The 72,089-nt window shown below is 46.2% G+C and overlaps 1 protein-coding gene across 1 annotated transcript; it reads right to left on the bottom strand.

Annotated features, from left to right (window-relative positions):
* Nucleotides 1–42,790: 42,790 nt before the first annotated feature.
* LOC149525419 (uncharacterized) lies at nt 42,791–48,095 on the bottom strand. The gene is made up of 3 exons (XM_089776012.1): nt 47,447–48,095; nt 46,869–47,251; nt 42,791–42,817 (listed from the first exon to the last, which is right to left on the bottom strand). Exons 1-3 carry the CDS (start codon nt 47,994–47,996, stop codon nt 42,791–42,793), a joined length of 960 nt encoding a protein of 319 aa, XP_089632138.1. The 5' UTR covers nt 47,997–48,095.
* Nucleotides 48,096–72,089: the final 23,994 nt, after the last annotated feature.

The raw sequence follows: 72,089 nt of genomic DNA, 5'->3' as shown, positions 1-72,089 counted from the left end.
GAGAAAGAAGGTGGCGATAAATGAGTGAGATGGTGTGCCATAAGATTAAAGGTTCAGAGGGCTCTCCTGTGATTCTTTCTTTTACCACATGGCTTTCAGATTTATTGCATTTTTACCTGTAAACTGTTACTGAGTTTTTGGCTCATTTCACTGTATAAGTTCCTCCCCAGTCAGGAGCTAAATAGACAGATGGGGAAGCAGGGCATTTTTGCAAGGTTCTGGATGAGATTTGCTAACTATACAGGAACAATTTAAAATAAACTTTCCTGGTGATCTCATAAAATCATGTGTTTTTTTTCACATCCCATAGGGGATGTTGTATATAAAGGTGCCAAATTTAATTATAGCCACTTGCTCATTACATATTTAACATATAGGTTTGGGTCTGAAATGTCACACAGTCATGGAACCGTGGAATTAGAACGAACCACAGGAGTCATCTAGTCCAGCTATTCTTAAATTTTAGGAACCCAAGGATGCACATTTTGATTTAAAATTTTTCACTGGGCCCCGAAGCATCCCCGTCAACTTTTGGTCCCAACTCTTCCTGCTTCTTCCCCTGCTCCAAAGCCCTGCCCTCCACTTGCTCCATCCCCCCTTCGTCTGTTGCTCATAGCTCATTCCCCCACACCCTCACTTACTTTCAATGGGCTGGAGTAGGGAGTTAGGGTGCAGGAGGGGGGTGAGGGCTTGGTTGGGGGTGCAGAATCTGAAGTGATGCCAGAAATGAGGGATTCAGGGTGCGGGAGAGGGCTCCAGGCTGAGGCAAAGGGTTGCAATGTGTCTATGGTGGGGAGGAGGCTCTGGAATAGAGCCAAGCACTGAGATGGTTGAGGAGGAGGAGGAGGAGAGGCTCAGGGCTGGGGCAGAGGGTTGGGAGATGCAGGCTCTGGAAAGGAACTAGGGTGTGGGAGAGAGTGAGGGGTGCAGGATCATGGCAGTGCTTATCACAGATCTCAGAAGTACCCACCAGGCCCGCAAGGCATCCAGGTGCAGGAAAGCTCCACATGCTTCCCTCACATCTGCAAGCACCACCACTGCTCTCAGTTCCCAGGTAATGTAATTTGCAGAGCATGCACTTGGGGCAAGGCACATGTGGGAGGGCAATATGTGTGCCTAGAAGTCCACAGGGACCTGGCAGCTGCTTCTGGGAGCTACACGGAGCCAGAGCAGGTATGGTGCCTGCCATAATCCTGGGCCCCTACTGTGCCACCTATCAGACTTTTAATGACCCAGTAGGTGGTGTTAATCAGATCCAACAAGGTTCCTTTTCAACTGCACATCCAAGATGTGCAAGAGGCACTAGTAGGGAAAGGGAGAAGCTAGGCCAGCAGACCACCACCCCTAGAACTACCTTGCAAAATCCCAGGAGTCCATGAACCCCAGTTTGAGAAATGTTGATCTAGTCTAATGTTCTGCTAAGATATAGGACTTATTGAGTCTAAACCAGCTTCTTTTTGAAATCCTCCAATGACGGAGCTTCCCTAGGCAATTTGCTCCATTGTCCTACAGTTCTTAAAGTTAGAAATTTTTTTCCTGAGATGTAATCTAAATCTACAATGCTGTATCCTGAACACATTGCTTCTTGTCCTGCTCTCTGTGGCAAGAGAACATTTTTTCTCCGTCTTTTTAGGGCAGCATTTCAAGTATTTGAAGACCACTATTATGTCCCTTTCTTACTCTCCTCTTTTTCAAACTAAACATACCTAATCCCTCCAGCCTTTGCTCAGATGGCTTGCATTCTGCCCCTTTGATCATCTTTGTTTCTTGCCTCTGGGTCCTTTCCAGTTCCTCTACATCCTTTTTATTACAATGACAGTGAAAATTGGACACAGTTCTCCGGAAAAGGCCTAACCAGTGCCAAGCAGAATGATCCTATCATCTCCTGTGGCTTGCATGCTATGCCTTGGTTAATGCAACCCAAAATTGCGTTCGTCTGTGGGGTTAGGTTTTTGGGTTTTTTTGTTCCGTTTTTTGCAACAGCATCATATTATTGACTCATGCTGAGGTTGTGATCCACCAAAAGTGGACTTCTGCCAAGTCAATTATCCCCTATTCTATATTTGTGTATTTGTTTTATTTCTTCCTTAAGTTTGGCATCTTATCTTTGTTTTTGTTTAATTTCATTTTGTTTATAGCCCAGTTCTAAAATTCAAAGGGCTTGATAAATTAGAGCTTGCAATCCCCATCCCCCAACAGTTTTGTGTCATCTGAAATTTTGATTAAGTATGCTCTCTATTCATACATCCAGATCATTTATGATGTTAAATATCACCAGCCAAACTCAACAGATCACAGTGGAACCCTAAGTGAGATCTCTTTCCATTTTGACATTATTCCTTTAATAGTTGCTTTTTTGTTGTGATTAGTTAATCAATTATGTATGCATTTAATGGTAGTTCAAATGAACCCACATTTATCCATCTTATAAATCAGAATGTCATATGGGACTATGAAAAGTTTTGCTAAAATATAGGTATATTGTGTCCACAACATTCCCCCTATCCACCAAACTAGTTACCTTGTCAAAAAGGAAATCAAGCTGATTTTGCATAATTTGTTCTTAGTAAATCCATGCTGACTGCTAGTGATTACCCTTTCTCCAGCTACTCACAAAGGGTGCATTTACACAGCACCCTAAACTCAAAATAAGATACTCAATTTGCGCTATGCAAATTGCATATCTTATTTCAAATCTATTTCAAAATAACATGCTATTTCAACCATCCGTTATCTCTCATACAATGAAGTTTACCAGGATGGTGAAATAGCTCACCCATTAGTTTGTGTAGATGCGGGGATGAATAACATCCGGCCCGGCTGATTCGAATTCATTCAGATTAGTCAGAAGCTCTGTGTTCTTTACTTATTCTAATTTGCATCCCTTCACCTTCATTGTCTATAATAACTTTGCAAGTTCTTTGTAAAGCAGACATTGATCAGCTTTGCCTTCCTATCTTCCATTACCAACTCACTTTCACTGAGTAGCAGACCCACACCAACCACACCTGATCTGTTTTTGTCTGACATATCTGTAGAATCCCTTCTTGTTGCGTCTAGTATTTCTTCCCAGATAAAACTCATTCCTTGCATCGATTTTCCTGATTTTTAGTATTCGTACACACACATGCCATTCTCATGCATCCTTTCTTGATGGCATGCCCCTTCTTCCATTCCTTGTATGTGACCTTTTGACTTTTAGAAAGCTCATTTTGCAGTCTCGACTTTCCTGTGCATGCATGGTCCCAGCCCAAAGGTCATTTTTTGTGGAAACTTTTAAGCAAGTCCATCCACATAAGTTAGACAAGCAAACAACAAAATAAAACCAAAACTTAGGCATATACTAAAGATGTTTCCCACAGGAATAAAGTGTACTTATATGGTATCTGGCATCCAGTACTCTCCAAAGACTTTTTACAAATGCTACTTAAACAAATTTCAGAATAAATCTAATAAGATAGGTGAAGGATATAAAGGGATCTTATTAGCCCTCCATTGAACTGTAGCCACATTGAGACAGAAAAATGAGAATAGGACCCTGAGGAAGTTGCTTCATACAAGGACACATTCTATAGACCCTCCTGTTCATTGCGTATATGCTTCCATAAGAGGATTTGGGAGCAAATATGGTCTGTAATGTTTTATGAATCTCTTACCTGGGCAATGGTGGTTATTTAATAGTGTCTAAAAAAAACTGGATCATGAATAAGAGTTAATGGTTGAGAATTAATTCAGACATGGGTTTGCAACCTGGAGTTTATAGGAGTTTACCAACTACTTCTGAATGCCAAGCTCGTAGCACTAACAATTTCTTGTTACAGCATTATCTATTTTTTCTTGAAATACATAAGCATAGGAAGGAAATGTCTTCTGCTTCCAGTGCCAATAGGAATCCAGGGACAGTATTAGGGATACTTTTTTGTCCAGGAATGCCCACTAATTCTGAAAGAACCATAGACAGTCTACAGGATTCACAGTTAAGAGTAGATATCTTATTTTAGTGAATAAACATTTACTTAACTCAAAATTAAATATCCCGAAAGCACCTCCTCTCTCCAGCACTGGGAGGAATCATGATGCAGGTGAGTGAGAACTCTGTTCTATAAACTAAACAAATATAATCTTCCATAAATGGATTAGGAGTTCAAATTAAGATCGACATCAAACCACAGCCCTTCTGTCTGAAACAGAAAATGAGCCCATTATATACAAAAAGATAATAGCTTGAATCAAGATATTTTGTTTTCATAGGAAAGATTTAATACTTTGAAAAAAATCACATTCCATTCATTTTTCTGTTATTAAATCAGGAGAATGTATGAATACTGCTGTAGACATTTGAAAAATATATGTATTAAATACAGGGCGTCCCCACTATAAGTTACCTTGATGTACATCTGTTCTGAACTAAAGTGGTTGATGCTCGTTGGAACTGATGCATTATAAGTCCTCCCATTTCCTGCTCTTAAGTCGTGCAAAAAAAAATTCCCCGCTTTAAGTTGTTTCACTATAAGTCCAAGTTTTTTGGAAAGTATCTTGGACTTAAACCGAGGACGGCTTGAATGTTAATCTCTACAAACCAAAGTTGTGCTTATCTTGGAGACTGTTTGCCCATAGAAAAGCCTTCACAAGAAGCATATTGGGAAGAATTCTCTGCTGTTATGTCTCTGATAAAATTCTGTGTATGGAATGATTTTCTTACTTTAGCTCCTTGAATTATATTAAAACTATCTTTCTCAGCTCTCTTGTCTCAAGGTTGATGACCATCTTGATGAAATACAAAAGGAGGTGTTTTGCTGTAAGAAGTTTAAAAAGCTCTTCTCTTCATCTGGTAAACGATAGCTATAAGAGATAGGTTGTGGCTTTTAACTGTTTAAAAAGCAGAATGAAATGGCAAATTTATACAATACCCCTCGGGCACAATTCTTTCTTCCAAGAAACTATTTCAGGAATCCTCAAGTATAAAACATATGGACAAAGTTTGCTTTCATGCATGAGATTTGCCTACTGAAGTTTTTTGACACTAATTTCCTGAGGGGAGCCTATCTTGGAGAGAGAGGAACTTCTCCAGGAATATTTTTAAAATATCAAATTGAAACTCCCAGTCTCTGCTGAATAAGGCAAAAATCCAATGGCAAATATGAAATCCCATGACAACCGATGTGTTCTCCTCATCTCAAAAAAGATACACCGTCATTAGAAAAGGTTCAGAGAAGGGCAACTAAAATGATTAGGAGTTTGGAACAGGTCCCATATGAGGAGAGATTAAAGAGACTAAGACTTTTCATTTTGGAAAAGAGGAAATTAAGGGGGGTGGTGTGGAGAAACTGAATAAGGTAAAGTTTTTTACTTGTTCCCATAATACAAGAACTAGGGGCTACCAAATAAAACTAATGGGCAGTAGGTTTAAAACAAATAAAAGGAAGTTCTTCTTCACACAGCGCATAGTCAATTTGTGGAACTCCTTACCTGAGAAGGTTGTGAAGGCTGGGACTATAACAGGGTTTAAAAGAAAACTAGATACATTCATGGAGGTTAAGTCCATTAATGGCTATTAGCCAGTATGGGTAAGGAATGGTGTCTCTAGTCTCTGTTTGTCAGAGGGTGGAGATGGATGGCAGGAGAGAGATCGCTTGATCATTTCCTGTTCAGTTACTCCCTCTGGGACACCTGGCATTGGCCACTGTCGGCAGACAGGGTACTGGGCTGGATGAATCTTTGGTCTGACCCAGTATGGCCAGTCTTATGTTTTTATGACTGACACAGACCCTCTGAATAAAATTGAAGAATTTTGTTTCATGTTTTCAGCAATAGTGGACGTTCTGCATCTGTTTTCAACAAAAATTAAGGATTTTCCAAGAAAACCAGGCAATTTGAGGAGAGTTCTGTGATAATAAAAAATCCACTGGATAATGTTTCTAAATTATTCTAACTCTGTTCAGCTCATCTCCAGCCTGACAAGATGGAGGTTATTTTCAGATCTCTTGGAGACAGCTTCTGCTCAAGCTCCTGATGTCTCCAATCTGTAATCCATGGAGCTGCACACAAGTGAGAAGCAAAAAAAAAACCAAAAAAACAAACAAAAAAACCCCCACCCCACTCCCTCTCTCTACCCTCATAGTCAGAGACGCTGACTGAGAAGGCACTCCCGACATTCTCCTCACACACTAGAGCCTAGGGAGACCCAGGCTATTAAATTTTGTGTGCTTTAGTCCTGTGGGGGAGATGGTGGGATGGCTGAAGCACCAGCACAGGCTCCCCAATGCTGGGGGGGGGACACCCTTGAATCTTGTTGGTGGATCTAAGCAAGCTGGGGGCTGCATCTGGCCCCCAGGCCTTATCCATTTGGAGCTATTAGCTTTAGCAGAAACCTCTGTTCCCAACTGATAACAGACATCGCGCTGTATAGACACACCCAAATGGAGAGCACAACTTGAGCACATGGATTGGAGTGTCTCTTCTTCCTTTCTCACTGCTGTGGGAAGGGCTATTAACAGTTCAGGTATGCTTATATGCACACGCCATGTGTCAAAATGAAATCCTTGCTTCAAATGTTTATACAACTAGTAGCAGGCTAAGGGACAGCTGAGCAATGTGACAATTTCAAAAAAAGCTTTTATTTAAAAAAAATCTTCTAAACTGTTTGTTTTATCAAGATCTAGTTATCATCATCATAACAATTTTACCTGTACATTATAAATCCTTTCCTCTACTCATTGACCACTTTTTTCTTTAGTTTGAAGCTCTTCTCTATGAAAATAACTCCTGTTACCATACATAGCACGTGAGGGCCTCAAAATCTGAATATTTATTCTCTTGACACACCTGTGAGGTAGGTAGGGCTGTGCTATTAACTCTATTTCACTGAAGGGGAATGGAGCTACAAAAAACTGGGCATTTCTATAGTTCACAACCGTGCAGCAACCTGTAGTGCCCAAGTCAACTGACTTGGGCTTGCAGTGCATATGCTACAGGGGCTAAACACAAGTAGGTTGGACATTCCTACTCAGGCTGGAGCCTGGCTTCTGACCTCTGGTGAAGGGGGCAGGACTCAACATCCAGACTATTTTTTAATCCTCTAGCATGGGTTAGCTGACCTGGCCTCTGACTCGCTGCCACAGGGTTTTTTTGCAGTGTAGCCTTATTGTGTCTGACTTGCCTGAGGTCACACAGGGGCTACGTCTAGACTGGCCCCAAATTCCGGAAAAGGGATGCAAAGCAGGTAAGTCAGCATAGGGAAATCTGCGGGGGATATTTAAATATCCCCCGCGGATTTAAATAAACATGTCCGCCGCTTTTTTTCCGGCTTGGGGAAAAGCCGGAAAAAAGCGTCTAGACTGGCCCGATCCTCCGGAATAAAGCCCTTTTCTGGAGGATCTCTTATTCCTACTTTCAGGTAGGAATAAGAGATCCTCCGGAATAGGGCTTTATTCCGGAGGATCGGGCCAGTCTAGACGCTTTTTTCCGGCTTTTCCCCAAGCCGGAAAAAAAGCGGCGGACATGTTTATTTAAATCCGCGGGGGATATTTAAATATCCCCCGCGGATTTCCCTATGCTGACTTACCTGCTTTGCATCCCTTTTCCGGAATTTGGGGCCAGTCTAGACGTAGCCAGGAAATTTCCGGTGGATCTGAAGTTGAACCAAGGTCTTCCAATGTCCACGTTAACCCTAACCTTGGGGGGAAAGCACAACCGCTTTTATTCAGTGGACCTACCTTCCTTTTATTGTTCAGCACCTACCACATGATGAAAACAAATAATGTGACTTACTTCAGCACAGGCAGCAAATGCTGTGAGAAGCAGTATAAAGAATAAAGAATTTCCTATGTTTGTGATAAATCTCAGAGAGGTAACTGTGTTAGTCTGGACTTTAAAAACAACAAACTTTCCTATGGGTGTCTACATACCCCTCAAAACCCCATACACCACTCCTTCCTCTCTGCTTCCCTTGCCATTGCACACCCTTGCAAACGGTAAAAAATGATGGGGCCAGTCCCCTTGGCTCCTCCATGTGAACATCCCTGACTCCAGTGAGTGTCTAATTTAGCTCTCTCCCCGCCCCCCCCCCTTTCATAGAAGACTGAAGTACTTCATCCTGGCATTTACCTTCAAGGAAAAATATTCTCCATGTCAAATGAACACCAATTAATTTAGAAAATAACCCCAGTTGGGCTTGGTCTGTTCCCTCTGCTCCTTTTCCTCCCCCATCAGTAGCTGTAACTTTTTTGTTCATTTGTTTCCTTGACTACATTATCTTTAGGCTCCTGTTAGGATTCTTGACAGCATCATTTTTCCTCTTATTTGTTGTGCCTTGATTAGACTTGCAATGCAGAACTAGAAAAGAGATACCCCTCTGTGGTCTGTGGGAAGTGGCAGGAAGCCTTCATTACTGTAAATTTTGTCCCAGAATGTGTAAGAGAGACTAAGGACAGCCTGTGGTGAAGATACGCAACTGGGTTCAGATCTCAGGTATACCAACATCTTTTTGTGTTGCCTTAGGCAAGCTAGCACTGGTACCTCAGTTCTGCTCCATAATGGGGGATAAGAATACTTTGCGCCTATCTGCAGGGACGTTATGTGGAATAGTTCAGATACTACAGTGATGGGGTCTAGATAAGTACATGTAGGTGGACAGTTCATCACTGCTCCACACTAGGAGCAGCATTGGGTTGCATGGGGACACTGCCTTCATTTTTGGCATATGAGGTGAGTGTCTATTGAGCACCTTTTTGAAGGGTGCCGCCTATACTCCTGACCCAGTTTGGGATAACTTGTGTCCCAGGGGTGCTCACTGGGATCACATGAGATCACAGAGGCTGCAATGGTATCTGACCCCTGCAGTGCACACATAAGAATCTGACACTTGAGTGGAAGGAGGAGATCCAGCACCAGAGAACAGAGCTGGCACCTGAGGAAGAACTGACAGGAACCGTGAATGTGCTCCATCTACAAGGAAATAGGATTCTTAGCAACTTAGTAAAGGCGCTAACCTAAAGATTTCTTCAGTGAAGGGGAGCAGAGGAATTCTACCTACACAATTGTGAAACTAATTGATCCAAACTAAGACAAAAAACATCTCCAAAGATGAGTACCTACATTTCACCTACAAAATAGGACACACACCCATTGCAGTGTACAAACTCTGCATTTGCACTGTCATACACCTCTGCATCTAATAAATGTCTAACTGCATTTATAGACCATTTACCATAAGTACATTTACCCATTGTTAGTCTGCAAGGATTAGGCCCTTGCTCTTCAAAATATATTTAGGCATCTAACTGCCGCAGATTAAAATTTGTACATGTGTGCACACATGAACACAGATATGCACATGAGGGCAAATTTGGTAGTATGTTTGAAAACAGGCTCTTCAGGGTTCACAAAAGTACATGGAAGATAATCGCAGGATTGCATTTCTCCTTAAAAGCCACAAATGACGATCAGTATAACACACAACCGGTTCTATGGAAATCTAGTTCTTTTTCAAGCTGATAAAAAGGCATAATTTAATTAAGCTAACTTCACATGGAAATTAAATGACTTTCTAAAATGTGTTGAAAGTTAGACATTTATTTTTCTTGGCAGACTCCAGGCAGTTCTCAGGCCCTATAAGCTTCAGTTAGCTTACAATAGTTTCCTTTTCATAATAACAGCTCAAGGACAAACACATTAATGACCGCAGTTGAACTCAATGCTGAATCTGTGACATCACAACTATTCCCATGGTGACTGGATAGCATAAACATCCATGTTACAAATTGAAGGACTAAGCAGAATGAAAATAATGGCTGGAGGAAGAAAATCATTTTGTTCATACAAAGACCCTGATTTAATCTCACGGACACTGTTTTATTTCCCCCTCTATTGACTTCAGTGTTCTTTCTCCGGAATTACATTGGTCCAGCCACGATCATAATCAGGCCCTATATGTCTTCACCAACAGGAAAGGGAACACCAGATATTACTGGCAGAATACATTGCTTTGGGTGCAACTGTTCTTCTTGTTTTACACCTCAGACTTTTCACTTCTCTCTGGGACATGAGTACTCAAGACACCGTAGGCCTTTCAGTGTGTCTTTTAGCATGACTCTGAGGCAGGCCTCCATACCATCTGGTGTGTGGGCATGCAGGCGTAGGCCAGGTACAGCTGCAATTTGAATGTATGCAGATATTTTTGAAAGTGTTCTGAAAGTTTTGCCTACATATTGTTCAATATGAAATTCTTTTGAATGTGCTTTGGAAAAAATGGAGAATAGGGAAGCCTCTCTAAGGGTACGTCTACACTTGCTCCCTAGTTCAAACTAGGGATGCAAATGTAGCCGACCAAAATTGCTAATGAAGCGGGGATTTAAATATCCTGCGCTTCATTAGCATAATCTCGCCCGTGCGCTATTCCGCTCGTCAGCTGATTCAAACCAGGAAGTGTGCTCCGGAATGCGTTAGTTCGAATCAAACCCTTTGGTTCGATTCCATGAGGAGTAACAGTTAATTCGAACTAAGAACTTAGTTCGAATTACCGTTTCACTGTCGCGTGTAGCCGTGGGCAGTTACTTCAGACTAGTGGAATTTAAAAATAGCGACCGGACGGGAACATGCAAATAAAGCCTGGGATATTTAAATCCCGGGCTTCATTTGCAACTTTGAATGCCTACATTAGCCTCCCTAGTTTGAACTAGGGGGCTAGAGTAGACATACCCTACGGTGCCACAGGACTTCTCGTTGTTCTCTAAGCGTTGATATACAGGCCCCATTGAAGCTGATGTTGAAATTCCCTCCATCATTAATAGAAATTATGGAGTCTAGGGAGGGATAGTGCGAGTTTCCCACACTGCCCTGACAATGTTCTTCAGCCTGGTTCCAAAAGGATAAGAGGGGAGTTCCCTCTTTGCTGCCACTCACTCCACCTTAGTCTCTGCTCTCACAGCCACAAAAGGTGCTACTTTCTGAGGGAACTTCATATCCACGGACCTCATGGACCTTTAGTCAGACTGGCTGATAGCTACATCATGGAAAAGGCCACATTAGAAGGATTGCCGTGGTGGCTGTTTCAAGAGCAAGATTACTAGTGTGTGTGGTAAAAGTCTCAGATTCTTTGCCATGCTAGGGAGAATCTGGAAATGGCATGAAGTCACAAGCAACTTAACACAGCTGCAGCTCAGAGGAAAGCAACCCCCTGGAACACAGAGCAACCTCAGAATGAGAATCCTTGGAGTTTCATGTACCCTATTGAATTTTAGTGCCTACAAAGAGTTAAAAGCCAGAGGCCTATATTCCACTATTTATTTCTGTCCTACTCCTACACTGTTTCATTGTAGCAGTTTAAAGGGTGATTATTATACAGTCATTTTCCATTTAATATTTTTAATGGTTACATTAGCAAAATTGAAGTCCAAACTTTGTTAACTCTAGACAGGGAGGAAAAATCAGCATTAGCAAGAAAAACAGATAATTCATCAATAACACAGTGCTGTGTCTGTGTCAGTGATTGCACTAGAGGGGTGTCTAAGAGAAATCTGCTCAGAATTCGCTTTGAGCAAAATCTAAGCTGCTGAATTCTCTTTAATTTCTGAATATAGGTTATGTTTGGCGGGGGAGGGGGTTCACAAGGCATGCCTACACTTCGGTGAAGACATGACTGTAGTACAGGTATACATACACATACTAGATTTAGGGTACGTCTACACTTCAACACTATTTCGAAATAACTTAGTCCGCATATACACAGCAGGCAGTTATTTCAAAATAGTGTCAAAATACTGTCAAGCTGGAGGACTTCTTACTCCAACTCCTGTAACCCGTGGGCTGTGTCTAGACTGCACCCCTTTTGCGGAAAAGGGATGCAGATTAGCCACAGTGCAATTGCAAATGAAGCGGGGATTTAAATCTTCCCCGCTTCATTTGCATGAACACGGCTGCCGCTTTTTTCCGGCTCGGGGCTTTGCCGGCAAAAAGCGCTAGTCTAGATGGGAATCTTTCAGAAAATAAAGCCTTTTCCGAAAGATCCCTTATTCCTGATTTTAAGAGGAATAGGGGATCTTTCGGAAAAGGCTTTATTTTCCGAAAGATCCCCATCTAGACTGGAGCTTTTTGCCGGCAAAGCCCCGAGACGGAAAAAAGCGGCAGCCGTGTTTATGCAAATGAAGGGGGGGAGATTTAAATCCCCGCTTCATTTGCAATTGCACTGTGGCTGATCTGCATCCCTTTTCCGCAAAAGAGGTGCAGTCTAGACACAGCCTCATAGTACAAGGAGTAAGGGAAGTCAGAGGAAGAGTGCTCTATTTCAAAATAAGTGCTGTGTAGACACTCCCTATTTCTAAATAAGTTATTTTAAAATAAGATACTCAATTGACGTAGCTCAATTTGTGTAGCTTATTTCAAGTTAAGCCTTGCAGTGTAGACGCACCCTAAATTTACCTACCCATACATAACTGTATCATTGAAGAGACAGTGCTATATGGGCTAGCAACCAGAATACAAACCTCCTAGGGACCTTGGGTATGTTCGCTGGTTCCTAGCCCATGCCACCACATCTTCTCTGCTGTTATTGCCTATTACAGCTGGGCTGACCTGTGCAACCTGCACTTGCAATGGAGACATGCCCCATGAGTTCAGCAGAAATTGAACTCATATTGCTCCTCCAAAGAGGTTTCTAAAGTTATGATCAGTCTGGAGAAACACTAACACTTATTAATTGGGATGCCTGAAAAGGAGCTTAAGGCGTTGCTAAAACTTGAGTGGTCCATATATCTGAAATACAAAGAGGAGAGAAACTACCACTATGATATATAGACAATATGGTATGATTTCCTTTTATAATCAGTGAAAACCTATGCATAGCAAGGGTGATGTCAGAGGGGAAAACAAGATGAAACAGAATGAAAGTTTTCCAGCTACACAGAAACCACCTTTCATTAACAGGAAAAGTTTGAGGCAAGAATTAAAAGTATTTTTTTTCCCAATCTGGGACTTTTTTTTTTTTTTACTGGAAATGAGATTTGTTGAAACAGTTTCCTAAATGAAACTGAGTTTACATTTTTTACAAATTCATGGAAAAGGATTAGGAAAGCAGGGCAGCAGATGACCCTGAGCTGGTATTATTAGCACAGCCAAAACTGCCATCAAAGCTTACAGAAATTATGTGTGTGTAAAGATCTATGATCCAGCCCAAGTCTGTGACACCATTGACGGATAACTGAAGGAAAGAGTAATGCTTTTCTTTACCCAACTCTCATCATAACAAAACCTGTGAGTAAAAAAGATTTCCTGGAATCCAAGGTATTACTAAACAAAGATGAACTCAGTGTTGAAACAAGGATCAGAAGAACATCTGTTCTAGGATTCCTGCATCTTTAATAAGTAAAACTCTGCCTTGACTCCTGATTTGAAGGGCTGTAGTATACACATGTTATTTAGTTCATTCCACACTTTCATTCCCCTCACCTCCCCCGCAGAGTTTCAGTTGCTTTTCAAAGTTCAAAGAAGAAAAAGTCTAATCCCAAGGGATGCATGTACGCAGAATTTGGCCCTGGGGTTTTACAGTACTCAAAAGGGAGAGGGGAGCCAGGACCCAACCCATCTCTCTCACCAGCCCCAGAGCAAGACTAGAAAACACTATCATGGACTTGCCCTGGGAGGAGTGTGAAGCCCCCAATAAAAAGGAAGAACCTAGGTACTCTTCCACTTTACACTAGGCCACTCCCTGAAGCTGAATGCTGCCTTGTGGCAGTAAAGCTCTGGGACGTAAAAGAAGAATTAGTGAACAATTTTGTCTTCCTTTTTCTGAGAGGAGGAAAGCATTCAGGTCGTTCAGTCTCTTCTAAACCCTGAGTCCAGGCTTTCTCCCATACCACAGTGCTTTCTCATCCTCAAGGGTTCAGGAGCTCCAGCTGCACCTCCCTTTCTGGTACCAAAACCCATCAGATCAGACAGGCAATATGTAGAGTCAGGTAGTAGTATATCCTCTCACACTCCTTCTCACACTTTGTGCCTTCTTTCACACCACCCTATCTCTCAAATAAATTCCCTCTTACATCCTACATTTTCCCTCTCCTCCTTTGCCTAAATTCTTCAGTCACTCATGTTATATGACTTTTATCTCTTTATATCACACTAGAAAAAATATATCAAGACCTTGAAATCTGGTCTCCCCCGTGAAATCTGGATTTGTGTGTGTGTGTGTTTTACCCTACGCTATTCATTTGGATCTGGGCCTACCTAGACATGACAACTGAAGAGTGAGAGAAATGATGCATTTAATTTTTATTTTACAGGTGAGGAACAGAGATGAACTGGCTTTCTGAAAGCCAGATGGGACTTCTTAGGTAGCGGTGGGAATTGAGCCCTGCTCTCCTGAGCACTAGCCCATTTTTTTCACAACAAGAACAACCTTCCCACAACAAATAAGTCTTAGAGGGGTAGCTGTGTTCGTCTGTAACTTTAAAAAACACTGAGTAGTCCTGTGTAACCTTAGATACTAAAAAATATTCAGGTACTGATTTTTCCTCAACACATGAGTTTCAAAAGATAATACTGTTCTGGCATCTCTCTCAAATTACAAAGCACTTCAAGATGTGTCTGTTCGAATACAGATTTTTTTTCTTTGTGTTGGTTTAAAAATTTCATTTTCCTTCTGAGATGAATTATTGATGTGACTGGGGTAATTTATGAAATGCTGGCTGTTAAACCCCTTCCCAGTTTTCCTAACCAATACTTGTTTGCCATCCCGCAGGCTATGTCTACACTGGCACCTTTTTCCGGAAATGCTTAAAACGGAACAGTTTTCCGTTATAAGTATTTCCGGAAAAAGAGCATCTACATTGGCAGGATGCTTTTCCGGAAAAGCCCTTTTTCCGGAAAAAAGCCCCGATCGTCATTTTCGCGATCGGGGCTTTTTTGCGGAAAAGACTACTGTGCTGTCTACACTGGCCCTTTTCCGGAACAGTTTTCCGGAAAAAGGACTTTTGCCCGAGCAGGAGCAGCACAGTTTTTCCTGAAAAGCAGCTGATTTCTTACAGTAAATCGTCACTGCTTTTCCGGAAATTCAAGGGGCCAGGGTAGACAGCTTGCAGCTTATTCCGGAAAAGCGGCTGCTTTTCTAGAATAAGTGGCCCAGTGTAGACACAGCCACAGTGTGTTAGTTTTACTTCTAATAATGCAGTTTTAGCTTTTTTGACATTTGTCCCAATTCTTTTTGTTCTCCTTTTCCTCCTATCAACCTGGTTGACTGTCTATAAATGGCTCCATGGAAAATACATTTTACCTAATAATAATGCAGACACTCAGATAAATGACTCGGTGTAACCCCCACACCTTCTGGGTGTGCTGTACTGCCCCATCTAGTGGCACTGAGACCACATACAGAAAAAAATAACAAGACTGCTCTATAGCCTTAGCTAATAGCCAGTTGGCCTTTTGCTCATGTAGCAGAGGTTCATGCATTAAACTTCAGAAGTACTTTGATTCCACCTGTGGGTGTTATGGTGACATCTGGTGTACATTGAATTGCCAAGTTATTGCTCAAGGTATTAGCATTCTCATTCTCACAACACTGGCTGCATACATCTTTTTCTTACTCAAGGCCTATCATTACAGTAAACAAAGATACTGACAGGAACAGGCTTATAACTCAACAGAACAAGGACAGCAACCAAAGTTCAATGCTGAAGTTTCTGATTACATAAAGCCTTTGAGCCACATGAGTCATTTCCTTTGGTTTTTATGGACTCAGTCAAGAGCCTCATTGGCTCTGTTCTACTTGTTGGCCCATATCCATATCCATATCTTCTGTTTCCCTTTTCTCATTTGAAGGGTCAATTTACCCCCCTCAAATGCGGGTTAGAATTTCTAACCCACTCTAGCCTTACTCTTGATTGGTACTCTTTTCTCATGACTGTATATTTATACCTGCCTCTGGAATTTCCACTACATGCATCTGATGAAGTGGGTCTTTGCTCATGAAAGCTTATGCTCCAATAAATCTATTAGTCTATAAGGTGCCACAGGACTCCTCGTCGCTTTTGCAGATTCAAACTAACACAGCTACCCCTCTGATATTTAACCCATACTTCATTTTTCCTTATTTTCAATTATTCTTATTTATCTCTCTTTTGCCTTTTCACCTTCCCCATGTTCAACCTCTTTATTGGTTCTGTTTTACCATTCCTTCTCTACCACTTGTTTCCCTCTTCTCCTGCAAGATGTATATGTGGAAACAACTGTTACTGTCCTGTTTAAATCTTTGTGAGCAGCATAAAGATGTAGGCCACATTCATATTTCAAGATGATGATTATTTATGGTGCTTATTACTGTAATGCTTAGGGTCCAGCTACAACCAAGCCTATTGTGTTAGGCTCTATACAGAGTAAATGTTGTATGTATAATACATAGACAAGGTGTTTGTTTCCCTAGAAATCTTCTCTTCTCTTCTCTTCTCTTCTCTTCTCTTCTCTTCTCTTCTCTTCTCTTCTCTTCTCTTCTCTTCTCTTCTCTTCTCTTCTCTTCTCTTCTCTTCTCTTCTCTTCTCTTCTCTTCTCTTCTCTTCTCTTCTCTTCTCTTCTCTAGCAACTCAAAAATAGCAACATTCCACTCAGCCAGCAAGTAAGGAGTCTGATTAATAAATAGTTAATTCTTATGTGTATTTGTTTCTCACACATACACACTCACACACACTAACTAGTACTAATCCACCTACGGCTCAAGTATATGCCATATAGTGTTCGGGGGCGGGGGAGGGAGGGTGCTGCAGTGGGGTTCTTAACACAATTAAAATATTCTGCCTTCTCATTGTTTTCTGTTTATCTCCTCCCACTTTCAGATGGAAAGTATTGTTTTAAAATAGCTGCTGGTAGTAACACCCCCAAGCCTGACATGGTTTCACTACAAAATAACTAGAAATAGGCCTTTCTTATTAGTTTCCCCAATCAAAGGCTGATAATAGGGATGATTATGGCTGGATTAGGAATGGGGAAATATTACACAACACTAGCAATGGTTGTGGTAGAATTATTCTGGTATCACTCGGGCTAGTAATACTTAGCAGCAAGTAGCCTGAAAAGGTCTAAATCCATAAAATTCTAGGTGGACTGTGGAATGCACATACTTCATTGCTGCTTTTCCCAAGTGGCATTCCCAAACCTTGACAAAATGCAGTGCATGAATGATGGGATTATCAGTTTTTTTGGGCTTTTCCTGATCTGAATTGTGTTTGCATCAATTCTTTGTTATTATTTCTAGCAGATCTCATTTTTATGTGTAATGACTTTGAGTGTCTATAGCGGGGTTCCCTGCCGTCTGTTTGGGGAATTATATCTGCCGGCAGGTGGCGCGGTCTGTTCAGGACACTGCCCTCCGGCAATGTCCACAATAGCCTGAGCTTTTCCCCCCTTCCGGGGGACGGTTAGTTGCAGGTCGGCAGGCCTTTAGGAGGCGGATCCTCCGCCCTGGTACAATGGATGGCTAGTCCGTCCTATGGCCCTACCGTGCCTTAAAATAGTCCGAGTCCTGGCCCTTTAAAAGGTCCGATCCGGATCCTGGCCGGGTACCAAAACCCCCATACGGAAGCCCAGGCCCTCAAGCAGGGCAGGGTAGCAACTGGCGGCCAGGCCCTGACGCAAGGCAGGGCCGCAAACAAACACACAGGTCTGTAGAAGCTCCTAGTTCAAGAGCAGGGCAGGTAGTGCACCTGCAGCAGTGGTGGGGGGGGGAGACTGCCACCCGGTTAGTGGGTGGCAGGGGGGGCGTAGGCCCACCCACTCCACTGCGCCCTGGCCCAGGGGCCCTGGAAGCAGCCATTCAGCTGCTACGGGCTCAGCAGGGGCTCCAGCCCACAACTTGCTGGCCTAGGGCTGTTCTCAGCCCATGCTCCCCCCTGGGCCACTCCTTGTCTCCCCCCTTCCCGGTACCTGTAGCCCCAGCGGCCTGTTGGGGAGTTGAAGCCTGCGTCGTCTCTGCAGGGGCCAGGCGGCCCAATCCAGGGATCAAGGGGTCGGAGCTCTGTAGCGTCCCGCGGGGCTTGTCCGGCCCGGCATTCCAGTACCCACCGGGGGTCCAGCTGGTCCAGCAGCTCGGTCCCGTCCTCTGGGTCCGCGAGTGGTTCAGCTGGCGGGCCTGGCCAGGCCTTAGTAGCCCAGGCAGGGAGGCCCTGGCCGGCCTCCGAGAAGGCGGCTGAGGGCGGCCTAGCCCGGGGCTTAGCCTCCCCAGCCAGGAGCTCCAGCCAGGCCTCGGCTCCTTCGGAGGCTGGGCTCTCATTGAGCTCCGTGGCAGCCTTCTTATAGTCCTAGCCCCGCCCTTTGACTTCCGGTCAGGTGGGGGGGCGGGGCTAGGCTGGCCCCAAGATGGCTCCCAGAGGGTTTCTTCCGCCTCCGGCTCAGAGGGTGGCCATTCCACCCCTCTACACTCCTCTCCCCTTAAGTCCAGTTCCCGGTTTCCGGAACTGGGCTTCTGCTCTTTCTCTATGCGGGACAGGGCATCTGCATTTGCGTTGTCCCTCCCCGCTCGGTGTTTCACTGTAAATACATACGGTTGGAGGGACAGGTACCATCTCATAATACGGCTGTTGGTGTCCCGCATCTGATGGAGCCATTGTAGGGGTGCATGATCTGTAAAAAGGATAAAAGAGTCTCCAAGGAGGTAATACCGCAGGGCCTCGATGGCCCATTTTATCGCTGGGGCCTCTTTCTCAATTACGGCATAACTGCGCTCCCGAGGAAACAATTTTCAGCTGATATACAGCACTGGGTGTTCTTCTCCCTCAACTTCCTGGGACAGCACTGCTCCCAACCCGCAGTCCGATGCATCTGTCTGGACAATGAACGGTCGGGAGAAGTCAGGGCTAAACAGAACCGGCTCACTACAAAGAGCCGCTTTTAGGCTCTGAAAAGCAGCTTCACACTCAGCCGTCCATGTGACCCTTTGGGGCCGGTCTTTCGTGAGGAGCGCCATTAGGGGCGCTGCTAGGGTCGCAAACTGTGGCACGAAATGGCGATAGTATCCTGCCAATCCCAGAAACTGCCTTACTTTTTTCTTTGTGGTAGGTGTTGGGTAATTTTGGATCACCTCCACCTTCCCTACTAGTGGCTGGACTCGGCCCCTTCCCAGTTGGTACCCCAGGTAAGTTGTTTCTTGCCAGCCGATTTTACATTTTGTCGGATTGGCCATCAGGCCTGCATCTCGATGGGTCCGCATTACGGCCGCTACCCGCTCAAGGTGTTCCTCCCATCCTTGACTATAAATTACCACATCATCCAAATAGGCGGCCGCATACGCCGTATGTGGGGCTAGTAAGCGATCCATCATTCTTTGAAAGGTTGCCGGTGCCCCATGCAGTCCGAAGGGCATTCTTGTAAATTGGAACAGTCCCGAGGGGGTTGAAAACGCAGTTTTTTCTTTTGAGTCTGGGTCCAAGGGGATCTGCCAATATCCTTTCGTAAGATCAAGAATGGATATGAATTCAGCAGTCCCTAGGCAATCTAGCAGTTCATTTGTTCGCGGCATGGGGTAGGCATCAAATTTTGAAATGGCGTTTACCCGTCTAAAATCAATACAAAAGCGGATACTACCGTCTGGCTTTGGTACAAGAACAATTGGACTCCACTTGCTCTTGGATCGTTCTATCACTCCGAGTTAAAGCATAGTCTGTACCTCCTTCTCGACTACCTCCCGCATCCGGCGAGGGAGAGGACGAGTCCCTTCTCGTATGACTTGCCCTGGAGGGGTCCAAATGTTATGGGTTATCACCACAGTCCATCCAGGTTGGGTTGTAAAAGTTTTCCGGAATGTATCGATGAGACAGCATGCCTGTTTCACCTGGGTCGCAGAGAGGGTGTCCCCAAGCTGTGGTTCCCCTTCCTCTACCAGGTCGGGGGTTTCAGGCCCCAGGGCAGGTTCTGCTGGGTGGGGGGTAATCATCAGGGCCTCCCGTTCTCGCCAATGCTTCAGGAAGTTTATGTGGAATATCTGGGTTTTCTTTTTCCGGTCAGGCTGATAGATTTCATAGTTTACCGGCCTGACCTGCCGGGTGATCTCAGAAGGCCCTTTCCAACGCACTAGAAATTTTGATTGATCTGTGGGGAGGAGGATGAGTACCCGATCCCCCGGTTTAAAACTTCTTTCTTGGGCTCGTCGGTTGTAGTTCAGCTCTTGGCTGGCCTGAGCCGCTTGTAGGTTTTCCTGCGCGAGGGCTCCGGCTTGTCTTAGTCGCTCCTAGAGCTGAAAAACATACTGCAAGAGGCCCTGTGAGGTCGAAGGGGTCTGCTCCCACGTTTCCCTCACGAGATCCATGATTCCCCGGGGACAATACCCATATAAAAGTTCGAATGGGGAAAATTGGGTCGATGCTTGGGGCACTTCCCGGACCGCCAACAGCAGGGAAGGTAGTAGCAGGTCCCACTGTTGTAATTCTGCTGGGGGAAACCATCGTAGCATCCCCTTTAGCGTCCGATTAAAGCGTTCCACCAACCCGTCGGTTTGGGGATGGTACACGGAGGTTTGTAATTTATGTATTCCCAATATGAAACACACCTGTCAGAATAATTGTGATGTCAATTATTGGTCCGTAAGGAGTTCCCGGGGAAGCCCGACCCGAGTGAAAATTTTTACCAGCTCCAAGGCGATGGTTCGGGCGTAGGTGTTCCTCAGCGGTATGGCTTCTGGGAATCTGGTGGCATAGTCCATTAAAACCAAAATGTGGCGGAACCCTGCTTTACTTTTTGGCAGGGGCCCCACTAGGTCGATGACCACCATTTCAAAAGGAGTCCCCACCACCGGCTTGGGAACTAACGGAGCCTGTGGCACTCCCGGGTCGGAGGCTAGCTGGCAGTTTGGGCATGATTGGCAATAGTCTCGTACTTCCCGGTGCACCCCGGACCAAAAGAACCGGGACAGTACCCTCGCCAACGTTTTTTCAGCCCCCAGGTGGCCAGCGGCTGGAATATCGTGGGCCAATTTCAATACTGCCCGGCGATGAATCCGGGGCACAAGGATCTGGGTCTTGACCTCTTGAGTCCGGGGGTCTTGCACCACCCGATAGAGGCGGTCGCCCTTCAATTTGAAGTGGGGCCACTGGGATGCCCCCTGGGGGTCTACCACAGTGCCATTGATTGCAGCTACCTGCTCATATGCTGCCCTCAGGGTGGGGTCCTCTCTCTGGTCCCGGGAAAAGTCTGTCAGGGCCAGGGCCTGGGCACTGGCCTCTGCCGGCGCCTGGGCCTTGTCGGGCAATTCACCTGCCTCTTTCCCCCGGTGCTCGTCATCCTCTGCTGACCCTTCGGGCCGCGTTTCCCCCAAAAGGGTTCCCTTCACTTTTCCGTGATCGGCTGGACGCCTGTTAGTGACTTCGCACATTAGGTCTGCAAATCCGGGCCAGTCTCGGCCTAGGACAATCGGGTAGGGGAGTGTCGCCGCTACCCCATGACCATTTCTGCTGACCTCCCTTGTATTGTAAGTCTGACCTTTGCGCGGGGATATGCCTTCACATCGCCGTGTACACAACGCAGGTACAGCTCCCCCTCTGGCTTCAGGCTCTCAGGAAGGAGGTCGCGTCACACCAGAGTCTGCGCACAGCCGGAGTCCAGAAAGACGGCCACCTTATCTGTATCCATCGGCGCTTGGAGCACAAATTCCACCTGGTTGACCGGTAGGATGTAACTCTGCTCGGGTCCCCTTGGACCGTAGTCGCACCCTACTTCCAGACAGCTCCCTTGCCACCCCTTGGGTGGTTCCGTCATCCCCTGGTCCAAGCCCTTCGGAGGTAACCGTCCCCTTCCAGGGGCTGCCGGGGATCGCAACGGGGAAGTAGGTGCATGACTGTGTGTCCTGGGTCGGGGTGCTGGGGAGCACGCCCCTAGCCTAGTAATGTCCCTAGGCCCCACCTCATCCATTTGCCCCATGCCAGTTTCGGGTGGACTTTCCGCCTCACCCCTTGGGGCCCGAATCCCTCCAGCCAGGTAGGCGGACACAGGGGCCGGTCCTGGCACTGACCTGTGGGGCTGGGCCCAGGAACTGAGCAATTGTTGGAGGTGCTGGTGTTGCAGCAGCTGGAGGTGCTGGAACTGAAGCCCTAGCTGCTGTACCAACTGCCCGTGTTGGGTGACCAATTGCTGAGCCATCTGCCAGTGTCGGGCCACCAGTTATTGGTTCTGGCGCTCCGCCACCGCCTTCACCACGCTGTCCAGTTCCATCCTGGCTTTGGAGAACAAACCAAACCAAAACACCCAACAAACCCCAACCACCGAAAAAACAAACACCCTAAACCCAAACTGTTTTTTTTTTTTAAACCCACGGAGGCACACACTCAGCCCCTTACATCAGGGGCGGGGTCGAGGTACCCACATTCTCCACCATCTTGTAGCGGGGTTCCCGCTCCACCACAGCGCCACCTGCCGGCAGATATAATTCCCCAAACAGACGGCAGGGGCGCTGTGGTGGAGCGGGAACCCCGCTACAGTGTCCTTTTCTTATTCTAAGTCACACAGCACTCATGGTATTATAGGCAGGACTGGCAGCACCATCTGTTATTAAGGTTGCCTGGCCCTTCCCAGCATAAGACCCAGTTTTCAGTTTGGTTCACTGTGAAAAGCCTGAGCATCCAAGCTGCAGCCTTTCCCACCTACGGACTCCAGCCCTACGTACAGTCTATCAAATATGATTCTAGGTTGTATCAACAGGTGTGTTGTAAACAAAACTCGTGAAGTCATTCTGCCACTCTACTCTGCACTGGTTAGGCCTCAGCTGGAGTACTGTGTCCAGTTCTGGGCGCCACATTTCAAGAAAGATGTGGAGAAATTGGAAAAGGGTACAGAGAAGAGCGACAAGAATGATTAAAGGTCTAGAGAACATGACCTATGAAGCCAGGCTTCATGAACTGGGCTTGTTTAGTTTGGAAAAAAGAAGATTAGGGGGGACATGATAGCGGTTTTCAAATATCTAAAAGGGTGTCACAAGGAGGAAGGAGAAAATTTGTTCCTCTTGGGTTCTGAGGACAGGACAAGGAGTAATGGGCTTAAAGTGCAGCAGGGGAGGTTTAGATTGGACATTAGGAAAAAATTCCTAACTGTCAGAGTGGTCAAATATTGGAATAAATTGCCAAGGGAGGTGGTGGAATCTCCCTCTCTGGAGATATTTAAGAACAGGTTAGATAGACATCTGTCAGGGATGGTGTAGACGGAGCTTGGTCCTGCCTTGAGGGCGGGGGGCTGGACTCGATGACCTCTCGAGGTCCCTTCCAGTCCTATGATTCTATGATTCCAGCTCACAGAATCGAGATTCTGGCAGGATCTCCTCCATTAGGCAGGTTCGTGGCTGCAGATTGTTTTGCAGAGCTGCAGCCAGGGCCTTTTTTCCTCTCTCCTCCCACCCTTAAAAAAAAAGTTAGACAGTAGCACTCCTGTTGCCAATATCCAACTCCCTATTAACATTAAAGTCAATGGGTTGGGACCAGTGCCGAGCAAAATGGTTCTAGTCAGCAAAAATTGTTGTTATTATTGGAATTACTATTAAGAAATGTCCATTTTGTGTGTGTGTGTGCGTGTGTGTATATATATATATATATATATATATATAGTGTGGGTGTGTATGTATATATATATAAATTGCTGACTGATTGGTGGTTCTTCATCAGCAGCTTTTGCCAATCCAATCCCCATGGCATGATAATAGCATTTGCTGCAGTCATGCTGGCTGCTCAGCTTTGTTGTCTCTATGAGCAAAATCTTGTAATATAATCTGAGCAGAGGAAAAGTACTGTGTTACAAATCATTGGCATAATCAGATCACAGACCTTCAAGAACAATAGAAATGGAATCAGACTGAAAGGTACATCATAACTTGAGGTCTCTGGATCAGGACTTTAGTCTTTAGGCTTTCACAGTGCTCCCTGGTGGCACCTCTTTGGCTATAAAGCACCATTTCCATACATTTGACAAATGGTCAAGCTTGTTCCTTTATCCCTACCCAGCCCCCTCATGGGTTAGAATTTTGGTTTTGTTCTCTTGGGATTATTCTACCCATGAATGTAATGAATTACAGCCATCCTCAGCTCATAGCTTAATAAAAACATTGTGTGGGGGTGGAGCAGGAAACAGAGAAAATCAAGTACAATGCCCTGAGGGCTTGACTAGTGCTGAACCAGAGAATTTGCTAAACCACAGAAGATCAATATTGTCTAGTAGCATTACCAACACTTTCACAGCTTCCTGGGTTCTTAGAAGACATTTAGGGGTAAATTAGAGCTAAATAACAGCACAGAATACTGAGAGCCAGGACTGATGGTTGTAAACAAATTTTATGGGACCATGGGAAACTTGGTCACACCTATGGTAATTGGACATCCAGCTAACTAAAATCATGCCAGAACACAGATGTTGCCAGACCAGAGAGTGGTGGATTAGAGAGGTTCAATTTGTATTTTAAATAGAAATTGAGCAGTGCAAACTTGACAATGCAAAGCCAAAGCAGTCAAGTTAAATCATCTAGCTAAAAGCTATTAGTTAAACAGGATTAAAAATCTTGCCTTTCACTCTGTAGTCTGAGACAAATCCTCATCTAGTGTAAATCAGGGTATGTCTACACTACCCCGATAGTTCGAACTAGCGGGGTAATGTATGCATACCGCACTTGCTAATGAAGCCCGGGATTTGAATTTCCCGGGCTTCATTAGCATAAGCGGGGAGCCGCCATTTTTAAATCCCCGCTGCTTCGTGAAACGAGGTGTACCGGTAGTTCGGAATAGGCACCCTAGTCCGAACTACCTAGTTCGAGCCCCGTGTAGCCGCGCTACACGGGGTTCGAAGCAGCGGGGATTTAAAAATGGCGGCTCCCCGCTTATGCTAATGAAGCCCGGGAAATTCAAATCCCGGGCTTCATTAGCAAGTGCGGTATGCATACATTACCCTCCTGGTTCGAACTAGGAGGGTAGTGTAGACATACCCTCAGTGTCTCTCCACTGACATCAGTAGAATGACACTGATTTACATCAGTTGAGAATTTGGCATTTAGGCTATATTTACATTTGAAGAGGGGCTGTGAGTCCTGTCTGAGGGCTTGTCTCCACTATACCGGGGATCAACGCTGAAGCAATTGATCCACCAGTTGTTGCTTAATCGTGGCTACTTGGGAGTGATGAATTTATCTTTGAGCACTCTCCCGTGGATGCCAGTACTCCAACAGAAGAATAGCTGGCATTGATGGGAGAGGACACCCAATGACCTCACCACACACAAGACAACGCAGTAAATATACCTACTTCAGTTTTGCTATTTGCTTAGCTGAAGTGACATAGATTAGATTAACTGCAGGGGTTAGTGTACACCAGGCCTTAAGTAGGCAAATTTACTCTTTTTCCTTGAGCTAGCCTGCTACAAATAACAGTGTAGCTACAGCGGCATTGGCAGCATTGAGAGGCAGCAGCTCTTGACTCAGCACCAAACACCTTGGGTCCCTGCTCCTCTGTGCCAGTTGCACCAAGTGTGGGCAGCAGGATCCAAGTGCAGAGAGGCTTAATGTGGGGGGATCCAGGCATGGGGTAAGAGGGTTCTCTGTGGGGCAGTCTGAGTGCAGGGCATTCAAAGGGGGACCTGAATGCACAGGGGCTCTTTGGGGGGTTCTGGATGCAGAGGCAATGGGTAAGAGGTGTCCAGGTGAAGGTCATTGGGGGCTCAGCATGGGAGGTCTAGGAATGGAGAGGTGAGAGAGAGAGAGAGAACACTACACATCACTTGCAATATGCACAGTTATGAAATAATCAAAAAGGTTGTTATGGCACTCTCAAGAACTGCTTATCTGCTTGACTTTCCCTACTGCAGCCTGAACATGGAGTGTGGACCAGACTCTGGGTATGTCTACACTACCCCGCTAGTTCGAACTAGGAGGGTAATGTAGGCATACCGCACTTGCAAATGAAGCCCGGGATTTGAATTTCCCGGGCTTCATTTGCATAAGCGGGGCTCCGCCATTTTTAAATCCCCGCTCGTTCGAACCCTGTGCCGCGTGGCTACACGCGGCACGAACTAGGTAGTTCGAACTAGGCCTTTCACTCTGTAGAGTGGAGGCCGTTACTCCTCGTGGAGGCTCCCAGGAGCCTGTCCGGAGCCGCAAGAGGTGGGCGCCCACTTGGTCTAGTGCGGAGATCGTGGACCTCATCCAGGTTTGGGGGGAAGCCTCCAATGTCCACAATCTCCACACTAGCCACAGGAACGTGGCTGTCTACGGCCGCATGGCTGACAGCCTGGCTGCCAGAGGCCACCAGCGGACACGCAAGCAGGTCCGCTGTAAAATAAAGGACCTGCGGCAGTCCTACTCCCGGGCCTGCCTGCCAGGGGCTGACCCGGAGGCCTGCCCCCACTTTCACGCCCTGGACCGCATCCTGGGGGCTCACGTCGTCCATGCCCCCCGGGGGGTGATTGACCTCGGGACAGAGGGACCCGTCCTGGACACTGAGGAGGAGGAGCCGGAGGATGCCACAAGCCATGAGCCTGCCGGGAGCCTGCCCAGGACCCAGGACCCCCGAGGAACCCCACAGACCACATCTCCTGTGTCGTCCGAGCCCAGGGAGGCCTCCACCTGTGAGTACCATCATGCTCCCCTTATGTGTATCGGGGGTGGGGGGGAGAGGGAGCCCAGGGACCGTGCGCCTGGGCCTTGACCACAATGGAGAAGCAGCTGGGTGTCATGCAGGGGCCTTAGCCTTGCAGAGGGGGGCTGGGTTTCACCCACCTTGTCCCCAGGGAGAACTGACTGCTGCTCTTGTTTCACCACAGCCGCAGCACCTGGGACTGCAGGGCACACCACCCCGCCTGCAACAGCCACCCGCGCCCGGGCCAGCAAGCGTGCCAGGAATGTGGAGGACTACCAGCAGTGGCACCTCCGGTTCATGGAGCAGCTGCTCCGTAACCAGGAGCACTGGGTCCAGGAGGACCTTCGGCTGTGCCAGCAGAGTGTGGATGAACTGGAAGAGCAGGGCTGTGGCCTCAGAGGCCACCTCCAGACCCTGGTGGACCGGTTCCTGCTTCCTCCTGCTCCGGCTCCTGTGGCTGCCCCAGCTCTCGCTCCTCCTCCCACCCCTGCTGCCCCTGCTCCCTCTCCCACTTCCTCTGCACCCCCCATTCCTCCTGCCCCCCCCCACTCCTCCCCGAGGCTCCCGCACCCGCAGTGTTGGGGGATGGGAGAGCCAGCCGGACTCCCAACCCTGAGCTTTCCCTTCCCTTCCTCCCCTTCCACCCTCTTCCAGCTCCCTCCTCCCAGGTTTCCCCCTCCCCTCTCCCATCCTCCCATCTCCCTCCCCCCACCCCAGTTATGTAAAATAAAGAGAGGGTTTTTTTGCCAAAACAGGTGTCTTTATTTGACATTAGGAAGGGAGGTTAGGGAGGGGAAGGGGGGAGGGTGGAAGAAGGCCCCAGTGGGGCATGCAGGGAGAGTTCAGTCCTCCTCCTCCACATGGAAGCTCTCCCGCAGGGCTTCCCGGATCCGGACGGCCCCCCGCTGGGCTTCCCGGACAGCGGCGGTGCAGGGCTGAGCGTACTTGCCAGCCATGCGGTCAACCTCAGCCATCCAGGCTGGCAGGAAAGCCTCCCCCTTTCTCTCGCACAAATTGTGCAGCACACAACATGCTGCCACCACGGGAGGGATGTTATGCTCGACGAGGTCGAGGCGGGTGAGGAGGCACCTAAATTGGGCTTTCAGTCGCCCAAAGGCCGCCTCAATGATGATGCGGGCCCCGGTCAGCCTCGCATTGAAGGCCTGGCGGGAGGGGTTGAGGTGCCCCGTGTAGGGCTTCATGAGCCAGGGCTGTAGGGGATAGGCCGCATCCCCCACCAGGCACACGGGCATGTCCACGTCCCCGACCCTGATGTGGCGGTCGGAGAAAAAGGTCCCGGCGTGCAGCCTCTTGCACACGGAGGAGTTCCGGTACACCCTGGCGTCGTGTGCCTTGCCGGACCAGCCCACATTAATGTCCGTGAACTGTCCCTGGTGGTCACACACGGCCTGCAGGAGGACGGAGAAGTACCCCTTGCGGTTGACATACTGAGAGGCCTGGTGTTCTGGGGCACAGATGGGGATGTGCATCCCGTCGATGGCCCCCCCGCAGTTGGGGAAGCTGAGGGTGCCGAACCCCCGGATGACGGTGTCTGAGTCGGCGAGGCGGACCACCCTACGGAGCAGCACTTGGTTGATGGCCTTGACCACCTGCGGAGAGACACAGCAAAGCACGAATCAGTGGGGCGCCCAGGTGGCTGAGAGTACTCGTGCCCTGGCAGTGCCCCGCGCCCCACTCCCGGGAGCAACCGCCCCAGGCGGCGTGTAGTACGGCCGGGAGAGACCGACCCCTCCGGTGCGGGGCACTTTTGCCTCTTCCCCCCCGTCACCCCGTTTTCCCTGGGGCGGCCCATCCCCTCCTTGCAGCCCCCCCCTCGCCCCTAGCCCAGTGGCCGGCGAGTGCCGTACCTGCATGAGCACCGCTCCGACGGTGGATCTCCCCACGCCGAACTGGTTCCCGATGGATCGGTAGCTGTCCGGCGTGGAGAGCTTCCAGAGGGCGATGGCCACACGCTTCTGGAGGGGGATGGCGGGCCTCATGAGAGTGTCCCTTCTGCGCAGGGCAGGGGCGAGCCACTTGCAGAGCTCCAGGAAGGTGTCCCTCTTCATCCTGAAGTTCTGGGTCCACTGTTGGTCTCCCCAGCGTACCAGGACGATGCGGTCCCACCAGTCGCTGCTGGTGTCCAGACTCCAGATGCGGCGGGGCACACCGGCGCCCGGGCGCCGCCGCAGCTGCGCCATGGCCCCCAGGGTGGCCAGGTGGAGAGGTAGGGGGCTGATGTGCACCAGGTGGAACCAGGCAGCCTCCAGCCATTGCTGGCAGGCTTGCAGCAGCAAGTCCATAAACTGCACCAGAAAGTGTAGGGCGAGCTCTGGCTCCATGTTGCCACCTGCGGCGGCGGCCCCAAAGGGAAGCACCGACACAGACGGGCGCAAAGAAAAATGCTTTGCTGTCCCTCGGCGAGGTAGGCAAGCAAGCAGAAAAGCTGAGAACCGGCTGTCCAGGGGGGTCCCTTTAAGCATGAGCCTCAGATAGCCTCAGACAGCAGCCACACAAAGCAACTACTGACCTGATGCCCTGCCGGAACCGGTTTCAGCTAGAATAGCTTATATCAAAAAAAGTGTGCGGTGTAGATATACCCATAATGCTGGAAAAATTTTAAAAACAATAAATAGTCTTGCTGCACCTTAGAGATTAACAAAACATGTAGATGGTATCATGAACTTTCATGAGCACAATCTATTTCTTTGGATGAATGGCAGTGATGCTGGGAAGGCTTCAATGAGGATAAATAACATGCATATGAGCTTGCAAACCAAATTTGTCTCCATTTAATAATAAAGCCAACCAGCCTTAATAACAAAAACAACACTTCTTGACTATTACAATACATATGTAACTGAAGGAGCTAAACTGTAGACTCAGGGTATGTCTACACTACAAAGTTAGTTCGAACTAACGGACGTTAGTTCAAACTAACTTTAATAGGTGCTACACTAGTGCTCCGCTAGTTCGAATTTGAATCGAACTAGCGGAGCGCTTAGTTCGAACTAGGAAAACCTCATTTTACGAGGATTAAGCCTAGTTCGAACTTAATAGTTCGAATTAAGGGGTGTGTAGCCCCTTAATTCGAACTAGTGGGAGGCTAGCCCTCCCCAGGTTTCCCTGGTGGCCACTCTGGCCAACACCAGGGAAACTCGTCTGCCCCCCTCCCGGCCCCGGACCCTTTTAAGGGGCACGGGCTGGCTACGGTGCCCGTGCCAGGTGCAAGCCTGCCAGCACCCAGCCAGCAGACCCTGCACCTGGCACGGATCGAGCCAGCCACCTGATGCCCCCCAGCCCTCCCCCTCTTCCCGGGACCAGGCTGGCGGCTCCCGGGAGCTTGCCCGGGACTGCAAGAGGCGGGCACCCGCCTGGTCTAGTGCGGACATCGTGGACCTTGTCCACGACCTCTGCACTAGGCACAGGAAAGTGGCCGTCTAGGGCAGGATAGCTGCCAGCCTGGCCACTCAGGAGCAGGTGTGCATGAAAATCAAGGTGGTCCACTGAGACCCCCGACCCTGAGCCCTGAGCTTAGAATGGCCGTATTGGGTCAGACCAAAGGTCCATCTAGCCCAGTAGCCTGTCTGCCGACAGCGGCCAACCCTAGGGACCCTGGAGGGGATGGACCGACGACAGTGACCAAGCCATTTGTCTCGTGCCATCCCTCTCCAGCCTTCCACAAACTTTGGGCAGGGACACCACTCCTACCCCCTGGCTAATACCACTCCATGGACCCAACCTCCATGATTTTATCTCACTTCTCTTTAAACTCTGTTGTAGTTCTAGCCTTCACAGCCTCCTGCAGCAAGGAGTTCCGCAGGTTAACTATTTGCTTTGTGAAGAAGAACAACTTTCTCTTACTAGTTTGAAGCCTGCTACCCATTCCTTTCCTTTGGTGTCCTCTAGTCCTTCTTTATGGGAACTCAGGAAGAACTTTTCTGAATGCACCCTCTCCACCCAAACCCTGCTTTTAGAGACCTCTATCCTGTCCCCGCTCCGTCTCCTCTTTTCTAAGCTGGACAGTCCCAGTCTCTGTAACCTCTCTTCATCTGGGACCTGTTCCCAACCCCTGATCATGTTAGTTGCCCTCCCCTCTCCCAGCCTTTCTTTTCCCCTCTCCCACCTCCTTTTCCCAGTCTCCCCCAGTTTTGTTCAATAAAGACAGAGTCAATGGTGGAAGAAACGTTATCTTTATTTTGTACATCAATAAGAAGGGGGGCTAGGGAAGGATAAGTGGAAGGAGGTGAGGGAGGAATGGGGTACGAGTCCCCGATGGGGAGGACTGGGCTGTCTCTGCGGGCTTCTGGGGTGGAAGCTCTCCTGCAGCCCCCCGATTGCCCCCTCTCCCCAGATGGCAGCCTGCGGCAAGTGCAGCCGGGCTGATGGCCGAGTGCTGTGATGTGCTGAGTGTGGGCACTCCGGGCAATCCAAGCCAGAACTTCTTTGCAAGTGGGGCACCCCTTAGAACTGTGTGTCCGGGGTGGGGGTCGGGACCCTTTAAGCGCAGCCCTTGGCTAGCCTGAGACAGCATCTCCATGCTCTAAGTCCTCCTTTTATGCCCTGCCGGCACTGCTTCCGGCCATCCTTAAGCCCTGTTCAGAGTCCACTCAATGTGGACTTGCTAGTTCGAACTAGCAAAACGCTAGTTCGAACTAGTTTTTAGTTCTAGATGCGTTAGTTCGAACTAGCTTAGTTCGAATTAACTAATTCGAACTAAATTAGTTCGAACTAGCGCTGTAGTGTAGACGTACCCTCACAAAGTAGTGATCAAGTTAAATATGTCATTGATGAAATGCTATAAGTATTGCTTGCAAACGGAAACCACTGGGACTAAGTTCATTGTAACAAAGGAATGTTGAAATGAACAAACAGCAACATGCATAGAACTGTAGAAATATTTAAACATTATACATCTTTACCTTTACTCAATCAGCATTGATTTGTACTTTGCACTTATGCAGAGATCTGAGGATCTCAAACCTCTTTACAAATCATGAACCATCACAAAACTTGAGGTAGGTGAGTTATCCTAATTTTATAGCGCAGTAAACTGAGGCTCAGAAACTTGGATGAGCTGCCAAAGATTGTGGGGTAAGTCAACTATGTCTACACTACAGAGTTTTTTTTTGGAAAAATGGCTGTTTTTCTGAAAAATCTTCACTTACGTCCACACTGCAATCGCGTTCTTTCTTTAAAAAAAAATCAAAAGTACAGAGGGGGTTTTCCGACATTAGTAAACCTCTTTCTACAAGGAAGAAGCCTTTTTCCAAAAGAGATCTTTCAGAAAAAGGCATGTGTGGATGGGAAAGAGGGAGTTCTTTTGATAGAAGAGGAAAGAGGAAAAAGCACAGGTGCCCTGGTGACCAGTCCATCAATAGTAATCACAACTTAAATGTGAGATAGAGTCCACACAGAATGGATGCTATCTTTAAAAAAAAGCAGATCGCTTTTTTGATGTGCTTTGGCAGTGTGAAGTATCAGAGGGGTAGCCATGTTAGTCTGAATCTGCAAAAGCAACGAGGAGTCCTGTGGCACCTTATAGACTAACAGCTTTATTGGAGCATAAGCTTTTGTGGGCAAAGACCCACTTCATCAGACCCATGAATCTTATGTTCCAATAAATCTGTTAGTCTATAGGGTGCCACAGAACTCCTCGTCGCTTTGGCAGTGTGGATGTTCTCTTTCAGAAGAAGTATTTTTGGAAGATCTCTTTCAGAAAAGCCTGCAGTCTAGACATAGCCTCAGTGAGAAACTATGGAGTCAAAGCCACTGAGCATCCTGACTGGATATAGCTATTAACACTAGCTAACCTTCTTCTCCTCCAAATCTCAGTAATTATTTTAAGGGGTGCAGTGCATTAAAGACTTTGCTTTTCTGATCCATCAGTCTCTGAAGAGCTTTTTGGCAAATATCTAGATAAGGCTGTAGAAGAAGTGCTGTTGTTAAAAGGAAAGGCAGTGCTTAGAGTACTCTCAAATTAGACTCTATTCAGTCATCTTTGTAGCCATTCTGCTATGCCATGACAGTTACTCTCTAGAATTCAAAAGCTAGGACCTCATCCAGTGCCCTGAAGTCAATGGTAATATTACATTAACATTAGTGGATGTTGGATCAGGCTTCTAAAGAATCAAGCAGCCTTTATAGGTAAGGCTTTGCAATATTGCAATACTGTCAATAAATAATACATCCCAAGTTTAAAAGCAGAAACTCCTATTCAGAAATTCCTTACTGTCTCATAATATTAGCCTTGTTTGTAGCACTAAGTTTAAACATTAGATTTTCAGTTTGGTCAATTTTAAAGGCTTTTCCTCTCTTCATATAAATCACCCCTTAATATATAAGCGTGAGAAAGCTATCCAAAGATAACATGCTGAGGAATGCTGTATATGCTAAAAAGGAAGCAAAGTCTGCCAACAGAATTAAGGCTGCACATGTAATATTAACCTCTACACTACCATTTTATCTATCCTCCACACAGTATTTTATTGGATTTATTGTTATAGTAACATGAATATTATTGTTTTTATCAGCAAACCAATGTAATACACTTACATATGTACAACAAAATCTAGTTGCCTCAGCAAACTTAATATTTGGATCATATTCTTTTAGGTTCATCAACCACTCCCATCATAATGATATCATGAATTCACTGGCTTGTGAGTGCTTGATTTCTCAATGTGAAGACTGCTTTTAATGGTAGGCTTATCCTCATTTTTGAAAAGTGACTTAGATTTCATCCTTTAGTACAAACACTCGACAATCATGTGTTTACACAGAATTCAACTGAATGATGACTTAAAAACTAGCCTGTGCACTATGGGAAGAACATCTACCTTCATTTATAATGTATTTGTTTATCTATTAAGCTCTTTGCTTGAGTTCATCTTTCTTTCCCTTAACACAGATTCATTCCCAGTTCAAACCCAGATTCAAAGGTCAAAATGTTCAGCTCTAGGTTTTGGTTTGGGTCTTTTTCTCACATTTAATGCTACAAACCACACTGAGAGTCATTAAGGTTTACATTTTCAGAAGTGACCTCTAAGCTTGGTGCCCTTGGTTTTGAGGTTTCCAACTTTGTATACTCAGTGCCAGATTCTCAGCTATGTAGGAACAATGGTCAGAGCAGATGAAGGTGGGAAAGCGCACAAAAGTGGCTTTATACAAAATTTAAATGCTCATTGCTAAGAGAACATAAGAGCTGCCTGAGGGCTGCTCTAAGTTGCTCCTGCCTGCCTCAGGCCCTAAGTCACACTTATAACAGCCAATGATTTCTGATCCATACATTGTAGGCTCAGAACAAAGGTGACATATGGGGTGTGTCTAGATTACAGGGGTTTGTCGACAAAACTAAACCTGCATCTACACTACCGCTGAGTTCTGTCGACATAACGTCGACAGAACTCAGCAGTTTTGTTGACGCTGGTAAACCTCATTTTACGAGGAATAATGCCTTTTGTCGACAGAGTTCTGTAGACAGAAGGCGTTATTGCATCTAAACTGTCCTTTGCATCTACACTGCCATGTCGACAAAGCAGCTTGCTTTGTCGACAGAACTAAATGTAGTCTAGACGTTCTTTGTCGACAGAATCTGTGGACAAAGCTTCTGTCGACAAAACCCTATAGTCTAGATGAACCCATGCAGTGGGAATCTCCAGGTAGCTGGTTCAGCCAGGTTTTGACTAATTTGCTTACCAGATGTCGCTCTGCAGCCAAATTTCAGTGGAGGTAAAGTCCTTTAGAATCTGATTTTCAGCTTTGCTAGACACCATGGCTGTGTCTAGACTGGCAAGTTTTTCTACAAAAGCAGCTGCTTTTGTGGAAAAACTTGCCAGCTGTCTACACCAGCCGCTTGAATTTCCGCAACAACATTGACGATCTCATGTAAGAAATCAGTGCTTCTTGCGGAAATACTATGCTGCTCCCGTTTGGGCAAAAGTCCTTTTGTGCAAAAGCTTTTGCACAAAAGGGCCAGTGTAGACAGCTCAGATTTGTTTTGTGCAAAAAAGCCCTGATTGCGAAAATGGCAATCAGGGCTTTTTTGTGGAAAAGCATCCGTGCCAATCTAGACGCGCTTTTCCGCAAATGCTTTTAACGGAAAACTTTTCCCTTAAAAGCAATTGCGGAAAATCATGCCAGTCTAGATGTAGCCCATAACTCCAGCTGAATCTAATGGGAGAAGCATGTGCACAGGGACTCCCATTAATTTCAAGTGGTCTTTTAGTGAATTATGGTTTTGGAGTTATGGCACGTTAGATCTATGGGAGAAATCAGAGCTCCACTGAAGTCAATGGCAAAACTCCCATTGACTACAGTGGGGCAAGAATGTCTATGTCTCTAAAGTTGAACACCCAGTTTTAGACATCAGATTTGTAGGTTTGTCCCTAATTCAGTTAAATCAGTCTTCCAATGGTTATTAAATATGGCCTCTTTCTCATTCTTTCCTATTTATGCAGTTTTAGCAGGCTAATTTTCATCATTTAGCTCCTATGGCTATGAATAAAGGATTATTTTATAAAGAAAATGATTCTCTGGGTATGCTGTAATGAAAGGAAAGCAACACAACCAGAATTAATAAACTTTCAAGAAAACCACTATTTAATTTAACTAATTACTCCTGGGAAAATCAAGTGAACTGTTTTTATGGTACCATGTTTAACCTTTGTTTTCACTCTTAACTGGGTATACAGCAGGGAGCTATATTGAGTGCATCTTTCTGAAAACATTTTGGCTGTGTCTACATTGGCACCCTTTTCCGGAAAAGGGATGCTAAGGAGACAAGTTGGGATAAGGGATCGTCCAGAATAAGGGATCTTCCGGAAAAGGCTTTACTTTCCAAAAGATCCCGTCTAGACTGGCGCTTTTCTCCGGCAAAGCCCTGAGATGGAAAAAAGCGGCAGCCATGTTAATGCAAATGCCGCGGGGGATATTTAAATCCCCCACAGCATTTGCAATTCCGACTTGTCTCATTAGCATCCCTTTTCCGGAAAAGGGTGCCAATGTAGACACAGACTTTGAGAAAACATTTTACACTGTTTTATGAAGGAACTAGACACAGGGGGAGTATTTCAAAGACATTTTAGAACTCTTCCTGCCAAATATAAGGTAGGGGGATGGAGGGAGGAGTGCTGATCTAACTTAGACAATTAACACCTTTTTAAGCAAACTGGACAATAAAGCAGAGAAGCATTGCTATTTAATGGTCTGAACAAAGAGCTAAGAAGTCTTGAGAAGAGGTGGATGAATTTTTGTGGATTTATTTGCTGACTAAAGGGCACGTCTACACTGCATATGCAAATTGTGTATCTTATTTTGAGGTTAAGGTGCTGTGTAGACGCACCCTTAGTGCTGATCCTTAAATTTGAACATTCTTAACTTTTGACTATGTAAAGAATAATCTTTAAATTTTCTTAATATAGATTATTTTAATGGTATAAATATTTTTCCACTTAATTATTTTGTTCCAGGTTTCCTACAGAGGTTCACATTAGTGCACCATAACTTTCATGGTGAGGATCAATAAGAAGACATAGCACCAGATAAATCATCCATCTGCTAATGCATATTGATTCATAGTAATGTTGTTAGAAGCATCTGTTTAGCGTCTTTGATCTGTTTTGTACATCATACTTTAAATATATACTGACTGAGTCTTGTATATTTATAGCAAGATCTCACATCCTCAGGCCTCAGTAATTCATACCTCATTACCTACAAAATACCAAGTTTGCACATAAAACTCAGTGGTAATTTTCCATTTCTGAGAAGATTTCATAGCTGAGTACTGTGCTGAGTCTAATATTACTGATTTCTTTAGTCGCACACAATATCCCACCAGTTGTAATAGATAATATTATTTGTTTTAGATTGGATTGGATTCTATTATGTTAGGCTTGATCCTGCTTCCACTGAATTTAAAGGCAAAATCCCCACTGACTTCAATGGCAGCGGGTTCATGTCTATGGTATTAAATTTTACGGGTAGAAGTAGGCAATATAATTCCAAATATAGAGAGCAAGAGGTGGTTTGTATCCTGTATTTCCACACAGCCTGCTATTTCCTTTACTTGCAGTATGACACACAGGTGGGTGCTCTTTTGTGGTATTGAGTCACAGCAATGCTTTCTGCCAGCTAAAAGTTCAATGAGTTTCTGTGACCACCTCTTGCTAAATCCTGGGCCAGGACCTGATGTTTTTCTTTTCCCATTGACACATTGCAAACTAAATTCCACAAGGCAAATTGGGGTTTCCAGTAACTGTGGTTGCACTGCAAAGGTTTAAGATTTAGGGTGTGTCTAGATTACAGGGTTTTTTTGAAAAAAGTGGCCTTTTTTAAAAAAAAAACCCTAAACCTGCATCTACACTAGGGCTGCCGTTCTGTCGACAGTAAGTCGACAGAACGCGGTGGTTTTGTCGATGGCGGTAAACATCGTTTTATGAGGAATTACGCTATTTTCGACAGAGTTCTTTTGAAAAAAGGTATGTGTGGACATAGGGAAGAATTTATTTTGAAAATAAAGGCCTCGAGGAAGAAGCCCGGGTGGATGCTCCTGCCAGAGCTTCCAACTCCATTGTTCCTGCCTGTAGCCATCTTTAAAAGGCACATGCACCCAGGAGTAGCATTGTGGCAGCAAGCCAACTCCAACCAGGACCCTGACTGCTCAGCTCTTCCTGGCAGGGCTACTCAGAACCTTGTCCCAGAGACCCCCCTGGCCTCTCCAGGGACACATCCCCGCAGCAAGCCAGGGGCATCAAACGCTGGGCACTCTCCTGGTCTGGGCCCAAGATCAAAGCCCTCTTGGAGCTCTGGTCTGAGGAGGAGTCTCTTCAGGCCCCACAATCCTGGAGGAGGAACATGGACATTTATGGCAGAATGGCTGATGGCCTTGCTAAGAAAGGCCACCATCCCTGCATATTAGACCTGGTGAGAGCCAAGATGAAGGAGCTGCAGCAGGGGTATGTTAGGGCCCATGAGCGCAGCTCCCGCTCTGGGGAAACAGCACACTCTTGTGCCTGTTATGAGGACCTGGACCGGATCCTGGGGACAGGGGAACCCCTGCATCTCGAGAAGGTTGTGGAGTCTGGGTTGGAGACTCCTATGCAGCAGCGGCCGCAACTCCAGGGTGAGATCCCAGAGGACCAGCAGCTCCAAGAGGAGGAGGAGGAGGACACCAGCAGGAGCACAGTGACCCTGACCCAGGAGCCGGACACCCAGATGCAGGAGGCCTCCCAGACAACTTCAGACACCAGGGCGGGAACATCAGGTGAGTGCCGTGAGGGTCCAACACAAACAGGGCAGGGGAGGCGGGAGCAAAGTGGATGGTGCAGTGCTGTGACATATCATGCTGATCACAGCCGGGGGAGGGGAGGGCACACACATGGCCGACCTCAGGGAGGGCCATCCTACCCCTGCACCCGCATGGTTGCGAGGCACCACCTGCTCCTGCAGATAGTGATGTCAGGTGCAGGCATGGTTTGGGGATGCTGGGATTGCTACACAGCTTCAGGCCTCTAAGCAGCCTGTGGGAACCCCAACTGTGGCCTGACACTTGCCTGTGCTGCTTGCCATGGGGTGTGTGTAAGGAGGGGGCAGGATGGTGGCCTGCACACCTTCTGGGCTCCAGGGAGGCCATGGCTGTTGGCCAGGCCACACCATGCCTTGCTGAGATCCACATGATTATTCCCTGACCCTAGGACAGGCACTGACTGCTGAGAAGGAGGGCAGGCCCTCTCAGGGAAAGTGTGAGCATGCATGACTGATGACTTTTCCCTCTTGTCCTCCACAGCCGGACCAGCTGTCCAGGAGGGGTGCACCACACATGTCCCACCACGCAGTTGGCTGCAGGGAACCCGTCGGCACTGGCGCACATATTTGGACCTGGTGCACCAGAACATCTTAGTCCTGCAAGGGCTGCAGGACACATTTATCCAAAGGATGCAGGCAGAGGCAGAGTGGTACAGGCGCTTGCTGGATGAGTTAGGCCAGTAGTGCAATGATATTTGCGCTGCTATCTGGGAGGCCATGGCCTTTCCTGGTCCTGTGCCTGGTCCTGCTCCTCCTGCTCAACCTGCCCCCCCCTCACCCTCTGCTCCCCCCAAAGCCCCCACCTCCCCTCACCTCTTGCTCCCCCCTTATCCCCTGCCATCCCAGACACAGGTACAGCCCCACCTCCTGCCCAGCCCAGCCCCCTACTGTCCCAGCCCACATGTGCAGCTGACTCCGAGAAGGCTTCCGCAGCCAAAGTGCCAGGGGCTCTTCATCCAGGCGGCACCCTCAGCCCTGAGCCTCCCTCTACCTTCCAGGTTGACATCCCCCTTCCCACCTGTGAGAGTCAGTAAGGGAAGCACTTTACTTTGTTAAACAATTTATTTTTCTGAACAAAAGATGTTTCAAAAACTCTAAAACATCAACAGTGAAATAAACTGTAAACATTTTTTCAACAACACCTGTCTCTGTTCTCAGTGTGAACGCATACAATGCGTGAATGTGGGGCTGGGAGGAGTTTGGAGAAGGAAGGCACCGGGGGCATGAGGCAATCCCACATTTGGAAGGCCCTGGGGAAACTCATCGGCTTCCTTGGGAGAATTGCTCCCTCAGGGCTTCCCAAATGCATAATCCCAGCTGGTGGGCTTGCTGAATGGCAGCTGTCTGGGTCTGCTCAAAGAGCCTCCCCTCCACATCAGCCCGTGTCCTTCACGTTGGGAAGGCCTCCCCTTTCCTCTCCACTAGCTTGTGCAGCACATAGCATGCAGCAACCACATTGGGGATGTTGTATTCCCTCATGTCCAGCCAAGTGAGCAGACATCTAAATCTGCCCTTCAGACGGCCAAAGGCGCACTCCACCTGGAAGTGAGCCCAATTCAGGTGGGAGTTAAAGAATTCCCTGCTCACATCCAGGTGTCCCGTGAATGGCTTCATGAGCCAGGGCATAAGGGGGTACGACGCGTCAGCCACGATGCATGTAAGCATCTGCACATCCCCGACTGCATAGTTTCACTGTGGGAAGAATGTCCCAGCCTGCAGCCTGCGGTATAGGTATGAGTTCTGCAATATGCGGGCATCGTATGCCCGGCCTGACCACCCGACACAAATGTCTGTGAATTGTTCCCAGTGGTTGAACAGGACCTGCAGCACCATTGAAAAGTAGCCTGGATCAAGATGTGAGTCCCATCGAGTGCTCCACCACAGTTCAGAAAACCCAGCCCCGCAAATCCGGCCAAGATGATATCCAGGTCTCTGAGGCGGACAGTCCTGTGAAGCAGCTCTGAGTTGATGGCCATCACCATCTGCAGAAAGGGACAAATACAAACACACATAAGAGGACATTAGAGGAGTTGCGTGAGCTGATGAGAGGTGATCCCCCACCCCTCCCCTCCCAGAACCCAAGAGCTCCTACTTCAGGCAGCCCCCCTGGGTCCTCCACACCACTGCAGGGTGAGGCCAGGCAGGCTTCTACCACTCCCACCCCATCCCCCATCCCCCATTGCCTGTGCCTGGTCCTTTCTGTCCCCCTTATCTGCCCGCCTCCAACCCCGCCCCCATGGACTGTCCCCTAAGAGTGACTTACCTCCATCAAGTTGGCCCCGACAGTAGACCTCCCCATTCTAAACTCATGTCCCATGGAGAGGTAGCTAATGGGTGGCCAGCTTCCACAGAGCAATAGCGACGTGCTTCTCCAGGGGGATGGCGGGCCGCAAGTGGGTGTCCTGGCATTGCAGGGCAGGGGCAAGCCAGACACACAGTTCCTGGAATGTGGACTTCCACATCCGGAAGTTTTGGAGCCAAGCCTCATCGTCCCACTGCTCCATAACAAACTGGTCCCACCAGTCTGAACTGGTGTTCAGCCTCCAAACTTTCCTCTCCAGGAATAAGTTCGGTGGCAAGGGTAGTGGGGCTGCAGCCCCAGTGAGGGGCTCAAAGCTGGGCTCTGAATCCAGCTCTGCAACAAATGTCATGATGGTCTCATGAAGATGCAGCAGAACTTCCAGCATCACAGTGTGAGGCCATCACCTGCCCAGGGGCAGCTCAGGCTCCATGGCCAAAAACACAGTGCAAAGCACAAAACCAAACCTGAAACAAACTGCTGTAGTGTCTGAGGAATCAGAGCAATCAGAGCAAGAACTGCATCAGCTTTGCTTTCCCTCTAGGAGGTAGGCAGGAGCAGAGCAATAACTGCCCAGGGGGATTCCTTTAAGCATGCGTCTCTGCAAGGAGCATGCAGCAGCACCTGGAAATAAAGGCTGCCCCCATGCCCTGCCAGGAGCACTTCTGGGTACCTTCTTTTTTTCAAAGAATGTCCAGAAGTCTGGACGCTCTTTTTCAAAAAAGTGGATCGATTTTTCGATCCATGTAATGCAATCTAGATGGTCTTTTTTGACAGAGGCTTTTTTGAAAGATACTTTCAAAAAAGCCTCTGTCGAAAAAGGCATGTAGCCTAGACGTACCCTTATTGACTATGTATCTTAACAACAGTGAAGTGCAGTTTACTTCAATTCATGCCTAACCCTCCCGAAGCCAATGAGAATCTTTCTGTTGATTCTAATGGACACTTGATCATTCGCTAAAGGGAAAAGTTGCCCCATGACCTGGTGATTCAAAGGGCCCTAGGGTTCCTGGCCACTGCTTCTGCTGGAGTCCCGGACCCCACTGAATTACTGCTGAAGTGCCTCACCAGGTGCTCCATATGTCTCTGAGGGCTGTGCCTTGTTCTGAGTGGTGCTGAGGGCCAGCTGCAGTCCAGATGAGGCCACACCCCTTCAGCCCAAGGTCCCGCCCCTTCTGGGGTTGCAGAGCTGGCTCCCTACATTTTGCCCCATGTTGGCTGTCCACCCCACTGCAATTAGATCATAAAGGCCTGACTCATTATGGGGAACACATTAGTTGATTTTGCTAACTAGCTAACTGGGGTGCATCCATTTTGGCAAAATCTACAGGAATCTATGTAGAAGTCACCATTAAAGACAATCGCAATGTTTCATATACCACAATGTGATAACCATTCGTAAACAATGTTTCTTATTCTAATTGCATGGACTCTCTAATGATGTCACTGAAAAAACAGTGCAGTAATAGCTGGTAAATATGGAAGTTTTAAGGGTGAATACTGTAACTGTTCATGAAAATCAATAATGCTTTTTTGCCTGTACAAAGATTGATTTAGCTACTGCTTATGAAGTTAGTCCTCAGTTGTGGGTTATACTTTGCACATTTGAATAGTCCCATCAAAATCAATGGAACTACTCCCAGCTAGTAAAATTAAGCAGATGAATTGCGGTGAATTCTCTGTAGACTTGGGCCCCTATTTTGCAGATCTGTGAAAGCTGTTTCAATTCCTTTATCTGACCAAACATACATTCCTAAGGACAAATCTATAGTGTGTGTGTTGCAGGTACTGTTCTGATGAACAAAATGGAAAATAGGACTTAAAATGCTTTGTAGGTTGCCATGCATACTCTCTCTTCCTGGGCTCCTCTGATGCTAAACAAATCACAGGTGCTTACATGGAGCTAAGTCATGCTCCTCTTTCTCTGACACACACTTAGATCTCATACACACAATTCAAAAGAAGGCAATTACTGCCATTGAGTCAACGTTACTGCAAAAAAAATTTTGTTGGTGACCATGCAGTTTGATGGCATTTCTTTTAATGCTGCTAAATGCCTAGCAGCAGTAGGCTCGTGAAGTAAGAGGCTTGAATGCCAGTGAGACTCTCTGGTGACTCACTTGCTGCTCAAACAGCTTACTGAAAAACTTGCTCTGGTTTTTAGACATTCATCTCATTTGCTGTAACTCATCCCACAAAAAGCCCAGCTGCCCCTCTCCCACTTCTTTGATAACCATACAACTTTAAAATGAACAGAACGGAGAATATGGTCTGTGCATCACAATTATGTTCTTTAAAATAAGCATTAGAAAGCCTACTCTATGGGAAATGTATCATCCCTGCGCATAGCTTTACACTACATGTAAAGCTGTCTACATTACTAGGGTGGCACATGCCTCATATAGCACTGAATATTATTTATTTATATATTTATGGGAACATGGGGAACACAGACTAACATGAACACAGTACTTACGGTAATAATTCCAGTGCAGGAAGGCATGCCATAGAGACTCACAGCCTACTCCAGAACCCCATGAAATCAGTGGAGAGATGCCTCATGAATTCAGTGAACTATGAATCAGGCTCAGAGGAAAGGAAAAAATCATGAATACTACAAGATGAGGTCAAAATTAGAAGGCTATGAAAAAAGAAATGTGTTTTAGAGGGCAGTGAGGGAGGCCATTTAGTGGACAGTAAGGAGGTTTTTTCTCTACGTAGCTGGTGGCATGAAAATTAGAATGGAAGGAAAAGACAAAGGGAATAGAAGGGCTGGAACACTTGACCTATGAGGAAAGGCTGAAGGATTTGGGCTTATTTAGTCTGCAGAAGAGAGGAGTGAGGTAGGATATGATAGCAGCCTTCAACTTCCTGAAGGGAGGTTCCAAAGAGTATGGGAGAGGCTGTTCTCAGTAGTGACAGATGGCAGAACAGGGAGCAATGGTCTCAAGTTACAGTGGGGGAGGTCTAGGTTGGACATTAGGAAAAACTATTTCACTAGGAGGGTGGTGAAGCACTGGAATGGGTTACCTAGGGAGGTGATGGAATCTCCATCCCTAGAGGTTTTTAACTCCCAGCTTGACAAAGCCCTGGCTGGGTTGATTTAGTTGGGATTGGCCCTTCTTAGGGCAGGGGGCTGAACTCGATGACCTCCTGAGGTCTCTTCCAGCTCTATGATTCTATGATTCTAGGAGTAGTCACAATGAAAGAGAAGTCAGCTGACAGAAAGCAGGAAAAGGAGTATTTTGTTTGGTAAATTAAGTAAAAGCTTGCATGAAGATCATGAATTGGCCAGTTAAAGCTGGTTGAATTTATTTGCTGCAACTAATGTTCAATTCAACTTTAATCCTGGTCTCAGTGCAAAACTCATTAGTGAAAAGATCCAGATTTCTATGAACTTATTTATTTTAATCTATTCACCAGTTTGGATGAAAAATTTCCAACTCACCGCTTGTACACTAAGGCTTTGTCTTCACTAGGGAGTTATTTTGAAATAAGTTATTTCAAAAGAACAACTCCTGAAATAACTATTTCAAAATAAGCTATTCCTCTTCACAAGCAAGAGTTATTTTGAAATAACAAGCCCTTTATTTTGAAGTAATAGGCTTGGTAGTGTGGACGCTCACCTTGTTATTTTGAAATAACTCCCAAGTGTAGACATGCTCATTATATGTTCATTTTAACTCTTTGCTATTTGTGGTATTGCCTCGTAGTCATCTGTATAACTGTTCTGACTGGCTATCTGAAACTCTCTAACCTTTCTAAACTCAATGCCAGAAGATATCACAGAGGCCAAGAGTTTAGCAGCATTCAAAAAGAGAGTAGACATTTATATGGATAATAAGTTTATCCAGAACAATGAGTAGTCCTGTGGCACTTTAGAGACTAACAAAAAAAATAATACCATGAGCTTTTGTTGGCAAATCCCACTTCCTCAGTGGAACTATTTGTTCATAAGCATTGCCTCCATGCCCATGATACCTTAGGGTATGGCTGCACTACAGTGTTATTTCGAAATAGCTTATTTCGAAATAACAAGTCTACACACAAAATGTATTTTGAAATAGCATTTTGCTCTTTCAAAATAGCGCGTCCACACTGAGTGGACTCTGAATCGCATTTAAGGCTGGCCGGAACCAGTTCCAACAGGGCACCAGGTCAGGACTTACTGTGTGGGGCTGTTGCCTGAGGCTATCTGAGGTCTGTGCTTAAAGGGACCCCTCTGGACAGCCAAATTCTCAGGTTTCCCTGTTTGCTTGTCTACCTCGATGAGGGACAGCAAAGCATTTTGTCTCTGAGGGTACGTCTACACTACAGCGCTAGTTCGAACTAGCTTAGTTCGAATTAGTTAATTCGAACTAAGCTAGTTCGAACTAGCGCATCTAGAACTAAAAACTAGTTCGAACTAGCGTTTTGCTAGTTCGAACTAGCGCGTCCACACTGATTGGACGCAGGGGGCATTTAAGGGCAGCTGAAACCGGTTCTGGCAGGGCATCAGGTCAGCAGTTGCTTTGTGTGGCTGCTCTGAGGCTATCTGAGGCTCGTGCTTAAAGGGACCCCCCTGGACAGCCGGTTCTCAGCTTTTCCTGCTTGCTTGCCAACCTCGCGAGGGACAGCAAAGCGTCGGTCTCTGTGCCCGTCTGTGTCGGTGCTTCCCTTCGGGGGGCCGCCGCAGGTGGCAACATGGAGCCACGGCTCGCCCTGCACCTTCTGGTGCACGTTCTGGACTTGCTGCTGCAAGCCTGCCAGCAATGGCTCGAGGCTGCCTGGCACCACCTGGGGAACGTCAGCCCCCTGCCTCTCCGCCTGGCCGCCCTGGGGGCCGTGGAGGAGCCGCGGCGGCGCCCCGGCACCGGCGTGCCCCGCCGCATCTGGCGTCTGGACACCAGCAGCGACTGGTGGGACCGCATCGTCCTGGAGCACTGGGACGACCGACAGTGGACCCAGAACTTTAGGATGAGGAGGGACACCTTCCTGGAGCTCTGCGAGTGGCTCGCCCCTGCCCTGCAAAGAAGGGACACTCGCATGAGGCCCGCCATCCCCCTCCAGAAGCGGGTGGCCATCGCCCTCTGGAAGCTCTCCACGCCGGACAGCTACCGATCCGTCGGGAACCAGTTCGGCGTGGGGAGATCCACTGTCGGAGCAGTGCTCATGCAGGTACGGCGCTCGTCGGCCACCGAGCCGGGGGGGAGGGGGGCTGCGAGGAGGGGATGGGCCGCCCCAGGGACAAAGGGGGGGGCGGGAGGAGGCGAAGGCGCCCCGCACCGGAGGGGTCGGGCTGTCCCGGCCGTACTACACGCCGCCAGGGGGGTTGCTTCCGGGAGTGGGGCGCGGGGCACTGCCAGGGCACGCACGCTCCCAGCCACCCGGGCGCCCCACTGATTGACGCTTTGCTGTGTCTCTCTCCGCAGGTGGTCAAGGCCATCAACCGGGTGCTGCTCCGCAGGGTGGTCCGCCTCGCCAACCCGGATGCCGTCATCCGGGGATTCGGCGCCCTCGGCTTCCCCAACTGCGGGGGGGCCATCGACGGGACGCACATCCCCATCCGTGCCCCGGAACACCAGGCGTCCCGGTACGTGAACCGCAAGGGGTACTTCTCCGTCATCCTGCAGGCCGTATGTGACCACCGGGGACAGTTGACGGACATAAATGTGGGCTGGTCCGGCAAAGCACACGACGCCCGGGTGTACCGGAACTCCTCCGTGTGCCAGCGGCTGCAGGACGGGACCTTCTTCCCCGACCGCCACATCAGGGTCGGGGACGTGGACATGCCCGTCTGCCTGGTGGGGGATGCCGCCTACCCACTGCAGCCCTGGCTCATGAAGCCCTACACGGGACACCTCAATCCCTCCCGCCAGGCCTTCAATAACAGGCTGAGCAGGGCCCGCATCGTGGTGGAGGGGGCCTTCGGGCGACTGAAAGCCCGCTTTCGATGCCTCCTCACCCGTCTGGACCTGGCCGAGCACAACATCCCTCCCGTGGTGGCGGCATGTTGTGTGCTCCACAATTTGTGTGAGCGGAAGGGGGAGGCTTTCTTGCCAGCCTGGATGGCTGAGGCTGACCGCATGGCTGGACACTACGGTCAGCCCCGCACCGCCGCCGTCCGGGAAGCCCAGCGGGGGGCCATCCGGATCCGGGAAGCCCTGCGGGAGAGCTTCCAGGTGGAGGAGGAGGAGGACTGACCTCTCCCTGCATGCCCCACCGGGGCCTTCTTCCACCCTACCCCCCCCCTTTCCCCTCCCTACCTACTGTCAAATAAAGACACCTGTTTTTCCAACAAAAACGTCTGTTTATTTCACAGAACTGGGGTGGGGGAGGGAGGAATGAAGGTGGGAGAAGGGAGGGGGAAACCTGGGACGAGGGAGCTGGAAGGGGAGGGGAGGGAAGGGAGGAAGGGAAAGGAAAGCTCAGGGGTGGGAGTCTGGGTGCCTCTCCCGTCTCGCCACACTGCGGGTCCGGGGGCGTCGGTGGGGAATGGTTGTGGAGGGGGGGGCAGAGAGGACAGGGGGTGTGGAGGAAGCAGGAGCGGAAGCAGGGGGAGCAGGAGCGGAAGCAGGGGGAGCAAGAGGGGGAGCAGGGGGAGCAAGAGGGGGAGCAGGGGGAGCAAGAGGGGGAGCAAGAGGGGGAGCAGGGGGAGCAAGAGGGGGAGCAGGGGGAGCAAGAGGGGGAGCAAGAGGGGGAGCAGGGGGAGCAGGGGGAGCAAGAGGGGGAGCAGGGGGAGCAAGAGGGGGAGCAAGAGGGGGAGCAGGGGGAGCAAGAGGGGGAGCAAGAGGGGGAGCAGGGGGAGCAAGAGGGGGAGCAAGAGGGGGAGCAGGGGGAGGAGGAAATGGGAAGCGGTCTAGCAGGCTCTGGAGGTGGCCTCGCAGGGCACGGCCCTGCTCCTCCAGGGCCTCCAGACTCCTCTGGCGCAGCCTGAGGTCCTCCTGGACCCAGTGGTCCTGGAGACGGAGCTGTCGGTCCAGGAACCGGAGATGCCGCCTCTGGTAGTCCTCCTGGTTCCTGGCTGTCCTGCTTGCCCGGGCGCGGGCGGCTGCTGCAGGCGGGGTGGTGCGCCCTGCAGTCCCCGGTGCTGCAGCTGTGGTGCAAGAAGACCAGCGGTCAATGACCCCAGGGGCCCAGGTGTGTGAAACCCAGCTCCCCTCTGCAAGGCCAGGGCCCCTGCAGGATCCCCAGCTGCTGCTCCGTAGTGGGCAAGGCCCAGGCGCACGGTCCCGGGGCTCCCTCTCGCCCCAGCCCCCCGTACACATAAGGGGAACACGAGGGTACTCACAGGTGGACGCCTCCCCGGCCTCTGATGATGCAGGCGAGCGGCTCTGTGGGGTGCCTCGGGGGTCCCGGGTCCTGGGAAGGCTGGCAGCAGGCTCCTGGCTCTCAGAGCCCTCTTCCTCCTCCTCGGTGTCCAGGAGCGGTCCCTCTGCCCCGGGGTCAATCACGTCCCGGGGGGCAGGGACGGCATGAGGCCCCAGGATGCGGTCCAGGGCATGGAAGTGGGGGCAGGCCTCCGGGTCAGCCCCTGGCAGGCAGGCCCGGGAGTAGGACTGCCGCAAGTCTTTAATCTTGCAGCGCACCTGCTCCCGGCTGCGCTGGTGGCCCCTGGCGGCCAGGCTGGCAGCCATGCGTCCATAGACGGCCGCGTTCCGGTGGCTAGTGCGGAGATCGTGGACATTTGAGGCTTCCCCCCAAACCTCGATGAGGTCCACGATCTCCGCACTTGACCAGGCGGGCGCCCGCCTTTTGCGCCCCCGGGCAGGCTCCCGGGAGCCGCCAGGCTGGTCGTGGGGAGCAGTGGAGGGCTGGGAGCCCTCGGATGGCTGGCTCATAGTGTGGCAGGTGCAGGCTGTGCAGGCACGGGTGCTTGCAGCCTTGCAACTGGCACAAAGTGAGTAGCCAGCCCGTGGCCCTTTAAGGGCTCCGGGGCCGGGAGGGGGCAATAGAGTTTCCCTGGTGTTGGCCAGAGTGGCCACCAGGGAAACCTGGGAAGCCTTAGCCTCCCACTAGTTCGAACTAAAGGGCTACACAGCCCTTAGTTCGAACTAGCTAGTTCGAACTAGGCGTTAGTCCTCGTAAAATGAGGTTTACCTAGTTCGAACTAAGCGCTCCGTTAGTTCGAATTAAGTTCGAACTAACGGAGCGCTAGTGTAGCGCATAGGAAAGTTAGTTCGAACTAACGTCCGTTAGTTCGAACTAACTTTCTAGTGTAGACATACCCTGAGTGCTCTGGTTGCTCTCACTCAGGACACCACAGCAGTCTGCAACATGGAGCTAAAGCTGCCCCGGGCACTCTTGTGCTTCTCTTGGATGCATTGCTGCGAGCCTGGCTGCACTTTCTGCAGGCTGCCATCTGGGAGGTCCATCGGGGAGCTGTCAGTATCTAGGAGGTCCTGCGGGAAAGCTTCCACCCTGAGGAGCACTAACAGTCTCTCTGGTCTGCCCCACTGGGGGCTTGTGCCTCATTCCTCCCTCACATCCTTCTGCTTACCTCTCCCTAACCCCCCTTCCTGATGTCAAATAAAATACATGTATTTTCATGAACACAAACTCTCTATATTTAACAAAACTGGGAGGGGGGAATGAAACTCTGGTGAGACTGGGGAAGAGAGGTGGGAGAAGGGAGAAGAGAAGGTTGGAGAGGTGAGGGGGATACCTGGGAGGAGGGAGCTGGAAGGGGGAATCAAGGGGAAGAAGGGGGAGGGGAAGCTCAGGGCTCAGGGTTGGGAGTCTCGCCGGACCAACTTGATTTTCATGCAGACCTGCTCCTGGGTTTGCATGTGGTCTTTGGTGGCCAGGCAGGCAGCTATCCTGCCATAGACAGCCATGTTCCTCCATCTAGTGCAGAGATCATGGATGTTTGGGGCATCCCCCACAAACCTCAATCAGGTCCATGATCTCTACCGTGGACCAGGAAGGTGCCTGCCTTCTCTGGGCCCTGTCAGGCTCCTGGGAGCTGGCAGACTGCTCCTGGGGAGCGGTGGATGGCTGGCTGTCAGTCGCTTGCTGGCTCATGTTTTGGGGCCACTGGGTCAAGGGCAGTGACTGCTGGCTCTGGGGTGGCAGGCTTGGAGCTGGCACAGGTACTGTGGCCAGAGTTTACCCCTTTAAGGGCTCTGGGGAAGGGGGAGAGAGAGGAGTGTTCTTGGTTGAAGCTGGAGTGGTCACCAGGCAACCTGGGAAGGCTGGAAGCCCCCTATTTCGAAATAAGTGTCTACACAGCACTTATTTTGAAATAGCTATTTTGAATTTGGCATTATTCCTCATGGAATGAGGTTTATCAAATTCGAAATAAGTGCTCCACTATTTCAAATTTATTTCAAAATAGCGGTATTGCTGTGTAGACGCTAGGAAAGTTATTTCAAAATAAGGACTGTTATTTCAAAATAACTTTGCTGTATAGACATACTCTCAGCTTAAAGACCTCCATGTTAGGAATTTTGTTGCATCAATTCACATGGACAATCTTCCTGAGGCAGCACATATGGATATATAAATGTACATTCCCTATCTATCTTGTTAAGGTGGGGGTGTTTGTGACTGTGCTAAATGTATTAGTAAACTATAGTTGTAAATATACAAGAATTCCTATAGTGTGTGTGTTGCAGCTGTTCACATCAGGGTTCCCAACTATAGAATAATTTAAATACTGGGCCTGATCCTGGAACAAGAACCTGTCATCCCTCAAAGTGGTAATTTGAAATTCATAAGGAATCAAAATAATTATACATACTCTAAAGATCAGACAACAGTTCCAGGTGTTAATAAATATGGTTTCCTAAACTAACCCTCTTCTGTACTAAAACCTGTCAAACTGGGCAACTACTTCAGAATATCTGGCAATTGCTTAAATACTGACAAATAATATGTATTAAGGTCCTGTATGTAAACAACAAATTCAACTTTATCTTTTTCCTCATAAGAATAGTCGCAAATCAGTATTTTTACTACCCAACCATTAAATCCAGAGTATATATTCCATTTCCCTTACAAGAGGAGAACATTTTTCACACAGATCCCTCAGAGAAGATACTGTTTCTTCTACTTTGCATTTTTACTTGTTGTCTCAATAATTCTCCCCCTACCCCTACCCACAATACATAACACTCACACACACACACACAGACATGCTTTATATAGACTAGCAGCTCAATGGAAAATCCCAAGCTTTTGGAAAGCAGAAAATAGAGGCGCACAGAATGACCTTCTCTATGAAAATGAACATAAGAATGGCTACACTGGGTTAAACCAAATGTCCATCTAGCCCCATTTCCTGCCTTCTCACAGTAGCCAATGCCAGGTGCTTCAAAGGGAATGCACAGAACAGGTAATCATTGAGTGATCCATCCCCTGTCATCCACTCCAACTTCTGTCAATCAGAGGCTATGGATGCTCAAGACTTCGGGTTGTATCTTTAACCATCTTGGCTGAAAGCCATTAACGTACCTCTCCTCCATGGAAGTGCCTTAAAGAGCAACTTGGCAGTTGAGAGCAAAAGGGCACGTTGTGGGGACTGTTCCCTTGCTAATATAGCCCTAGGGCAGTAAAACTGTTTTGCTAAAGAAAGTGGTGATGTTAAATTTTGGGGCGATCACATATGAGGACTGAATAGCACAAACCGTATGGCATAAAGCATGATAGTGTGTGGGTGAATTTGGGAGCAGGGCATAGGCTGGGTGGTACGAAGTCCCAGCAGTCCACAGATCATCTGGTCTTTCCCCCTTGTGGGGAGATGTTTTTAGATTGATAGTGGTCACTCCAGGCAGTTATGCAGGAGTAGTCTTTGTGAAGCAGCTCCCTTGATGCTCTGCAATCAGGGAACGAGGATTTCTATCTCTGCAGTGTCTGCAAAGGATACCTCAACTGGATGCTGAGGGGAAGGTTTGCCTCTTCATGCTCAGTACAATTGTATTTTGCTTGGAAACAGCTATGAGCCAGTTATGTTCTGCCAATATTCTCACCCTCCCTGCAATATTTTATTTCTTTTCTGAGTTGGTCCTCATTTATCCTATCATTCCATGCTCCTTCGGGTCAGCAACTGTAATGAAAAAGCAGGCTTGGGATTTTTTATGCTTTTTAGAATTAAAACAAAAAAGTAGGCAGTGTGTGAGGTGATTGGTATCCAAATAAGGCCAGTTTTTCTATTTTACCATTCCTATGCCTCTTATGCAGTGGTGACCCCTTGCACATAGCAAGCCTCGGATTGCACCCCAATCTCTTAAACATTAAAAGCACTTTTCATATATTTAACATCATTATAAATCCTGGAAGTAAAGTGGGGTTTGGGGTGGAGGTTGACAGCTCATGACCCACTAGGTAGTAACTTCATGACCCCATGAGGGGGTCACTGTCCCCAGTTTCAAAACTCTTGCTCTTATATCACTTCAGGCAGACCCGAGATTCCAAGTACAACATGCCTTATGTCTGCATTAAAACTTTCTCCTTTTCTGGCACAGCTGTGTTTATGAAGCCATCGACCAGTTTTTAAGCTATTCTATTGATCCTAGTAATGCTCTGTGTAGTTATTCTAGGCTTTTAGGAACAATTTGTTCAAAGGAATGTACATAATACATTTCATTTTAGTATTTCTCTTGCATTGCTTGTCATAATGTCTGTATACATGTACAGAGGAATTAAAGGTAACATCTGTAGTGAAGTACTAGCTATTTAAAAAACTGTCCTTTTCCCTGCAATGAACTCTGTGATAGACTGTGATTTATCCTCTCTTTCTGGCTATCTCTTTGAAGGCACTAATGGATTCCTGCAGAACGTGCTGAATGAACTGTTGCCTGATGCAAAATCAATTTAAAATAAATAGCAACGTGACAACAAACAGGAGACACTTTATGCTGACAGGATGTAAATGATATGCATGTCTCATTGGTCAACTCTTCTTGGCATGAATTTCTACTATTGAGAAATGGCCTTTAAAATGCACAGCAGAGCAGTTTAGTTCTGAAGGTGTGGAGGCTGCTTTGAACAACTTAGGGTCTTCAAACCCAGTGTTTCCCAACCAGTGGTACGAGTACCCTTACGGGTACTCGAGAGAAGTCTGGGGGGTATGTCAACACAACTGACATTTAGAGAAAACTGAATTTTTGTTTTAAGTTTTACAGTGCTTTATTATTTTTGTACTTTTTACACCAAAAATTTCATCACCCGCCTAGCTAAAATTAAGTTGTTCAAACAAATGTGTTGTAATGGTAAAAAAAAATGTTGTGTGTCTGAAAACTGTAGTACTGGGGGAACTTATAATTTTTTTAAAAAAGGGGGTACTTTATTTAAAAAGGTTGAAAAACACTATTCAAAACTATGCTAAACATATCACTGGAACAGATCTACTCCCCAGATAACTGGTACTGCCATCCTCCGAGAGATAAATACACCCAGCCTTTCTGATGGTATTTTGGCATGGTAGCCTCTAGAGGTCATCAAGTACACTTCTTCCCTGGGGTAGCACAGAAAAAAAGGCATAGACAAGAGTAGGAGAAGGTACCAAATGGGGCGTCAAGAGAGGTGTCATTGGAGAGACCTTGGAGATGTGATGAGATAAGGTGTATCCTGTAGGTTCGCATAGCAGTGCATTGTGGGCAAACTTGCACTGCCACTGGCCATATAGTATCTCTTCTGCTGTCTCAAACAGCACTATGTCAAAGTGCACCACAAGAAGTTTCAGTGCACGGTAGCATGGGTCACATGACAACTTAGTGCGTGGTAACTAATGTGCTGTAGGTTTACACTCTGGCTTGTTGTGTTTTAAGGCTCAGTGTAGATAGCCGCTTAGTTTCTTGCTTTCTGGGTACTTTTCAGAAATGCTACATTCAATTCAGACCTTTAAATATTTAAGAGGCTTAGCAGAGATTTCCAGAAATATTGGATAAATTGAATTTCTGATCTGCACAGATCCATTTAATCAAAATGGTGCATTGAATAAGTAGGAAAATCAGTCAGCTGGAGATATTCTAAGAACCTACTTCTTCAATATCCTGGGAAATCTTATCAGAGGACAAGGCAATCTTATCAGAGGACAAGTTACTCCATTCCTCAAGGCAGTGAAATATTGTTCAAAGAATCATAAGAGTCTCCCAGACTAATATTTAAAGAAGTGATTAACTAGGCGATAGGGTTTCTTGGTTTCTGTACCTATAAAGATAAGTAATGAGAATTTAGTAGGGCAGCATAAACAAGTGAAGAGTTCAGATATACACCTGTCTCCTGGAATAACTTCCACAGTCTGCCAAGTCAGCTGAAGTTCCTTTTACCACAGTGAATTCTATTTTTAGTAATGCTCAGCACATTTTGCAAACCCTTTTGTGAGTCCATTTCACCTATCACGCTAATGCAACATCTGGCCTAACCCTGGGCAGTTCGATTTCCCAGATAGCTAATGCTCTAGCAATAGTTATATGATGAAAAATGCTTTAAGTTAGTGAAAAATAGGATCAAGTAAACTTTAGCCAAGGAGACAGTAATCTCATAAGATGAAAAAATGGAAGAGCAGTTTTTAAGTGTCTCCTTACAGGAACACATAGACTATGCCACTGAATTTTTAATGATGATACTCTTTTCTCTTTTTAATTCTCAGTTTGAGTTCTATGGCATGTATTGGGGTGATGTATTTATTCATTATGCTTGCTTTTCTGTACAGAACCTGTCTGAAGTGCCTTGAGGGAGTCTGGGAAGAGGTGCTTTATTAATAATATTAACATCAAATTAGACATTAGTCAGCAACATCTCATAAATGTGTATATCCTTTTAGTACATTAAACAGCTCTCATCCAAATGCGAAAATAAAAACAAATACACACATGCTGTAGAAAACTGCTAAAACCCGGATAAAATATTTCAGTGAGTTACTTGAATCAGTATCTCACTATTGGGAGTTATAATAATTCTACTCAACAAAACCTCTGTGGACAGTAATTTTGGAAGACACTTGCAGAGAATACAGTGCATGAGGACTCTCTTGTGTGTATTGCTCAAGGGCATTTTTGGCTAGTGGAGGCCCTGATTTGATCAGCCAGATACATAAGCACATGCTTAACTGCAATCATACCAGTATTGCCATCAGCTATACAGGTAATACTCATGTGCTTAAACTTAGGCCCATGCTTAGGTGCCTTGCTAAACTGGGGTCTTTGGCCCAGATCCACAAAGATATTTAGCCATCTAATCCCTAGATGTAGGTATCTAAATCCCTTTTTAGGCATCACTGTGATCTGTAACACTCTTGCTCAGCTCCCACATATCCCTGTAGGTTCCAAAAGATGTTTTTTGCTATGGTTTCACAGTAAATTTTCCCTAGGTATCCATGTTTCTACCCCTGGGCGTGTGTGCTGCTGCCTCACTCTAGGCCTTGTTGGGGGGAGGGGACATCAATCTTACATCTAATCTGCAGCACAGATTCCACAAATCAGGATCCTCTACTCTGTACAAATGTGCATACTTTTTATTACTTCAATTTATACACAATTTATGGTGGCACAACTTCCATATGAAGAGAGAGAGACAAAAGTGGCACGTTAGCATGCGCACAGTATCACAGGCAAGAACACCGTAAATCCAGTCAGAGCACATCACATTTCATGTGTGCTGACTAAAAACCTTTCCATTCCATCAGACCAGTGTATTCACAATGCTAAATAAAATCATCCATGGTCTGTAAACCACCTACACATTTGGACAGCAGCAAGTAAAATCAGAACAATTCAATTGAGAGTGTCTTAGTGATAAGATCTCCATTTTAAAACTAGAACATGTCTGGCATATTTATTCTCTAAACAGTTTTACTTGCATATCTCCTCCTTTACAGAACCAAGCTGTTGTTTTAATTAGCTGATTAAAACAAAAATAAAAGCAAAAAAAGAAACCAAACAAACAGAAACTTAAAATGGGAGCATAATGAGCACAAATTAATAGCAGCACAATAAAAACAAACAGTGTTAATTTCACTAGACAGCTGCAAAAGTAAATGCATCCATTTGTTTTGAAATTCTGACTGAACATTGTGTCTCAGCTCACTAATTTGCTTCAGGTGCTATCATATGTGTGTTTGTGTCTGAGGTCAAGAGACAGTGGCTAATCCACATGACTGAAACAGTGTGATGTGTCCAAAGGAATAAGCTATCATAGGGACTAGCCATGTGAAAGTGTCTTTTTTTTTCCTTTTCAAAATGTGTCCCTTGTAAAGAGAAGCAGACAGTAATCCTTATGAATCTTTTTTTCTTCTGATGGAGGCAGCTTCAATTCCTGATCCATATATAAACTGTGACCTGCTGTCCTCATCCTGTGAAAAGAGCATGTAATAAAGTACAGGCAGTCCCCGGGTTACGTACAAGATAGGGACTGTAGGTTTGTTCTTAAGTTGAATTTGTATGTAAGTCGGAACTGGTACATATTGTAGGGGAAACTCTACCCAAACATTTCTCCAGAGCTCAGTTTTATTCTCCCCCACCTCACTTCCCTCAGTCCTTTATTCTCAAGCTGAGGCGTCTGCTGAAAAAGCCGCTCCGCGTCTCCCTGGTCTGCTGGGGAGGGGCGCTAGCTTCGTGTCTCCCTGGTCTGCGGGGGGGAAGCAGCTAGTGCGGGGTTGCCTCACCCCGTTTGTAAGTAGGGATCCGATGTAAGTCGGACCCATGTAACCCGGGGACTGCCTGTAGTGGGAGACAGCCAGGCTAGCAGACCAGCTATCCTTTCTGACATAGAAAACAATACTACTGATTTACACACAGGCCTTGCACGCTAAGGCTATTATGTATCTCAAGGCATTAAAACAGTTGACTATGTACTATCTAAAGATAAAGGCCACAATTCAGGAAAATGCCCTTACTCAGGAAAACACTTGAGCATTTTCTTGTTTTTTTGAATAGGCGTAAATGTAGTCCTCAGTCTTTCCAGCTGCTGAGTGCTGTTAAGAGAAATGCAGAGAGACAAAGCCCTCGTGCTCATTTATTCCTCATCTTGGCAAAGAGGCTTCCATTTTATGTGCAGTTATTTGCACAAGGTGCTGCTGAGTCCCCTCTGAGAGGTGTTGAACGCACTGTTCAGGGGAGGTGAATACACCTCTCTGAAATGAGTCTTGGTGACTAACCCGGAAGTGGACATGTTAGTATGTAGGGGGTAGGGGAGATAGCCAGAGAATAGTTGCGAAGAAATTTATGTGTATATCAGGCTTTTGGGGGATTTTTCTTCTGCTGACAAAGAATGGTGGCTCCCTTGAGCACGGGATACATTTAGAAGAAACTGATGATAGCAAAGGTAGCTGTGACAGTCAACCACTAATGCAGAAATGCGTCTATTGTTTCTAATAGAAACAGTATCCGGGAGATGTGTACTGATCACCATACACCTTCACCCTTTCTGACTGCATAGATTCAGAATTCAAGGAGCTGAACACAGTCCTAGTGACTTTGCTCATGTGAAAGCAGCTACCATGATATTTTGGTCTACACAATTCAATGAAGCATTCTGAGACAACCTGTGTTTGAACTAGGGGTGTTAAATATCGGTTAATTGAATAGTCGAGTAACTTCATGAATTCTTATTGGTTAGTTGACTATTCTATAGTCCCTCAGGGCAGGGCCAGCAGCCATTGTGCTCCGGCCCCACTCCCAAAGAACCCCCCTGCCACTGTATCAACAGTGCAGGGTACCATGCGGGAGCTGGTCTGCAAGGGGAGCCAATTTAAAAAACAGCTCCCCTTGTGGACCAACTGCCTGTAACCCTGTGTGGCTGCCTCTGATAATGAGACAGCAGTGTGGGGTGGGAGCAGCCCCTGTCCAGGTGGGATCTGAGCTCCCAGACCTGGCATGAGACAGAACTGAGGCAGGCTGCCTTCCCACCTGCCTCCTGATGCACTTTAAATGCAGAGCCTTAATGGGGATAGGTCCCAGACCTGGCGCAAGCCAGGACTGAGCCAGGCTGCTGGCCACCCTGCTGAAAGATGAACTGGCAGGGGGAAGAGGGGAAATGCGTGTAGTCTATAGCATTTACCTATAAGCTTTTGCTAATCGGTTAACTGACTATACTATTACATCCCTAGTTTTAACTTGATGACAAGTATCAGAGGTATAGCCATATTAGTCTATATCTGCAAAAACAACAGAGAGTCCTATGGCACCCTAGACTTATTTGGGTATAAGTTTTCATGAGCAAAAATCCATGTGGTGTCACAGGACTCCTCACTGTTTTTGTATTTGAACCTGACTTTCAAAGCAGTCTTATTTTCAGTTCTTGAGTGCTGCACGGTTGGGTGAAGTGCTTTGACGTTGTAACCTGCTTGTGATGAGTGAACCGTACAAATATGGGAGCTCAGATTTAGTTTGGATAAACACTGAGAAGTATTAGACATTAATTCAAAGATTAATCTAACAATCCTAGGTCCACCATGTTGGGGGAGGGGAACCTCACCTTTCCAGTTCTCTCCTCTTCCTTTCAGTTATGGATATCACAAGAATTGCTTCTTCCTGTGCTATTTCAGTTCAGCAGCTTCCACTTCCAGGCAAATAAAGAAAGACACAAAAATGGAAAAGGATGGCGTAAACAAAAGCTCATACTCAGGTTTAACTTCAGTTTTGCAACAAGAGTTTGAAGCTGTTCTTGCTTGTTTCTGGAGCTATCCTGGAAAAACTCCACCGCATCCAGGGAACGCGTATGCTCTGCCAACATTTTTTGCGGAAGAGCAGACGTGCTCTTTCTGAAGCCCTATCTTCTTCATGTCACAAGGAAGAAGGGCTCTTCTGAAAGAGGAGGTTTTTCTGAAATTTGGCCCAGTGTAGATGGGCCAAATTTTGGAAAAGCCTCTTCTGACAAACTTTCGGAAAAAGGTACACAAATTGCAGAAAGCAATTTGTGTACCTTTTGCCAAAAAAGTGGCAGTCTAGACATAGCCTATGGCTGGCTATGAAAGGACACATGTTTTGATGGATATTGTAAGACATGGGTTCTAATCCTTGCTTTTGCCACAGATTTCTGGGTGTGATATTGAAAAAACAAACTTTTTACAAAAATTTTAACCTACTCAGTTTATAAAATGAGGATACTAATACAATATATAGCTGTGTCACAGATATTATAGGACCTGATCAAATATCCCCTGAAGTAAATGGGAATTTTTCCATTGACTTCACTGGGCTTTCATTCCGGCTCTTAATGTTTATGTAACTCTCTGTAAAGTTTCATATTTAATTCCTTAATATTTTGGAATATTCATATCATAGATAATATGCATTTCTGTAACATCTTGTTATTTATTGTTGTGGGAAACTACTGAATTTCCTATGTTTGTGCAGTGAGCAACAATCTATTGCAGTGAGCCACCAGAAGATTAAAAGCTATAGGCTCTGGCAGCACTACCAGCTGTCAGTTAATAAGGTCATTTTTCTTTCCAGAGAATATAGATTTTCATCCAGTAAAGATTTTTTTTTTCATTTTTTCACAGTGTTGTAGTATGAAGTACTTGGAAGGGACAGACTGGAACTTACAAGTTTCTGAAGCCATTACTGTATTTTATTCATTTCTTAAAAAGGGAAAAGGGCTGTTGTAACAGGAATAATGCATCATTTATTTTCCGCATGACTTGATTTGAGGAAATCTGCAATATGAATTTGTTATATGACTGTGAAATATAACAGAATCCTTTTCCTTTCTTCTATTTTATCTCCAGATTGGTACGCATCCCCACTTTCCCAATGACAAGTCAGCTCATCTTTTCATTCTGTCACCTTCTATCATTATTTCCCTTCCTTGTTTCTGCCATTCTTGGCATGTCACCTCCAAAAGAGAGACCTTGGCAGCCTCCCATTTTAGATAGCTGAAAAGACTCCGTGGTGTAATTTGAGAAAGGATCTGCCTATGTTATAGTAGACTCCCCTGACTGCTCTACAGACCACAGCATTGTCCGGAATCTCTGCAGCACTGTTGCTGTCACCCACTACATTCTCTACACTAAGTCTATGTCTACACTAGCACTCTTGTCAGGATAATTTATGTTGATCAGGAGTGTGGAAAAAAACTGCACACCCCTGAGTGACAGAAGCACTGGTGTGGACGCTCTCCTGCCAACACAGCCCCCACCAGTTGTTTGGGGTGCTTTAATTATATTGATGGGAGAGCTCTGTACTATTGGCCTAGTGCAGCTGCACAGGAGATCTTACAACAGTGCAGCTGCATTGTGACACTGTAAAGTCTCTAGTATAGAGACAGCCTAAAGTTTAGGAGAAATAACTAACATTATTCCTAAATAACAAAGAGCATGTCTACAGAGCAAGCCGTTATTTCGAAATAATGGTGAGCCGAAGGACTTTGTACTCCGACTTCTGTAACCCTTACTTCACGAGGAGTAAGGGAAGTCAAAGGAAAAGTGTTTCCCAAGAACCTGTTTGTTGTTTAACTTCCTCTTTCTTCTCATGTTTCCTCTACTCTGTTCCTGATCTACTACTTCCCATCCCGGACAAGCTTTGATTCTCCAATAAGAATTATATGTACAATAAAACACTAGAGTGCAGATAAGCTTTAGCTTAAGGGAAGTGTGTTTTTACTCACCGTTTAAGAAAAGAAAGCATCCAAGAACCAGACAAACCACCTGGAGTCTGAAAATAATTAATATGCTAATAGTTGTGACTGGGAGAAGGAATGTTTGTTCTAATAGCATCCAGGAGTATGTATGCCTGGTTTTGTGATGCTAGCACAAAGTGATAACAACACACCAATTCAGAAGACGTTTCTGAAATAACCAGGTAAGCAGAAGAAAATTGAAATGTTCCATCTCAAGGGATACTGACATTGGAGAAGGATATATTTGGAAGACTCTTTGTTGGTGGAAATGTGATTAGATGGACAAGGATAAGCTCATGTCCCACCCACAAAAACTTAAGACCCTGTCAGGAGACAGAACAAAGATCTAGATCCTGCTGCCATTCATTCTCTCATTCATGCCAACTGAAATGGTGCTCCTAAATGGGGTGGCAGGAAGTGAGCAAGATTCTCAGCTATTTTCAATGCTTCTGGGCCTGGCAGAGAAGCTTTCTCCCATTCTGTCTCCCCTGTTCATTGGTCCCTTATTCTGACAATGACTGTCAATGAAACATAATGGGAAAAATAGTAGCAAGCTCTACTATTTAGCTCTGAAGAACTGCAAATTCTTTCCCCCTTGGAAGGTTATACTGTCAGGGAGACAGAATGAGAGAGACTACAAAGAAAATGCTGAGGGGGTAGAGAAAGAGACCCATAGCTGAGCAACCAAATGTAAGTGTAGATGTTTCCACAGCGAAGTCAATATCAGACAGCTTACAGCAATCTGTGTAAAGTCGACCTGGCCAGAGAATCAGGTTCCCATCATAGCTTTGGTACTGCCTTGCTGTGCAGCAATGGATAAACTGAGTCATAAAAACTTTCCTCATCTTTAAAATGGAACAGCACTGACCTACCTCACCAGTAACTGAACATATTTGTTCCTTGGTGTGGGGGTTCACCATGCTCCCCCTCCTTTCTTTCCCCTTTTGTCTCCAAGTCACAGTCCCCTTTCTCCATGTCGGTGCTTTTACAGCCATGGAAGTGTGGGGAGGGGGGTCCGGGCCCACCCTCTCTCCCGGACCCAAGCTCAGGGCCCTAAGGACAGACTCCCAAGGACCTGTCCCACTGGAGGGGTAATGACCCTCAACCCACTGGTGCGCCGGCTCCTTGCCCTGCCCTGGGCTACTTCCACCCTGCTTGCTGTCTAAGGCTCACCTACACTCTCCACCCTCGCTCCCCTCTGCACTCCTCTCCCTCCCCCCCCCCCGGCTCCTCCGAGCCTCCATTTAAACTTCCTGCGGCCGCTGCGGGGACGCCTGACGTCACCGCCGTCGGCCGACGCCAACCCCTGCGGACCCGCCCCCCCGCTTCACCTCCTGCCGGCAGTTTTCTTGCGGCGCCTTCCACTCCACCGCCCAGCTGAGCCGCCGCCGCGCTGCAGTGTGCGCACGCCCTTACCGAGCCCCGCGTCGCCCCCATTAGCGACAGGGCGATCGCGGGGTCAGTGCGGGGTGGGCCCGCTTCCCCGGGGTATGCAGGTCCCGCCCCGTCACACTTGGTTATATCATCGGTGTTAAATCACCTGTATTGAGTTGGGAGAGGCTTGCTCCCTTCACATGCTCATATCCATCACAGCCATCACCTTCGGGTCTAAAACTTGGCAGCTATGTACTTGTACACACCCATCTGCTATTGAAAGCAAATTGCTAGCCAGAATCACTTTTTTAGCTGAGTTTCTCCCCACATTTGGAAGATAGGGGTGGGTTTGGCTGTCCAGATTTTCCCCTTTCTGCTGGAGTTCATCCTTATCTGTGCTAAAACTAAACCATCCATGACAGAGTAATTTTTATTGTTGATAACTTTTATCCCAAGCTCACAAAGATATTTCTGAAAAGCAAAACTGGCTGAGCTAAATAATTGCTATCTGATTAAACCAGCTGCCATCTGTTTATGGGGAAGGATACTTTCTCCACAAAGGCTTTCTTCCCCTTCATTTACCCTAACAAATTGCTACATTCAAGCACTGCCGCCCAAATCCTGTTCTTTGTTAAACCCGTGCAAATTCATAGTATTCCTAGTAATGACAGAGGAGTTAAAAGCTGTGTAAACCCTGAAGTATCTGAGATAAAAAAAAAAACCTTGGAGTATCTGAGATCAGGCCCAGTGTGTTCTTCTAAACATTTGACTGCCTTTTTATTTCCTAAAAAATACCTAACTACTGTATAGATATGTATGTATTTAAAAAATAGTTGTTTTGTTAGTGTTTTCCGAGAAATCAAATAGAATTGATACCAAAATGAAACTCAGCCACTAGCATTAAATGTGTGCAAAAATACACTTGTGCCTAAAGGGTTGATTTCCTAGCTCACTGTGAGCGGGTGTGTATGGTTTATTCATCTTATGATGAGCCTATGTAAAGCTTCATTCTGTACTAGTTAAAAACTCCAGGAAGGACCTAGAAGTGAAGGTTGCAAAAATGAGTAAGTGTCTGTGAGGACAAGAAAAAAGAACAACCCATGAAGTACCTGGGAGCTACTGCATAACTGCTGAAAATGCTGCCTTTGGAGCCTGTTAGAGACACTAACACCTGGGAGATCATTTTGCAAAGCATGACATCCAGGAGACTTATCATACAAAGAGATACAGCAGCTAGGAACTAAGAAATGAATGGATCTCTAGCACGTCAGTCTGGTATGTTGTTTAAAACCACACTCTCCCCTTCCCCTGCCCAAGCTCCTTAGCAAAAAATTACAAAACAGTTTCAAATAGAAAAAAAAAAACCCAGTGGCATTTTACTGGCAAGGTTGTGTCTTTTGAACAGTTGTTTTAGGAAAGCCATTCTAAAAGCCAAAGTAGCTATACAGGGAAGACAGAGGGATGTCTATCACAGTTGACAGAGTGTTCTAACTTCATATGCATGAGACGGTTTTGTGGAGAGTTGGCATGGAATTTCAAAAGTTACAGTAATATTTTTATGCCATCATTAACTCTGAACGTGTACTTTTAATCCTGATTTTCAGATGACCTGTCTCTGTTGCTGCTTAAATGACTGTAGAATAAAAATTGGCATACAGAGCACCAGGCCAGCATTGATTTCTCTCTGGATTCCACAAAAGCCTTATTCCATTGCTTAAATTTCATTCATCTTTTGTTCTCATGCCTCCTCCTTTCATGGTTTGGATCATAATTTTATTACAGTCAAAGTTCCATCTGTGTCATGCCTGAGCGAATGACACAGAAGTAAGTCAAGAATCATCCCATGAAAATCAGTGGAGTTACACTTGTTGTAAATGGGGGTAAGAGAGATCTGTCATGCCTTAGGGACCAGACCCTCATCTCCACGATACCAAAAGGGAGTTTCAATAAGACCAGGATTTGGCCTTTTATAGAGTGCTATGTATGGTTTATGATTTCTGTGCATAACTCTGTCGGAATGACATAAATACATTGCACTTCTGTAGATCACAAAGCTCCTACTAATATCTCAGAATTTCTTCATTTCCTTCTTTTAGCACTAGAAAACCAAGCATTACTTAAAAGACTGAGAGAAGGTAAACAGAACCTTCAGTTCTGCTTGCAAAACCAGACATTAAGAAAAAGGTGACTAACAGGAAGAATTTACTTCATCCTAATTAAAACTTTTTATGTGCCTTTTTATTAGGTGTATATAATGATGTCCCTTTGCATGAGGTAACCAATATTAGGATTAATAGAGGGTCATTTTCATGTGGAAAACAAATTTGACAAACTTCTTATGTCAGTTACTTATTTATGAAATGTATAAATGTCCTCTTCCCTTTGACCAGAGGGGACCAAAATGGCACAGAATGGCACAGTTACAGAAACTTCAAGTTAAGGTGCTGTCTTCAGTCCTGTTGATAAGAAATGATTCTCTCCTCCCACAACAGACATCAGGTTGTGCTGTGCCTTTCTGAGATTCTAAAAGGAGATATTTACAATACCTATTTATTAAGATAATTCCCTTTCAAATATTTCTAAAAGTTCTAGTAGTAAAGCTTGCTGACATTAATATTAGTCAAACTAGGTTTACAGGACTATCTAATCCTAAATCAACATACATGAAAGTGTTCCATTTAAAATCACAATTTACAGAATTATTGTTCTGTTTTACATTATTTTTATAGTATGGTTTAATACTAATTGGTGACATTAGGGCTGTGTCTAGACTACATGGCTCCATCGATGGAGCCATGTAGATTAGACAGATAGGCAAACGCAAATGAAGCCGCGATTTAAATGATCGCGGCTTCATTTAAATTTACATGGCTGCCGCGATGAGCCGACAAACAGCTGATCAGCTGTTTGTCCGCTCAGCGCGCTAGTCTGGACGCTCCCCTGCTGACATCAAAGCCCTTTGTCGGCAGCCCTGTTATTCCTCGTGGGATGAGGTTTACCGGGGGTGCCAACAAAGGGCTTTGATGTCGGCAGGGGAGCGTCCAGACTAGCACGCTGAGCGGACAAACAGCTGATCAGCTGTTTGTCGGCTCAGCGCGGCAGCCATGTAAATTTAAATGAAGCAGCGATCATTTAAATCGCGGCTTCATTTGCCTTTGCCAAAAAAACAAATCTACATGGCTCCGTCGACGGAGCCATGTAGTTTAGACGTACCCTAGTTGAGCAAGGTTCTTACTATTTATGGCATGAAATTATTTAGCAGCATAGATCACATAGTTTCTAGTGTCTGTACACTAAAGGATAACATCAACCACCTATTTCGGAAGTATCTCAGCTAGAACTGGCAATTTTATAGGATCCTAGAAAACACACCTTTACTTCTTTGCTCAGCCTTCATAGATCAATCATCTAGAAAGAAAATGTGAACACTAGCATTTTGGCTAAACAGGAAAATAAATTCTGAAGCCAAAACAAATAGGAATAAAACATCACCTCTTACTTTGACAACAATTTATTGTTTAACTCTAATTATAGAAGTCGAAAGTCTCAGAGGGGTAGCCATGTTAGTCTCTGTGTGTATGTAACCCACATACCTAGTGTGGTTCACTGTCCCATGTGATGGCATTTAGACACTTACAATGAGAGATAAGGAGGAGTGTGTGTAGTGTGGCAAAGCTCCAGCTATTCCCTGTGGGTCTTGTGCTATTGTCCGATAGTGTCAGCCTCAGAGGTTTGCTGTGGCCCTCCACATGGCTTCTTTCTTTTTACTAGAGGCAGGAGCCACAGCCTCCTGAGCCGTTCTCATCACAGGCTAGTTCATAAGTTTGGGGCAAAATCTTCTCTGGAGTCCTGATCTCCCTTCTTGAGGCAGAGGTTGAGATGTTGTGAGGAGGTTGGGAGGAACCCAGGCCTGCCCACTACTTCGGATTCTGGCCCAGGAACCCTAAGGCACCAGCAACAGGCAAAGTTACTGCCACTCTCAATCTGGCAGCTTTTCTCTGGGCCACTTCCCCAAACAATCCCTCCCAGTACCTTTCCTTTGATACCTGCTTGTTAGTCCTCCACTCACACCCACACAGCCCCTCCACACAGCACTCCCTGCTTCCTGTCCTTCATTCTTTTCCTTCCCTCTTCTTTGCCTGGGGAAAACCTTTTAAAGCAGCAACCCAGGCCTTAATTGGCTAGAGATGTCTAATCAGCCTATAGCTTCGAAGAAGCTCTAATTGACCACAGGTGCCTGCCTGATTATGCTACAGTTAGGTTTTGGACTTTCCTTTACTCAGCGTAAGAAACTAGTTCACCCCAGCCCAGCATGTCTTCCTTCAATTGGTGTGCAGAAGCCAGTGTCTGGGTCTGTCACTATTATATATATATAATAAGCTTTCGTGGGCAAAGACCCACTTTGTCAGATGCATCTGATGAAGTTGGTCTTTGCCCATGAAAGCTTATGCTTCAACACTTCAGTTAGTCTATAAGGTGCCACAGGACTCCTTGCCGCTTTTGCAGTATTGTGTATAATATTTCATTATACAACTCTTTTAAATTTAATGGAGTTACTGCATATTTTCACTGATCAGACTGTAGCCCAAGATACCTTGTTTAGGAGGAAGGTATGCCAGTTCTTAATAACAAAGATGTTTGGTATGGGGAAAGGGAAAATGAGACTTGTTCTGTTGTACAATACCAAATATTTATAACATAAGAACCTTGGTCTATAAGAAATGTGTGCTTTTAACAGTATTAGTGATAAAATAGTATAGTAAAAGCTGTACGGTATGGGGGAGGAGAGTACCAGCTAATCAAGTACAAGTTGAACCTCTAAAATCCAGGACTCTCTGGTCCGGCAATGTCCATGGGCCTGCAGAGCAGAGTCCTATAGCCGGGTAGGCAGCCTTGACCTCCCTTGGTCTGGCAAATTCTGTGGTTCAGGACCACTCAAGGCCCAAGGGTACTGGACAAGGGAAATGCTGGTTAATTGAACTTTCTGGTTAACTGAGTGCCGGATAACAGAGCTCTTACTGTATGAATAACTTACACTTCTGTATAGCACTGTACAGGTGTAGACCTCGATTAGCCCACTTGTGCCTTTATTTACCTCTCCCTTTCCCTCACCTTCCTGTGCCGGCGTGGGTACCAGAGTCTGACCCGTGCCCAGTCTCTTTGTTTAAGTCCACTCCTCGGGGTTCAGCTCCTGAGCCTGCTAGGCCCGACTGTGCCTGGGATTTCTCTCACCACCTCCGGTAGCAGGGAGAGGGTGGTCCGGGCCCGCCCTCACTCACAGACCCCAGCCCAGGGCCCTAGGACATGGACCTGTCCAGGTCTGGTCCAGCTGGCAGGGCTTCCCGCCATAAGGCACCAGCCCACGGACTAACAACGCCCTGCCCTGGGCTGCTTCCTCCCCCCACACCTGGTCTATCGACCAGCCAATGCCGGGCCATCTGCCTCCCTCCTGTCCCTCCTGATCCTGCCTGTGGAGCCGGAGAATATTTGGGGGAGTACAACCCCATGACTCCTCTCCCTCCCCCTCTGGTCCAGACCCTTTTGATCCTTGGCTCCCTGACATTACGTCACGCCAGGGCGCCTCCTCTCAGTATCCTCACAGCCCAAGAGCATGCTGCGCATGCTCCCTCAACATCCCACCCCCACCCCCTCTTGGCCAGGACCGGAGGGTTTGAAATGCAGCATAGTGGAATTCTGCCTGGCATGGCTCGCGGCTGCGCCTGGTCACCCAGCATCTCGCCATACAAAGCCCGTGCCGGGGAACTTAGAGTGTGGGGCTGCAGCGCACCGTCACAAGCACCTTTCAGTCCAGAATCTCAAAGCACATAAATGTACAGATGTTTTAAGAGAAGGGACAATTATGGTCCCCTATTCAGATTGCCTGCATAGCACAGATTACCAGATTTTACCCAGTGATTCTTGCACTAAACCCAATAACATGGCATAATAGATCCTCACAAGACTACTGCCATTTTATAAATAAGGAAACTTAGGTACAGAACATTGATTTGTTTGCTCGAACACTCTGCGGACTAACTGAAGAGCCAGGAAAAGAATCCAGTACTTTTGGATCCTAGTCCCATGCCATATCAACTTGATCGTGCATCTGGACACCATTAAATTTTCATCCTGTACAACGTTGTTTGGTTTAGTCCCAGAAAATTGTTTCCTTACTGCTCAGGTGTCAGGATTTCTCATGTGCAGTTCTGTTATAGCCATGTTGGGCCCATGATATTTCTCATTCATTTTTTTTGGCCTGAGACAGTGACATGATGACAGGAAATGCATTTCTTAAATGTGCTCATGTCCTTGACTTAATTAAATGTAAGAGGTAACTTGGAAAGCAAGGCCTGGCCACCCTACTATGGGCACGTCTACAATAAAGAGAAGATCAACCCTCCGAAAGTTGTTCTTCTGGCATTTGATGTAGTGGATCTAATGTAGGTCCGTAAATAGAATGGTGAGGTCAGCCCCCATGGGCATCCGCTACTCCTCATTCTGTGAGGAGTAAGGGAAGCCAATGGGAGCATGTGCTTCTGTCAGCCTCCTGCAGTGTGGATGCCACAGTGGCTTGGCTTAATGTAAGCCAACTCGAGCTATGCATTTTGCGTAGCCATATGGCATACCTTAAGATAACCAGCCTGGTCTAGTATAGATCAGGCCTCTGTGTGAACATAAGCCCAGTTGTTCTCTGAATACAAAACCTTCACACAGCTGAAATGTGATGGAAAGGGTAAGATTTTGTTATTCTTGCTTTTGAGAAATGAGCATATGAAGGGACTGTGAAGGAGAAGAATCTCACAGTTGAAGCTATAAGAGCTGAAAAATGACCTCTGTGCTAAATGTTTGCAGTCACACCTAGTCACTACTCACTATCTGCTTAGAAGGGTCTATTCTTCATTTCCTCACTGACAAGTGAGGGATGAAGGCGAGCCCCCAGGATGGCACAAGAAAGGGACTATTATAGGCTCAGTCAGTTCTCTCTGGATCTTATGATTTAATAATGCTCTCTGCATCACCAGGCAAAAACCAACAAGGCACAAATAAAGAGAGGGCAAGTTAAAAAGCAGCATCAGTAAAGTGAAATAAAAAGAGGATTCAAGGTCTTGGCAAGTCTCATAATAATAACGGGACTCATTGCATTTGAGGGACACTCTCTAGTTTATGAATCTTGCTATAGTACTGTTAGAAGAGAAACCTTAGGTAGGGAATGAGTCCTACTGAATGGCAGGATCTAAGTGGTGTTCTCCAGAAACCATCTCAAATGGGTGAAGATTAAACCGAGTTTTATATATTTTTTAACAGCAATTGCCTGTCATTGTCATGAACATATCTGCTGCTTAGATCACATTGCTTCTAGGACTAGTGAAACACTCTCATCACTTCCAGTGAGGGGCAAGCCAAATGAAATTACTACATATTTGTGTGGTAACCAACAACGGAGGGAATCATATTAAAATTTAATTCAAATTATTTATTTCTTTTTTAGAATATGTTTTGTGTCCATCACATAGTAGATCTATAATATAAAGGTTCCTCCTAATTTGTATCATATTCTTATAGCAAAGGGCTCCTTGTGATATGCTTCTGGATAGTCCTTCTTGAAGTTTTTTGTCTTGGAAATGTGTATTTAAGTTGATTTTGCTGTTGTCGCCATGTCAAAATGCCTACATATTTAAAAAATCTGAATAGGGAGAAAAGCTTAGGGATTTTCAGAAGACATTGCTCTTCTATGAAAGTTTGTAAGACCAATTTAAATCACTTAAGGTACGTCTAGACTGCAGAGTTTTTCTGGGATACCGTATCCTGGAAAAACTCTGCCATGTCCAAGGAATGCGTCTGCTCTTCCAAAAAAATTTTCAGAAGAGCAGATGCATTTTTTCAGCATCCCTGTAAACCTTGTTTTACGAGGAAGAAGGGATGTTCTGAAAAGGGGGGGGGAGGGTTCCTGACATTTGGCCCAGTGTAGACAGGCCAAATGTTGGAAAAGCCTCTTCCAAAAAAAGCGGAAAAAGATAAGCAAATTGTAGTTTGCAATGTGCGTATCTTTTTCCGGAAGAACTGTGTAGTCTAGCCACAGCCTTAGTTAAGCACAGTAACAATGGGAAGAAATAATGTTGCCCTCTAAAGCCCTTATTCCTACAGGAGTCAGTGAAAAGACTCCCATTGAGTTCATTGAGCTTTGAATGAAGTCTAGAAGGTATAAATATCATAAATATAAATATCTCTGTATAAATACCTTGGTTTCTGTTATTTCCGCTCCAATTCATCTGATGAAGTAGGTTTTACACACAAAAACTCACGATACTCTAAATTTGTGTTAGTCTCTAAAGTGCTATAGGACTACTAGTTGTTTCAGAAGGTATAGGTGTAATATCTATGTTCCATACACATACTTCTTTATAATGCTGAACAACTGATGAACCATCAGAACAATCCTTTCAATATGTATTATGCTAATTTTCATCTGACCCCTTCAAGTTTTTGAGAAACATCTATTGTAAGCATGAATGAAAACAGACTGGTGAAAATAGATCTGTGTTGAATTTCTCAAACCACCAAATTGGGTGAAAGTAGAAAATAAAAGTCCATGTGATTTTTTTTCACCATTTTGCACCTTTCTAGTCACTTGATGTGAGACTGCTGGACTTTTTGGTATAATAGTAAATAGCTAAGCCATCCTTCTCAGTAATGCCAATTCTTGGGATTTTTCACCACTTCTGGCAGGAACAACTAATAATGTGTATCGTGTACTAATGTGGTTATTTGTTGAGAATGATTATATTACTATTATTCAAGCTAGAATATAACTACCTCATTGATTTTTAAATATAAAGACATTCTTAGAGCACATTGGCCTCTGGATGCAGTGGAAGAATGCAACTTATTTGGATAGATTTGTCAGATGTCAGGAGTTCAAATCTTCTGTGCATGGCAGCATAACAATCTTAGCAGCCAAGTGACCTGTGATTATGGGCTTATCTTCTAGTTCTGGAAGGTGAATGGGAGAGGGTACATAACTTTTTGTGCCCCACTATTTCCTGTGGTGACTAGGATATAATGTAAATGTGAGAAATGTTGAATCTCTGTATGGTTTTCAGATCCAGAGCGATGGTTTCAAAGCTTTAGACCTATGTTGAGATATATGTAGAAAACTCACACTTCAACTCCTGAGTTCTAATTGTAGAATTTGATAACTACATTCTGGGAATACTCTCCCAACCAGTTATGCACCTATCTTATAGCAGCTCCATTTAGGTTTTATGTCCCTAGCACTTGATACTAATTGCAGTTTCTTATGTGCTGATGGGTTCAGGCCTAGGTATATGACACTGCTGTATTCAGTGGGGAGGTAAGAAGGGTATGTGTAACGGAGGCCAGATCATTGTCAAGTAGGATGGGATGGAGACTTACAGCCAACCACAGTGCTAGAAAGTGTAACATATGGAGGCTATTATATCAGATCTGAAAAACTATAAGAATCCAAAATTGCCTATAAGTTTCCTGGCACCCTCTTTCCTATCTACCCAAGTCCCAACAACAGTGTGTCCCATGTGTTATGACTGGTAAAAGAGTCACTCCCTTGTAAAATTATAATTGAAAAATCCGGATGATTGAGTCCTAGCAAATTTAGTGAAAATGTGTAACGGTATAACTAAAAAAGATCTTGATGTGAAAACTGAAGTAAATAATGAAACTATCTTAAAATACATAAAACTTGCTTAATTATCATGTGCATCACTAAGGAACTGGGCACAGATTCTCACAGGTACTTAGGTGCCTATCTCCCTTTGATTTTAATGTTAGGTGCCTAAATACCTTTGGCACTTTATCTTCTGTGCTTGGCTGCACTGTGATAAAACAAAAGCTTTGAGCAGAGATTTTGTGGTATGAATCAATTTACTAGAATAGCAGACTCTTTCAAATTACAAAATCTATTGAAAGTGACATTTACCAAAACAATGTTTATATATTTATTTTTAAAAATCTATTACACCCTGTTTGGGATAGTTGGAAAAGTGCTTTTGCTTTCATAACATTTATTATGGTCACAGTTTAAATGTTCTAACCACAAGCTGTGAAATGAGCCAAAAAATGTTTTCCAAACCACTCTACTTATGTAGTGAAAGTTGAAGTGATGACTTTGGAAAATGGAATGTGGTGCTATATCAGATGCAGGTGGATGCTAATTTCAAAATAGACCCTTGAATTAGATGGATTTAAAATCTACACTGTAGCACGTGCCTTTCTAAATTTCAAGTGCCAGTGAATAGCCCATTGTAATGCTGAGTTGTACTACTATTCACCAGATAGGTTCATATCTCCTTGAGAGACATTTCTGCCAATGCCAACAGTCAAACCTGAGCACTCTGGTCTTATCCCATCATAGTAAAATACTCAAACATACTCATTAATATAATACTGAGCATTAACATTAATTCTCAGTTTTCCTGAAAGGAAGTTGAATGTTGTCCCCTGAGGATAGGGAAACTGAAACAAAGAAACTAAGGATCCCAATGTCACTGAAGAAAATGGCATCAAAGCCACTACTAAAAATCAAACATCCAGAAGTCCTGTGGTTAGACCATTACTAACACCCTGCTCTATATCTACCATCAGCAGTTTCGGGGGAAATTTGAGTTTTCAGTTATTATCATACAAACTTTTTGCAGCTGGGATGGGTGTCTTTTAGTTCCATTAAATCTGAGTAATGTAAGAAGTATTCTGCAGCTGCAGGGGTAAAACAATGAAAAATCACTCTTTCCATTGAAAAAGGAAACTGTCATGTTACAAAAAAAAAAAAAAAAACCATGGGTCAGGGTATTAGCTGTTCCTAGTATCCCTTGGGTGGAGCTAAGGGAGCATGGCATACAAAGACAGTTTCAGATCCCTGATCCTGGGGGTATTTCCATACTAACCCCTGAATAGTTTACTGCTGAGTTGAGATTGTACAAACTGTGGCTTCTCAAGCCAAGAATAGTCAAAGCCAAGAATAG

Source organism: Pelodiscus sinensis, chromosome 2, assembly GCF_052426305.1.
Source record: "Pelodiscus sinensis isolate ZL-2025 chromosome 2, ASM5242630v1, whole genome shotgun sequence".
Lineage (NCBI taxonomy): Eukaryota > Metazoa > Chordata > Testudines > Trionychidae > Pelodiscus > Pelodiscus sinensis.
The sequence above is the reverse complement of the archived record's forward strand: the minus strand, read 5'-3'. Positions and strand labels throughout refer to the sequence as shown.

What these genes read in the sequence shown, in the direction of transcription:
- LOC149525419 (XM_089776012.1), bottom strand. Translation starts at nt 47,996, where the DNA reads ATGAGCCAGCCATCCGAGGGCTCCCAGCCCTCCACTGCTCCCCACGAC. An exon ending in GGCCGGGGAGGCGTCCACCT is followed by an intron (nt 47,252 to 47,446) that starts GTGAGTACCCTC and finishes CTTGCACCACAG; the next exon opens with CTGCAGCACCGGGGACTGCA. An exon ending in CTCCCCCTCTTGCTCCCCCT is followed by an intron (nt 42,818 to 46,868) that starts GCTCCCCCTGCT and finishes CTTTTTTCATAG; the next exon opens with CCTTCTAATTTTGACCTCAT.